The 60,948-nt window shown below is 45.4% G+C and overlaps 1 protein-coding gene across 1 annotated transcript; it reads right to left on the bottom strand.

Annotated features, from left to right (window-relative positions):
• Positions 1-11,750: 11,750 nt before the first annotated feature.
• On the bottom strand, positions 11,751-15,343 carry LOC309547091 (uncharacterized protein; the record flags this gene model as incomplete). Its single annotated transcript, XM_082246880.1, has 2 exons — positions 11,751-11,962; positions 13,988-15,343. The coding sequence occupies 2 exons, from the start codon at positions 15,341-15,343 to the stop codon at positions 11,933-11,935; spliced, it is 1,386 nt and encodes a 461-aa protein (XP_082103006.1). The 3' UTR covers positions 11,751-11,932.
• Positions 15,344-60,948: the final 45,605 nt, after the last annotated feature.

Here is a 60,948-nt window from a genome sequence, read left to right as displayed (position 1 = left end):
GTCTTTATTTAGGCAAAACTGTTTTGCCAAGAATATTGCCTTGTTGACCAAAGGGGGTAAAAATTTAAAAATGTAACAAAATTACAAAAAAATAAAAACTTTGCAGGCTCGTGATGATGATGCCAGTCATGCAGTGCACATTTACATGAACTTTAACAGGTCAAGAAACTGAACAGAACACAATAAAACATTTCAGCAGCTTTACCTGGTGTCAAAGGGACTGGAGTAAAGTCATTTTCTCTGATGATTCCCCTTTCTGATTGTTTGGGGCATCCCAAAAAAACTTTGTCCAGAGACTCACTCCAGGGAAGAAAAAATAAGCATCAGCTCACTTCATCAGTCCTGTGTCATGCTCATGGCAACAGTAAAGCATCCTGAGACCTGAGACCACTGTGGGGGAGTTGCTAAGTTCTCAGCCAACAAGGGAGTGGGCTCACTCACAATTTTGCCTAAGAACACAGCCATGAATAAAGAATGGTACAAAAACATCCTCAGAGAAGAGAACAACTTCCTGCCTCAACCATCCAAGAACAGCTGCAGAGACTCTAGGGAAGAAAACATAAGCACCAGCTCACTGTTATCAGTCCTGTGTCATGCTCATGGCAACAGTAAAGCATCCTGAGAGTGAGCTGAGACCACTGTGGGGGGGTTGCTAAGTTCCCAGCCAACAAGGGAGTGTGCTCACTCACTACTCAGTAACAATTTTGCCTAAGAACACAGCCACGAATAAAGAATGGTACAAAAACATCCTCTGAGAAGAGAACAATTTCCCGCCTCAACCATCCAAGAACAGCTGCACAGGCACTGTCACTGCCAGTCTGGCACTGGCACAGCATAATAAACCAATACTGTAACTTGAGGAGGGTAATGCTTATTTCTACAATAAGAACCCATTTACAGTGTCAGTTTATAATTTTAACAGTTCTAATTCTCATTGAATGTATTCAATAACAATGTGCACAGTCTACAATAATGCCATTAGGGTCTGAATTATAACAGACTTACCACTTTTTATCAACTCCTCTCTTCTCTTTCTCAGTCTCAGCATTCGCAATGACAATAGAGGAAAATATTACACTAAAAAGACTACTGCAGCAGGACCCCGACGTAAGGCTGGCCTTTTTGACCGTTACTGATCAATTTTTCTTTTTCATTAGTGTGAGATTTGTCTCTATTGTAACATTTGTCAATGCTAAGAGAGAGGAGGTAATAAGTGGTGGTTGTTGTTATTGTTTCACATACTAATGGCATTTGTAGCCTGTGTGCATTTTTCCAATGAATTGAATTGACAATTACAACTGTTGTTGAAGCACAAGTATTAGGTATGCTTCTTATAGAAATACCAAGAATAAAACACTTCTATTTGTTTTGATTAATTTTAAGGAAAGCACTTTGTGCCAAAAGGACCCTTGCTCTGTTTCGCCGGCCTCTAAAGAGGTCACCTGTGACACTGAATACCCTCTCTGCAAAGGCTTGAGAAGCTGGCATAGCCAGCAGGTTTAAAGCAAAAGGTTTTAGCTGGTGATAAATAGTGTCACTCTTTGACAGCCAAAAATCTGTTGCAGTGTCGTCCTCAACTTGATGCAAAAGCTCTTCCTTATATTTTCTGATATGCTGTTTTATGCTGTTTGGGGAGATCCTCTGCCTGGGTCTTTTGGGGAGATCCTCTGCCTGCGGCATTTAGAAAGAAACCGAAAGATTGGCTGCTTAGAGGTGGATGCCGGTGCTTCTTCAACTTCCTCCGAATATTTTCAATTTTCTCCTGTTCCGCTAGTTGCACATCATCTTCAGACAATTCATTATGTTGCGTGTGGGGCGAAGTGGATTTTCTTATCGCATACTCCTCTGCCTTTTTAAACAATTCCTGAATATTCTCATGATCTACCACATCAACAAGGGTTTCACAGACAGTAGGGTTGACAAAGCAAGCAGCTGCTGCAAGTGGCGAGAACATTTGATCTGTTGGATCTAAAAATGAAGCAAAACGCTGGTTCACACTCCCTTTCATTTTCTGTGCAATTGTGGCAAGGTCTTGGTAGCTAGTGTTCTGTTTAAAGTCCTCAAGGTGGACACAGAGTTTGTCTCTTCTTTCCCTCTATAGCCGATCTAGAAACGAAAAACAAGACTTGTCCGGATCACGCTACAAAACTGCAACTAACCACCCTGAAGCAAGAACTGCGGTCTTTATTACTGATTGATTTTGAAAAATTCCAACGCAGGTGCAAAGCGGTATATTCTACCTCCAACAAAGCGGGGAAGAATATGGCACAGAAAATCAAAGGCCAGAGGGTTAGAACCAGAATTGATTACCTACTCCATCCGACTTCCTCAAAAAGGGTATATAATCCACAAGATATTGCCTATGCATTTAGCACTTATTATGAGACACAGTACAAAATCAAACAGGACACAGGTAGACACCAACCCTCTTTGGAGGAAATTAATACTGTACATTCCTAGACAAAATCACGCTACCTGCCCTCTCTGAAGAACAATTTGAACTTCTTAATGCCCTGTTTACCATTCAGGACATCACCTCGGTCATATCAGCCCTTCCCTCTAATAAATCGCCAGGTCCGGATGGACTATCTGGGGAATATTTCAAACAGTTCCACTCCATCCTAACTCCCCACCTGCTCCCTTTTTTCCTCCAAGCTACCTCTTCTTCCTCATTCCCTTCTGAGATGCTTCAAGCGTTGATCATCACCCTGCCAAAACCGGGTTAAGATCCCACTTCCCCTCAAAACTTTCGGCCAATCTCCCTGTTAAACCTCGACACAAAAATCAACGCCAAATTGATTGCGAATAGGATCCAAACTATCCTGCCCTCCATTGTCCACTTAGATCGATCCGGATTTACTCCGTTCCGCCAAGCGTCGGATGCTACCAGGCGACTGATCAACATCATCCATCATGCCGAGATCTCTTGAACGCCTTCTCTGCTCCTATCTTTGGATGCAGAGAAGGCGTTCGACAGAGTCCACTGGGACTATATCAAGGCTGTGCTGAATTGATTCGGATTCCCTGGTAATATTCTCTCAGCCATCCTGGCACTTTACACAACTCCCTCAGCTAGAGTCTTTACTTCTAACATGCTCTCCCAGCCCTTCAGTATCACCAATGGCACAAGGCAGGGCTGTCCCCTATCCTCTCTAATATTTAATCTTCTCATGGAACCCTTGGCTACCCATATACGCTCTAACCCCCTTATTTCGGGATTTGGCATTGACAAAAATGATCATAAAATTAGCTTATTAGCGGACGACGTGGTGGTGATGATCACAAACCCTACTACATCCCTAGCTGACACATACCATGTCCTACAATGGTTTAGCAAAATATGACCTTAACCTTGACCTGACTACTAAGACTTTTCTCCAACAGCACTTCCCGTTTTCTTGGGCAGACCATTCCATTCCATACTTAGGCATCAGACTAACTAAATCAGCCAAATCACTGTTCAAAGCCACCTATTCCGGTAGACGTCCTTGCCCTATTGATCCCTAATATCTCTTTCAACAACTGGAAAACATATGCTATATTGACTCTACAACAGCTTTACCAAGGCAAGGCCCTCAAACCCTTAACAACCCTACAGCATGACCATCTTCTTCCCCCCTCAGTGCTTTTCACCTACCTTAGAGTCCAACACTTTCTTTCCACCACACCAAACCCCCTCTATAGTTTCCCCAGCCATATTTGGCACTTCATTAAAAACCCTACCCCGTTATCCAAGGGTATCTCGAAAATATACTCAGCTCTGCAAGACAAATGGACACTAACTAAATCTCGACCTCTTCTCCAGTGGGAAGCGAATCTGCATAGCTCCTACACGACACTCCAATGGAACACAGCACTTTGTCACGCATACAAATACACCAACTGTTCAGCTCTGTGGGAACAAACAATCAAAATCACTCTTAGGTGGCACCTGACACCCTCCAAACTAGCCCTATACTATCGCCACTCCTCCCCCCCTCTGTTGGAGGAATTGCGGGCAAATGGGAGATATCTTTCACACCCTTTGGAACTGCCCATTGCTTCGATCTTACTAACATGAAATATTTAGAACGCTCACTGAGATTACCAATATCACTGTTAACTCGTCCCCAGCTCTTGCCCTTTTAAATTCAACGATTGAAAAATTCCCTTCCGCCTCCAGACACGCCATTACTCATGTGCTCCTGGCAGCACGACTAACTATCACCAGGAACTGGAAAAAACTACTACCCCCTCCAGTTCGTGATGTTCTGGACTTGGTCAATGAACATTGTTCTTATGAGCTCATGTTTGCCTCAAGTAGGGGGACCTACCAAAAGTCTCTCTCTCTGTGGCAACCTTGGCTGTTGTGGTGCCACACCCACAACCAGACAGTTCTCCCTTAATGCTTGGTGAACTCTACTGCTTTTGGCTACTGGTGTTATTTGGTATCTTTATGTTAATCTCATGATGTTGATGTACCCTGAGTTTCTATAACCAGCTGCATGTCATGTTCCTATCTTTGAAGATGTTATATGCACAATGTAATATGTTTAGTTACAGTTATTCATTCTTTGTATTGTATTGCAAAGCCTTTAATAAAAACTATTGAAAATAAAGTCCTCAAGGTGGCTGAGTAGATCAAAGAGAGCAGGGACAGCCAGGGACATGGACATGGTGTCACTCTGGAGGGTTTTAGTATGCTCTGTAAAAGGCAGCAGTAGGTCATGCAATGATGTTAACTTTTGGCATTCACTAGGGAGCAAGCTGTCCCATCCCATGTTGTTTGCGATTTGGCAGACTGACTCTTTCAGTTTGAGGAGTCTTGCGATCATGTTGAATGTGCTTGACCAGCGTGTGGGGCAGTCATTGAAAAGGGTCAGGCCACAATGCTCCAATATCTTCTGTGTTGCAATGGAAGACTTGCGGAAGAGGTTCACTATTGATCTTGCTTTAACCAGTATTCTCTTCACACTTACCTCCTTCTGCAACATGTGGACCACAAGTTGTAAGGTATGCACTACACATGGTGTTCGGTGTAGTATGGTAAGCAACGGGTTAAGTTGCTGTCTGCAAAATGTTACAATTATGTATATGTCTGGGAGCTGGGTGTGGCTGAAGTTAGTGGCATGCGGGATGTTCAGTAAATAAAGAAGCAACCTGTACAGCCTGGTCTGTGTTAATACACTACATTTTGGCGACGAGGATGGCTAGTTTTCTGGATTTACCGGCTATCGGACCGTTTGATGTGTCTGGAGACCACACTAGTCTCTCACAGCGCTGGGACAAGTGGAAGAAGGGATTTCAGCTCTATGTTATAGCCACAGGAGTGACTGCACCTGCTCAGAAGAGAGCCATGCTGCTGCATCTAGCTGGACCTCAAGTTCAGGACATTTTTGAAACCCTGGGAGCAACAGGGGATGATTCAGACTATGAGACAGCTATGAATAGACTGAGTGAGTACTTTGAGCCAAAGAAAAATATTCCCTATGAAAGATATAAGTTTAGACAGGCTGTGCAAGAACCGGGAGAAACCACAGACAGTTATGTGACTAGGCTGAAATATCTGGCAAAGTCTTGTGATTTTGGGACTGTAACTGAGGAGATAATCAGAGATCAGGTCATAGAGAAATGCACATCTGTGCACCTCAGGAGGAGATTATTGAGAGAACCTAGTCTCACACTTACTAGTCTGCAGGAGATTACAAGAGCCATTGAACTGTCTGAGCTCCAGGCTCTGCATATTGAAACCAAGGACACTGCATCTGTCAAAACAGTCTCCAAACCTACCTATAATAATAGGAATATCTGGAGTAGGAAAGAGAGTTTTCCAAAGAGGACTTTACATATAACCTGCAGTAAATGTGGCAGAGAGGGACACACAAGTCAGGACTGCACTGTGGTACAGAATAAAATGTGCTATGCTTGTGGAAAGACAGGTCATTTTGCAGCTGTGTGTAGAAGTACAACCAGAGATAACAAAACCAAAGGACCATCAGCACAAGTAAATGTTATAGCTGAGGATAAAGAGAGTGCTCCTGACTGTGAATTTATATTCTCCCTGTGTTCTCTGCAAGTTGGGACATTAACCATTAAGATTGGAAATACAGAAGTGTCAGTGTTGATTGACTCTGGAGCTACATGCAATGTTATGGACTTAGCTTCTTGGCACAGTCTTAATAGCAGAGAAAACCACCTTAAATTGTGTAACACCACTAAACAGATTTATACTTATGGCTCCAGTACACCACTACAACTTAAGGGCAAATTTTATACCTCTGTTCAAACACATGAGACTGGTCCTCCATTGCAGACCGAATTCTATGTTGTAGATGGCACAGGGTCGCCTCTGCTTGGTCGTCAAACTGCAATGGCACTAGGGGTGTTAAAGATTGGCCGTGATGTAGGCAGCGCAAGAGTGAATATGCTGTCTCCTGCTATTTCTGCATTGAAAGAGGAATTTAAAGATTGCTTCTCTGGGTTTGGAAAATGAAAGGATTTTCAGTTGGAGTTTCACATTGATCCACATGTAAAGCCTATTGCACAGCCAGTACGCAGACTTCCTTATAGCCTGAGATCACCTGTTGAGCACAAACTGGCAGAGCTGCTAGACCTTGACATTATTGAACCTGTGGAAGGACCCACTCCATGGGTATCGCCGTTAGTTGTTGTACCAAAGGGCACAGATATTCGGATTTGTGTGGACATGAGATGTGCTAACCAAGCTGTGCAGAGAGAGAGACATCCAATTCCCACTATTGAAGATGTTCTACGTGCAATGAATGGGGCAAGTGTCTTCAGTAAACTGGATTTGAAATGGGGTTATTATCAGATTGAATTGACCCCAGCATCTAGAGTCATCACTACATTTGCAAGCCATAAAGGTCTTTTTAGATACAAGAGGTTGATGTTTGGCGTATCGTCAGCACCGGAGGCCTATCAACATGTGATTCAGCAAGTGCTACATGGTTGTGAAGGCACGAATAACATTTCTGATGATATAATTGTGTGGGGAACAAACACACAGGAGCACGATGAACGTCTCCGTGCAGTGCTAAATCGCTTGAAGGAGAAAGGGTTAACATTAAATGAGAAGAAGTGCACATTTCAAATGAATAAAATGACTTTTATGGGCCATGTGCTGTCTGACAGGGGCATTGGTCCGGAGGACTGTAAAATTAAAGCTGTGTCTGATGCCAGAAATCCTGAAAACCCTGCAGAAGTACGCAGTTTTCTTGGGCTAGTGAATTACTGTGCCAAGTTTATTCCAGATATGGCGACTGTCAGTGAACCTCTGAGATTGTTAACTCGCAAAGCAGTCCCTTGGAAGTGGGGCCTTTTGGAACAAGGTGCATTTGATGAACTTAAGAGACGGCTGACTTGCGCCACAACTTTGGCTTATTTCAATTCTACTGCACACACCCAAGTTATTGTCGATGCTAGCCCTGTGGGGTTAGGCGCCATCTTGGTTCAGAGACAATGCACAGGCGATTACAGGCCTATTCAGTATGCAAGCAGATCCCTTACTGATGTAGAGAGACGTTATTCTCAGACCGAGAAAGAAGCTTTGGCTGTTGTTTGGGGATGTGAAAGGTTTCACACCTATCTCTACGGCCTTGATTTTGAAATCATCACAGACCACAAGCCTCTGGAAGTGATATATTCGCCACGCTCAAAACCATCCGCCAGAATTGAAAGATGGGTTCTCAGATTGTTACCGTACCGATTTACAGTGCGGTACAGACCTGGACCGACTAATGCGGCAGATGCACTTTCCAGATTGCCTCAGTCTTCAGCACCTGTTCATAACCTAGCAGAAGAGTACATTCGTTTTGTGGCTACTAACGCCATGCCTCAGGCATTGACACCGCGGGAGGTTGAAGAATTGTCATCTGTGGATCCGGAAATTGCTCGATTGAGAAAATGCGTAAGACAAGGGATTTGGGTGGATTGTGATCCAAGCTATCACAGAATCAGACAAGAGCTGAGTATTGCTGGACAACTAGTTTTACGTGGCAATCGTATTGTGATGCCTAGAGACTTACGGAAACGTACATTACATTTAGCCCATGAGGGCCATCAAGGCATTGTTCGCACCAAACAAAGATTACGTGAGAAAGTCTGGTGGCCAGGAATTGACAAGGATGTGGAACGTTTGGTTTCTTCATGTCGAGCATGTCAGTTGGTGGGCAGCAAACCTAAACCAAAACCAGTAACTCACACTGTTCTACCTGAGGGACCATGGGAAGATTTAGCCATTGATCTGTGTGACATTCCATCTGGACACCATCTTTTAGTTGTTGTGGACTATTATTCAAGGTGGCAAGAGGTGGTAGTTCTCACTAAAGCTACATCATCAACTGTAATTGAGGGGTTGGAGAGCATTTTTGCGTCTCATGGGTTGCCTAAACGGATTGTGAGTGATAATGGTGCCCAATTTACTTCTCAGGAATTTCAGGACTATCTGAAATCAAATGCTATTGAACATCATCGTACAACTCCATACTGGCCACAAGCTAATGGGGAAGTGGAACGCCAGAATCGAACCTTGCTGAAAGCTTTGCGGATTGCTCATTTAGAGAGAAGAGACTGGAAAAAGGAACTGTGGCGTTTTCTTTTGGCTTATCGCACAACTCCGCATACTGTCACTGGAGTTAGTCCTGCGGAACTTCTTTGTGGTTGCAAATTCAGGACAAAATTGCCAGACGTTGGGGGTCCTCCTACGAGTCAGAAACCTTTTCGGCATATTGACGAGGAAAGGAAGATCCGGGCTGAACAGTATGCAAACCACCGCCGCCATTGTCAACCTAGTGGCCTTCAACAGGGTGATAAGGTGTTGCTTCAAAATGATTGGTTTAACAAACTGGCTCCGTCCTTTGAACCTGAGCCTTATGTTGTAAAGGAGAAAAGAGGTACTCAAGTGGTTTTAGAGGATTTAGATGGACACACAAAAGTGCGTAATTCCTCATTTGTGAAGAAATTTATTGAGTCTGAAGGTCAAGTATCGGACGACGGCGAACAGGCAAAGAGTAGTGATGATACTGCCAGTGATCCAGACTTCAATTCACAACCATCCACATCGGAATGGCCAAGAGAAAAACGAGCAACTAATCCACCGGCCTACCTTAAGGACTATGTGTATAGTCAGGAGTTTATAGTTTAAATTTCTAGTTGTTCATTCATGCATTTTGTTAATCTTATTAATACGTTGTGCATGTTATGTTTTATTCAAAGAGAGGAGGGAATGTAGTATGGTAAGCAACGGGTTAAGTTGCTGTCTGCAAAATGTTACAATTATGTATATGTCTGGGAGCTGGGTGTGGCTGAAGTTAGTGGCATGCGGGATGTTCAGTGAATAAAGAAGCAACCTGTACAGCCTGGTCTGTGTTAATACACTACATTCGGTCCATGTCGATCTGTTGATACCTAACAGTGGAACACAGACAAATAAGCATAAAGTATAGAAAAGGTTTCTATTCCATTCTATTATTTTAACATTTAACATCTTATGGGAATACTTTTACACAAGACTACTGGAAAAATAACAAATATGCACCCATAGAGTAGCATCAGATACTAGTGTCCCCATATCAATCATCTCATATCCATGTGATAATTAGCTGGTGTCAACCGTGCTATGTAAAATAATATTAAAATTGGCTCACCACAGATCATCAATTTCAGACTCCGCCTCAGAGTCACTTTCTGTCATGGGGGAGTCTTCCTCACTAGAGCTGGGTGGTTCTTCTGCTGCTGCTGCGGTTTGTTTAAATGCTGCCACCATATTGCTCCCGTTGTCTGTTATCACTGTAAGGATCTTCCTCTTTGGTATGTCCCACTCTTGCAAGCATTTGTCCACACATGTATTTATTGACTGTGCAGTGTGTGGGCGGGCTACTTGTTCAAGGGCCAACAATAGGTGTTCAGGTTTATGTTGTTCAACACAAAAGTAGCATGCACTTATAGCAAGGATTGAAGCTGAGAGTCCTTTCTTGGTCCACAAATCAGTGAAAATAGATACTCTCCGAGCAGCAGTCAGTCTCTTTTTAATTTTTGTTTTTCATCCTGATATTGTTTGTCAGATTGCTTATTTTAGTTTTCTTTGGAACAGTCAGCTTTCTACCTACTGTCTCCATCATGCTAACAAAGTCCTCATCTTCAATCATTCTGACTGGTAATCCGGAGCGCCCAATCCATCTTGCTATGGCCTCCTCCCTGGCCCGTTGTTCCTTAGAGTCAATTTTGTATTTTGAAGCACCTAAAAGAGCAGTGTAAATAGTTTGCTGTGGTGCACTGGCTTGACTTGGTCCATCATTTGAGGTTTTCTGTATCTGTGAGGTTAAATTAGGGGGAAAAATTCAAGTCATTCTGATTTTACATTCTCTCTCACTCAGCGCTAAGTTATCTCTTTATACAAAAGTGGAGTTAAGTGCATGCACTGCTTACCTTTGTATGAATTTCGGGATGAGTTGTCCGCAAATGACACTTCAAGTTTGTTGTATTTTTACCAGTTAGTGTCACTCCACATGGTTTGCAAAGGGTCTTGTCGTCCTTAGCATCAAATGTAAAATACACCCATAGATCTTCTCTTTCTACCAGTCACAGACCCGGTCGCGGACATTTCTCTTGATGACAGTGCTGTGTGGATGACAGTGGTCAGAGCAGAGGAGGCCTGTAATGCTGCTGGACAATGCTGGGTTGTGGTCTCAGGTCTAAGGGATGGCCTGTAATGCGCTGGATGGATGCCTGCGGTGTTTAGGTCAGACTCAGAGGAGGCTTGTAATGCTGCTGCACACTTGCACAGTGCTCACAGTGCTTGCACTTGCACAGTGGTCAGAGGAGGCCTAATGCTGCCTGCCGGACAGTGCTGGATGGCGGTCTCGGGTTGTTTTGCGTGCGTTTCTAGCAAGGTTACTTTGCGGTACAACCAAGGAAACTTAGAAATTGTGGTGTATAAATGTGCTTTTACTATGCAAAAACAATCTGTACATACAAAACTATTACAATATTTAGGAGCATAATACAAGACTAGCAGATACAGATAAAGATAAAGCAAATATACTTAGCTAAAAGAAGTTTGCAGCCATGGAGTCCCATTTGCTTTCGCACATGGCACAGAGAAAAGTCAGTAGTCATCGCTTCATGGATGTTTCGTTTGAGACTGACTTCTTGCAGCTTTGAGCAGTCATTTAGACTTGTGATTAAGGAATATACCATCCCCTTAAACCAACACCATTTGTTCTGAGGACAAAAGGGCTGTTTATCCATTGTACAGTGACTTTGAAGGGGGGGGGGTTAGGCTTGGCCAAACTTCCTTTCCAAATCTTTACAAAAGAAAGGTATCATTTAGTGAGCCACTATTAAATATGCAATTTCCACAACACTCCACCCCTTGGCTCACAAATGACATAATGCCTCCAACTTTACATAAAGACATCTAATAATTCTCCCACCCCCTGGTTTATCTTAAATAAAACACAATGGGGGAACTAACTAAAATACAACCCCCTCCTATAACTATGAAGGTATTTCAGTCTTTGGCTAAGAGTTCATTAGAAAAGTCCAATCTAATGTTCTTTAGAAAACAAGTCCAGGCTTGTAATACATCAAAAGGCCTTGCTCTCCATAGCTCTTGCGGCCTTCCATCATTCTGTCCATCATGTAACCACTTTCTCTGGTCTTCCTATGGATCAAATCGGAGACAGCCTGTGGAGTGGAAAACAAAGCGGATTATCTGTTCCTTCTAATAATACATATACAGTAGATCCCGGCCCTTCAGCTACAATCTCTCCTCTAACTGACTTCTTGCCTGGATCTCTGACCAACACTTTTCCACCTGCCTGTATCCACTTCTGACCCTCCCAAAGAACATCAATAGGGAGGAGAGGAAATATACTGATATTTCCTAGAAGATCACTGCTGTTTATTTTGGAAGGTTTGATATTATAGAGCCTCAGTTTCCACTCTTGCTGGGAAGTATCCACTAATAGAGATGTACCGAACGGTTCGCAGGCGAACGGTTCCCGGCGAACTTCGAACGTTCGCGTTCGCCGCTGCGGGCGAACATATGCGATGTTCGGTCCGCCTCCTATACATCATCATTGAGGCAAACTTTGACCCTGAACATCACAGTCAGCAGACACATTCCAGGCCAATCAGCATACCTCCCTCCCACACCCTCCCACCTCCTATAAATAAGCAAGGGCAGCATCCATCTTAGATAATTTCTGTGTTACTGAAAGCAGGGAAAGTGCTGGTGCTGCTGCTGCTGTTATAGCTGGGGACAGTTCCCGGTCTTGTTAGCCAGCGTTCTTGGTACACTCCTGCTGTAAGGACAGCACCCCAAAAAGCCCTTCCTAGGGCTGGTATTTGAGGTTTTTTTTGGATATATATATATATCTATTGTCCCCAAAAGCCCATATGAGGGCTGGTATTTGTGTAATTTTTTTTGTTCTGTGATATATATATATATATATATATATATATATATATATATATATATATATATATATATATTGTCCCCAAAAGCCCTTTTGAGGGCTGGTATTTGTGTAATTTTTTTGTTCTGTGATATATATATATATATATATATATATATTGTCCCCAAAAGCCCCTTTGAGGGCTGGTATTTGAGTATTTTTTTAATATATATATATATATATATATATATGTAGCATGTCCAGAACCAGAAAAAAAAGATCATATAGGTGTAAAAGGGGTTCCCACCATCCCTGCTCTACTGAAAAATTATCTTTTTTTCTGGTTCTGGACATGCTACAGAGCTGAAACTTCACAAGTACACTTTTTAGACCCCCTAGACACTAAATCACACAAAAAAAGTTCTTAAAATTGTCATTTTTGATAGAGAGACAATTATTGGAAAACTTAAAAAAAAAAAAAAAACTTAACAAAAAAAAAATGTCTTTGGATTTATTGTTTGGGGGGTCTAAAAGGTGTACCTGTGAAGTTTCAGCTCTGCAGCATGTCCAGAACCAGGAAAAAAAGATCATATAGGTGTAAAAGGGGTTCCCACCATCCCTGCTCTACTGAAAAATTATCTTTTTTTCTGGTTCTGGACATGCTACAGAGCTGAAACTTCACAAGTACACTTTTTAGACCCCCTAGACACTAAATCACACAAAAAAAGTTCTTAAAATTGTCATTTTTGATAGAGAGCCAATTATTGGAAAACTTAAAAAAAAAAAAAAAACTTAACAAAAAAAAAAATTTCTTTGGATTTATTGTCTGGGGGGTCTAAAAAGTGTACCTGTGAAGTTTCAGCTCTGTAGCATGTCCAGAACCAGAAAAAAAATAGAATGAGGGTTAGGGTTAGGGCTAGGGTTAGGGTCAGGGCTAAGGTTAGGGTTATTTTTAGTGCTTAGGGTTAGAGTTAGAGGGGTAGGGGTAGGGCTACTAACTCTAACCCTAAGTATCTCACCGCAACCCTAACCCTAGCCCCTAACACTAAACCTAACCCTAACCCTCTAACCATAACCCTAACCCTCTAACCTTAACCCTAACCCTCTAAGCCTAGCCATAAAAATAACCCTAACCCTAAACCTAACCCTAACCCTAGCCCTAACCCTAACTCTAACCCTAGCCCTAACCCTAACCCTAACCCTAGCCCTAACCCTAATCCGTAATTTTTTTCTGGTTCCGGACATGCTACAGAGCTGAAACTTCACAGGTACACTTTTTAGACCCCCCAGATGCTAAATCCAAAGAAATTTTTTATTTTTATTTTTTTTAATTTTTCCAATAATTGGCTCTCTATCAAAAAATTACAATTTTTAAGAACTTTTTTTTGTGTGATCCCTCTCCGGCATGCCACAGTCCAGGTGTTTGTCCCCTTGAAACAACTTTTCCATTACTATTGTGGCCAGAAAGAGTCCCTGTGGGTTTTAAAATTCGCCTGCCTATTAAAGTCTATGGCGGTTCGCAATGTTCGCCGGTTCGCGAACATTCGCCGATGTTCACGTTCGCGAACAGCGAATTTTATGTTCGGGACATCACTATCCACTAACCAATCAGAGTCCCAGCCACTGTCCTGAAGCTCATCTGCCAATGCAAATATAACTTCAAACCTTCCTGCCAGATTCCCTCTCATTCCTAGATAGGCTTCAGCTTCAGATACGTCACTCTTGGTTTCTATGTCATGGGAAGCAGTAACTTGGTACCTGTTAAACCCTGTTCTTTCAGGAACCTTGTGTAAATACTGAACTCTGCACTCTAGCTGTGGAATCTGCACCCCAGCCCCAACCATCCTTTCATATGGTGTGCTTTTGGCTAGTGGCCTAGAATTTAACAACATGACTGCCTGTGTGAGGACCCGATCCCACCACCTTAGTGTACGTGTGGGTGTAAGTTTGCGTATCTGGTCCTTCAATAGCCCATTGTATCTTTCAATCAAACCAGCTGCCTGTGGATGGTATGGGATGTGGCACAACCAGTACACTCCAGAATCTTTGGCCCATTGCTGTACTGTTGATCCGGTGAAGTGTGAGCCATTATCACTTTGGACTTGTTTGGGACAGCCATACGCAACAACAATTTTCTGTAGCAGTTGAAGTGTTGCGGCTTGATCTGCACGTTTGCAAGGATGAACAAACAAATGTCCTGAATAGGTGTCCACTGCAGTGCAACAATACCTCAGTCCATTGTTTCCCTGGGGCAGGGGACCGATGAAGTCAATCTGCCAAATCTCTGCAGGCCTCTCTCCCCTCTTAATCGACCCGGTGGAGTACTTTTGCAATGGCCATTGTCGCACTTCTCCACACACTGTACAGTTGCCTATTACAGTCCTTATCATGTCCATTGATATAGGCAATCCTCTTTGCTGTGCCCATTCATATGTTGCTTTCTGCCCCAAATGTCCAGATTGCTTGTGGGCCCAGTTGGCCAAGTTCATCAAGACAGGATCAATTGGCACAACTGCATTCACCTTGGCAATTTCGTCTGCCATTCTGTTATAGTTCTCAAAGTCTGGGACCAGGGGCACATGTGCATCAACATGCCCCACTTTTATGGTGCGGGAGTGAGCTTCCTTCCAGATGAAGTCCCAGACTTCCTTGCCTCCCCACACCACCTTTCCATGAATCAACCATTCATTGGACTTCCACGTAGGCATCCAAGTTGTCAGTCCTTTAAAGACCGCCCAGCTGTCAGTGTAGATGGTGACATGGGAAGAAAGATCCTCCTGAAGAGTCATCACTACAGCTTTCAACTCTGCATACTGACTGGACCCTCCAATTCCGGTCTCCTGCAGGACTGTGTCTGTACTCGGGTTGTAGGCTGCTGCTGTCCATTTACGACCAGACAAGGTGACTATGGCTAAACCATCAGTGAACCATGCTGACTCCTTCATCTTATCTGACAGAGACTCAAATGGTGGAGCCTCCTGAATGGGGGATGACTGCAGCACAGGGATTTCTTCTTCTGTATGGGTGCTGGTAAAAGTGACAAGCCCAGCCAACTGTTTTGAAATGTCTCTGACATCCCCAGCTGCAATACCCCCTCTTTCTTGAAGGTACCACTTCCATTTCATCAGTGTTTGGTTCTGGGCTACAGCTGCCCTAGTGGTCAGTCCATTATCTCTCACCCATCCTGCTATTGGCAATGCAGTATGGATGGTCACTGTGTCCTTTCCTGTAATGGTCTCTACGTGTTGAAGTGCTGTGTAGGCCCCAAACAGGTACTTCTCTAGGGGCGTGTATCTCTTCTGTGCCCCTGTAAGTTGTTTGGACCAAAATCCAATGGGTATTGCTCTCAGTCCCTTCTTTTCATTTGGCTGCCACAGACTCCAAGATATTGTACCATCCTGCTCAACTACATCCAGCTGAAATGGTACTCCGTGTCTCACAGGTCCCAATCCTTGATGCTGCAAAATGGCTTCTTTAGCAGCCAGGAATGCGGTCCGTTGCTCTGAACCTCATGTGAACTCAGTCTTTTTTCTTGTGACATTGTATATAGGCCTCAGAATCAGTCCAAGATGTGGGATGAATGATCTCCAGAATCCCACAACTCCAATGAACTTATGCGCCTCCTTTTTGGTAGTAGGTGGCAACAATGCCTGGATAGTTTGCACAACTGTCTCTGGAATTTTCCTCTGTGGCCCAGTCCACATCATTCCCAGGAATTTCACCTCTGTGGCAGGTCCTTGGACTTTGTCTCTGTTGATAGCCCACCCTCTGTTCTCCATGTGCTGTATCAGCAGGTGCAGTGCTTCAGTTACATCTTCCTTTGTTCCAGAGATCATGATGTCATCAATGTAGTGAAACACAGCGACTTTCAGATTTAGGGTGCTTAAATCTCGGGCAATCAGTCCATGACAAATCGTTGGAGAATGAAGGTATCCTTGAGGAAGGACAGTGAAAGTGTACTGGCGGCCATTCCACACAAAGGAAAACTGGTTCTGACACTCTGGGTCTATTGAAATCGAAAAGAAAGCATTAGCCAGGTCTATCACAGCATGATATTCTCCTGCCTCTTTAGCAATTTTCTCAATGATTGAGATCATATCCGGTACAGCTGACTTTAATGGAGGTGCCACTTTGTTTAGACCTCTGTAATCCACAGTCATTCTATATGTCCCATCAGGTTTCTTTACTGGGAACACCGGAGATGAGAATGGACTTACAGCAGGTCTAAGGATCCCTACTCTTAACAGTTCATGAATAGTCTCCCCAATTTCTTTGTGGCCTCCAGGAAGTCTGTATTGCTTGAGACAGACTGGCTTCTCTGGTGGAGGAATAAAGACAGGGGTCCATTTTGCATGACCTCTGACCACAGCCTTCACCGCCCTGACCAGATACGTTTTATCAGGATACCCGAATGTGAATGTACCTTGTTCAGTCAGAATAGACTGACCTTGAAGTACCATCCCAAGAATATTTTCAGGTAACTCTGATACCAAAACATTTGTCCAAAATCCTGGTCCCTTGCCAATAGCCAATTTCACCCGTGTCCTAACTGCTGGTGTGGTTTGCCCTCCCAAACCTTCTACATAAATCAATTCTCCTTTGTGATGGGAAGGATCTCCTTGCAAAAGTGTAACTTCAGCTCCAGTATCCACTAAAGCCATGACATGTGTAGGAGGAGACGACTTCCCCCACCATACAGTGACAGGTGCATATGGGCGTCGGTCTCCTGCTGTCACTGTTCTTATTGCTATTACAGGAGACCCACCTTCCCTTCATAAAGGATAAGGGACCTCCCAATCCCCTTTTCTAATTCTCTCTAACTCCTCCCCAGGATAAAGGGATTTGGCTTTGGGTTCATGTTCAGTTTTGGGAATGGGTTTGGGACTAACAGGAGGTGTCTGTTCTGTTGTCTCTAAATCTAGGCTGATGTTATCTTCACTAGGAGTAGTGTTTCTAACCCTGACAGTTTTCCCCACTAAATGTTTCCACCGCTTCAAAATTTCTGCAGTAGAGATGCCATCTATCTCACTTTTAGGTACTCCTGCCTTTAATAGGTCCACCCACATTTGTTTCCTAGAGATAACTAGCCTGGTTTTCTCTTCACCTCCTGTCTTCTCTCCCACATTCCCTTTCTTCACTTTAAAAGTCCTTTTCAGCCTGATCTCTGCCTGTCTGACCTTATCTACTGCCCTGACAGGTTTTGTTTTAGTCTCCTCTAGCTCCCCCAACTGGCTTAAAAGGGTTGTTGCTTCATGAATTTTGCTGTTTAAACCCAGGCCTCCCAGCAAAGACAATAAAGGAGCCCTGAGATTAAATGGTGCAGACTTCATTAGCTTAGATCGCAGAGGAGACGTGAAGGGTTCCATATCTGGACCCATCCATTCTGGAAATGTATTTAATCCGGATATACAACCCATCTCACGTAACCTGGAAATACCTTCTCCTAATGTTCTCCACGAGTAGGTATTTTCCAGGTCACTAGGATTAGCGTATACTCGGACTATACCATCTCTCACGAGGTCTAAGAGTGAAAAATTCACACTAAACTCTCGGGCTTTTCGCATGGCCTGACGCAATTGTGGATCATGGGTTAACACTCCCAAAGCCACTGCTTCCTTGCCTGACAAAACAACGCTGTCCGCCCCTTCATCCCACAAACGTAAGAGCCAACTCAATAGGGGTTCCCCGGGCCTTTGTTTGTATTGTTTTGCCAGCTCATGGAGTTCAGTTTGTGTAAACTCCCTGACTTCTTCAAATTCAACATCTCTGGGGTTGCGATAATGCACCTCCCCATCTGCCATATCCTCTCTATCATGTTGCCTTTTCCTATGCTTAGTAATGAGAGGTCTGGCACACTTTTTCTTTCCCATTGGATGATCATCATGAGAAACATCAAATTCTATTTCCTCATCCTCACTATCATTGGAGGAGACATCCTCACAATCCCAGTTTTGGGATGTGACAATGGCACGTACCCTGGCTTTACTAACAGGTTTACGTCCCTTTCTTTTCCTTAAGGCATTAATTGATTTGGTCATGAGGGCTGCACACCGCTCTTGCAAATCATCAGCCCTACTAGCAGTTGAACGCACTCACTCTGAAGCAACTGCTAGCTGGTCTTTCAATAACTTAACTTCTGCCTCTGCCTTCTCCCTTCTCTGTGATTCTGTATAGAGAGCATGAAGAAAATACCAACCCACTGTGGAAACTGTCCTCTTTTCTGCTTTACTTAAATCCAACCCCTTAAGGCTAAAATCTACAAAATGATCTGAGATTTTATCACCCCTTATTCAAAGGAGAAGCATACTTTGCAAATTCTTTAGCAAGAGACTCCCACTCATTGTCTCTGGCCCAGATAGGTAAACTGCACATTTCCTTCTGGACACCAGAAACCTCTGCAGCCTTGCTTTTCCTAAACAGCTTACGCAGCATTTTTTACCTAGCACAAGCTACACAACACACCACAGAAAACAGGTCTGTTTCAGTTGAATTTATATCGCAAATCGCGGACGAGCCCCCAAATGTTTTGCGTGCGTTTCTAGCAAGGTTACTTTGCGGTACAACCAAGAAAACTTAGACCTTTGTGGTGTATAAATGTGCTTTTACTATGCAAAAACAATCTGTACATACAAAACTATTACAATATTTAGGAGCATAATACAAGACTAGCAGATTGTAAGATTCCGGTACCTCCGGTACCCTTAATCACCACCTTTCTCTGTAATGCGTCCCACCTTTCTCTTCAGGTGGTACGCATATACCTTTAAGAACGATGATGTCACTGCTGAGCGCCGCAGAGCGGCTATTTCAACCGCCGGCGGTCTCACTCACATTGTTCGTTCAACCTGCCTTGATATCCACATGCTTTCAAGCCTGTCTCTCGATCGGAACCTCCAGCTATTCCCTTTACCTGGAGCAGACCGGAACCTCGCTACTGATCCCTGTATCTCGCTACCGGATCATTCCTTATCTACTGGACCTCTCTAAACTACTAACATTACAAGTGATAAGTACCCCGCAGGGGAACCCTCCATAACCTTATTGCACTATCTACCTATGCACATTAAGGACTGTTACCACCTATCCATACTATCCTATCATCTGCACTGTTACATAGATTGCTAGCTCTTGAGCCTACTACCATCTATCATCTGCACTGCTGCATAGATTGTTAGCTCTCCTGTCTACTACTATCTATCCTTGCACTGGGTTAGTCTATCCTGTATTTGTCATCTGCTGTCCTCACCACCTGTTAGCATACTCGATACTAACCTATCTGCATTCCTAAATACCATCTTGAACTCTCCTATACAAAACCTATCAAGTGATTACCATCCTTGTCACTGTTCACACCTGTCCCTTCAGCACATCACCTTCATACTATCATATACATCCTATCACTCCAGGAACATCTCATTGAGTGTGTATATATCTGTATGTTGAAGCTGACAGGCCCACGGTGATGAGTCCTGGAGAGTTGGATCTGGTATTCAACACATCTCTACATGACTACTGAGTGGAGATTTTGCAGCTGCAAATCCAGCCTATAATAAAAACGCAGGAGCGTTACAGATTGAACGAACCTTAAAAATGGATTCAGCAGAATTACCCGCTCAAGTGACACAATTAACACAACAAGTAAAAGCGTTAATACTTGCTCTGACTGACGTACAAGAAAAGAATCAGACTCTGACACAGCAGGTAACCCAGCTCTCACGGCTTACTGCTGTTCAGCCTCCTGAACCTAAAATAAACCCTCCTCTAGTGTTTACAGGTGATCGGAAAAAATTTTGTGAATTCAAAAACGCATGTCAATTGCTTTTTTTGTTAAAACCTCGTACATACCCCACTGATCAAATAAAAGTCTGTACCGTTATTTCATACTTGACGGGTGATCCACGGGCCTGGGCAGACTCTCTCTTTGAGAATAATGATCAGATTCTCAACACCTATTCCTTATTCCTAGCGGAACTCGCTAGTTTATACGATGACCCCAATAGGCAGAGTACTGCTGATATTCAGTTGAGGGCCTTAAAACAAGGAAGGAGACCTGTAGAAGACTTTGTATCTGAGTTCAAAAGATGGACCCTTGATTCAGGGTGTAATGACACATCTTTGCGAACTCAATTCAGACTCGGGTTATCGGAAGCTGTTAAAGATGAGCTCGCCCGAGCGGATTTACCTGGCACCTTGGAGGCCTTGATACAACTTAGTATCAACATCGACAGACGACTGCGAGAAAGAAGGGCTGAAAAGATGGGAATGCCATTGTCTAGTCCTTCTCAGATTTCGGCCGTTGACCCTACTCCCATGGATGTAGGAACCATACGCCCACCTTTAACGACTACTGAACGAGCTAGAAGAACATCCAGAAATCTCTGCATGTACTGCGCATCCTCGGATCATTTGATAAGCACCTGTCCCCTTGTCCGCAAAAAAGAGGGTGAGTGTTCACATGTCTTGCTGGGAGGATTAACGACTTCCTTTTCTAACCCCTATCTTTTTGTTCATTTAATATTACAATGGGACCAAACTAGGATCACCACCAAGGCTATGGTCGACACTGGATCTTGTGGAAACTATATTGATACACGCTTTGTTACCTTAAATAAAATACCTATTATTTCAAAATCTAAGCCTGTTTCTGTTATTTTCATTAATGGTATTCCACTGTCTTCTGGTCCAATCACCAACCAGACAAAGGCACTCCTTGCCACTACCAACGAATCACATGTGGAGACCATCACCTTTGACATACTATCCTCACCCCATTTTCCTATTATTTTGGGGCTTCCCTGGTTACACACACACCAACCAATCATAGATTGGAAAAAACGGACTTTGGTTTTCCCTTCTCACTATTGTGAGAATACGTGTAACCTCCCATCTTATGGGAAGATTCTGTCTGTGGTGTCAGATGAAATTGCACCACTATGCTATCAGGATCTGTCCGAAGTGTTCCTTGAGAAAAATGCTCAAGTGTTGCCTCCCCATAGGGATTACGATTGCACTATCGATCTACTCCCTAACAGCAAATTGCCTTTCGGTCATGTTTATCCCCTTTCACAGGATGAACTTTCTCATCTCAAGGAATACTTGGATGAGAATTTGACAAAAGGGTTCATTAGACCCTCTACTTCTTCCACTGCTGCAGGACTTTTCTTTGTCCGCAATAAGGATTCCAGTCTCAGGCCTATTATCGATTATAGGTAATTAAACACGATTACGATAAAGGATCGCTATCCTTTGCCACTCATCCCTGAACTTATTTAACAGGTGCGTGGGGCTACTTATTTCACCAAATTAGACCTGAAAGTGGCATACAACCTAATCCGAATCCGTGACGGGGATGAGTGGAAAACAGCATTCAGAACCAGATACGGACTATTCGAATACCTTGTGATGCCATTCGGGCTATGTAATGCTCCCGCAGCTTTCCAAAGATTCATAAACGACATCTTTAGAGACTTACTTGATGTCTGTGTTGTAGTATACCTAGACGATATACTTATCTATTCTCGATCTATGCCTGAACACATAAAACATGTAAGACTTGTGTTGTCCAGACTGCTCTCAAACAGACTATATGTGAAATTAAAAAAATGTCTATTTCATAAAGAAGAAATATTATTTCTAGGATACTTCATATCCAAAACTGGAATTAAGATGGATATGAGTAAGATATCCTGTATTCTAGACTGGCCTATACCAACAACTCGTAAGGCCCTACAGCGATTCCTTGGATTCTCGAACTACTATAGGAAGTTCATCAAGAACTTTTCCGCTATTGTGAGACCTCTCACACAACTGACAAGTATAAAAAAACCATTCAAATGGTCAGAAGAAGCAAATCAAGCTTTCTGCTTGTTAAAATCAAGCTTTACTTCTGCTCCCATACTACGCCATCCAGACCCATCCCTCCAATATATTCTAGAGGTAGATGCGTCAAATATGGCAGTAGGAGCAGTTCTCTCCCAACGACCAACAAACACTTCATCACTCCACCCAGTTGCTTTCTTTTCAAAATCACTAAGCAGCCCAGAGGTGAATTACCCAGTGGGTGAAAAGGAGTTGCTTGCCATAAAACTGGCACTGGAGAATTGGCGACATCTGCTCGAAGGTACCCAGTTACCAATACTGGCCGCACCCTCGCAGTCCACAAGTAGACTCACCTTCCAACAGCTACTCCACGCCCACTCTCTAATTGACACGTGGCGCGAACAAAACCGTCAAAACGACAATATACTTTTTATTCCAACCCGCACAAGACATCCTTGCGTATTGACCATATACTTACCTCCATAGCGACTTCCCCCTCACTCTTGGCTTCCTCAATCTTCCAATTCCATGGTCTGATCATAACGCGTTAGTCTCCACCTTCGACTCCCTGATACCCAAACGGCATTCCTTCACCTGGTCGTTGAACGACACCCTCCTAAAACACCCATCCTACAGACTCGAGATGGCCGCAGCGATTAAAGACTGTCGCCAATAATGACACAACTGAAGTTATGCCACTAACACTTTGGGAAGCGCATAAGTCGGTCATCCGCGGCACCCTCATTAGCCTGGCCTCCTGCCGCAAAAAGGAACGCCGACGCCTCTACCTCACCCTAGACTCGACCTACACTAGTGCCCACGACTGATTCCAATCACACCCCACCCCTGAAAATAAACTTGCCCTCGATAAGGCCACGTTGGAACTGGACCTCTTCCTCACTGATTCTGCCGAGAAGCAACTGCGACGCTCTCACCACAGGTTTTACATTAAAGCCAATAAACCTGACACATTTTTTGCTCTGTCCCTTCGTAATGCCAATGTCACCCGTAAACCAATACGCCTTAAAACCTCCCCTACAACCCACACTAGCAATCCGGTCAAGATCTTAGAGACATTCCGTCATCACCTTTTCAAGCTCTACTCTCCTCCTCAACTCTCCACCGACACGCGGACCTCTGACTTCCTCTCAGATCTCGACTTGCCCACCTTATCTGCTTCGCAACGAGATGCTCTAGATTCACCCATCTCGGACCTCGAAATTCGTAATGCTAAACTCAATAAACGACCCGGTCCGGAATGGGTTTACAGCCTCTTACTACAAACATTATCTCTGACCTCCTGACCCCTATGCTTACCAAGGCTTACAATTCCATACTTAGGGGTCATTCCTTTGGTTCTGATTCCCTCACCACAGCCATCTCAATGGTCCCTAAACCACAGACTGACGACTCTTCCTGGGCTAATTACCGCCCGATATCCCTCCTTAATATTGACATTAAGATCATGGCCAAAATCCTGGCGGCACGCCTCAACCCAACAGTAGGATCTCTAGTACACAGGGACCAAACAGGTTTTATCCCCTGCCGACAGGCCGATGACAATGTGCGTAGGGCAATACACCTGGCTTACCTGGCCCGCCGTCGTAAAGTCCCTACATGCTTTGTCTCCCTCGACATTAGAAAATCTTTCGACACCCTATCCTGGTCGTACCTGCACACTATGCTCCGCACGTGGGGTTTCGGGCCCAACTCCTTATCCTGGATCTCCTCACTTTATTCTTCTCCATCAGCCTATGTCTGCTATGCGGGATTTCAATCTCCCACCTTCCCTATAGGCTGCGGCACCAGACAAGGATGTCCCCTCTCCCCCCTCCTCTTCGCCCTCCCAATCGAACCCCTAGCCCAGAAAATTCGTGCTAGTCCTGATATTAGAGGCCTGGAAATAGGAGGACATCATCACAAATTGTGCTTATTTGCGGATGCCATCCTCCTATTCCTCACATCCCCACTAACCTCCACCCCCAATCTTCTTGTTATCCTAAAACAATTTGCTGCAATTCCTGGACTTGTCGTCAACCCTGAAAGTCGAAGGCTCTTAACATCTCCTTACCCCCCCCCCCTCTCCTTCAGCAACTGCAGTCGGTGCTTCCCTTTACCTGGGCTACTCACCACATTCCCTACGTGGGAGTTAAGCTCACGGCAGATCCGCGGGAACTTTTCACAGCCAACTACCCTCCCATGCTGCGTCATCTCACTAAGCTCATGGAATCTTGGGCTCCTTTACTTATAGCCTGGTTGGGCCGCATCACCGTAGCTAAAATGGCCTTGCTGCCTTTAGGCCTTTTGCCTTTTAAATACTGTACATTTTCCGGGTCTTGCCTATACCTGTCCCCTCTTATTACCTCCGGCAACTCCAGCGCCGAACCTTCTCTTTAATCTGGGGCAAAACAAGGCCCAGGATCCCCCGTAGGGTCCTCTATCTCCACAAACTGCAGGGAGGATTGGGCGTTCCCAATTTGCCAAATATTACCAAGCGGCTCAGTTGGCACAGTTACCCAAGTGGCACGCCACCCAAGAAATTCCCCTTTGGGTGTCCCTTGAAGCGGTGGAATGCGATCCCCTTTCTGTGGCCAATCTGTTGTGGCTAGCACCATCTGACTGTTGTTCGCTAACTAACCCTATCTTGTGCTATTCCCTTCGTCTCTGGAACACATTGAAGTTCAAATACAAACTCCAGTCACCCCATAACCCTCTATTGTCATTTCGAAATAACCCTTCTTTTCCCCCAGCCTGGGACTCTCCATCCTCATTCCACAGATGGGCTTCTGCCGGCCTTGTTAGAGCCCACTCCCTAATCTTGTTCAATGTCTTCAAGACGTTCCAAACACTCAAAGACACGCACAGGCTCCCTAGCTCTGAAATCTTTCACTATCTACAAATTAAACACTTCCTAACTCCATGCATTCGCACCGACTCTTCCTTGCCCACCCTGACCTCCTTTGAACATGTTTGCCTTCATGACCCACATACCCGTGGCCTGATCTCCATGCTCTATTCCAGACTCTCGGACCCCCCGAGTCGAACTCCTCCCCCGTACACTGTTAAATGGGAAAATGATTTGGGGATTACGCTTGACCCTGCAGATTGGTCACAAATTTGGCAGACGACGAAGGCTGCCTCGCAAAATGTGGTGGCATCCGAGACGAATTATAAAGTTTTAATGCGCTGGTACCTTGTGCCAGCACGCATTATGAATTTCTTACCCCTGGGTGACCCATTACCTGCCTCCCAACTTTGACCAAGCCCTTTTGCTGCCTTGATCGGCTTCCACGATCTGAACGGATCACACCACTTACTTCTGGTTCCCCCCCGGAGACTTGTCTTCCCCCCCCCCACCCTCCTGTCTCCTTTCCTGCTTTATTCCCCTCCTTCCCCTCTCTCTCTCTTTCACTACTGCCATCTGCAGTTTTACCGACAACGTTCTTTTCTGGTTCAGGCACTATTGTTCAACCACTTGTCATATGGTAATAGAGAGCTATGTTTCCCCCTGTTTACCGCTCGAAACCTCATGTTCCAGCTGTCTTGGTCCCTGACCAGGACAGCCCTATTTGTCCCACGCTTCCCTCCTCTGGGATCTGCTTACCCTCATGAAGCTGCCTCATCACTCGGCGAGTGATCGTTGGCCACGCCTCTCCACCCGGGCACAGCTAGTTCCCTTTATGGGGTACCTGGGGGACAGGCTATATCTACTTTTCTCCATCCCCATATCCCCCATTTGTTCACTATCTTTGTTATCACCAACCGAGGTTTTCATGAGGTTTTTAATTTGCTCTCTGTGCCCTGTAAGTTATTGGTTGTATCTCTGTATTTCTTCAGTGCATGTTAAACATTGTATTGCATTTGTTATCTCCAATAAAATGTTTGAAACAGAAAAAAACCAACATGCAGCATCAAGCAGACTTAAAAAAAAAAAAAAAAAAAATGCATGACGGTCACTATCTCCAAAAAAAATGTAAATGAAAGAAAAAAAAAAACTAAACACCAAAACACACATTCCCTGCATTCCTTATATAGCTGGACTCGCCCCAATGGGGAGATTACAAAAAAAACCCAATATTCAACCTCTAGTTTTTCAATAATTATAGTGCCTATCCCCTTCCCCTCAAGACGAGTGTACGGAACTGATACCTGCCATGCACTATTGAATGTTGGACTATGTAAGTGTACATCTGAAAAAATTTTAGTTTTGATAAACATACGGAGAGCTTTAGATTCTGTTCCTTATCTTCTCATATGTGTACCTGACCGAGTTGGACCGGATTGAAGGTCTACACTTCCCTGTATGGTGTGATCATTTTGTGTATACCCCATTGAGGGGACAGCTGCTTTAGACCCTTGGTGATTCCGGTGTCTAAGAGTGAGGTGAGAGGCCATTGCTATTGGTGGAGGGTCTGTGAACACAATCACTGAGGTGACAAGCACTGGAGAACGTTTCATCTGATTTTGACTAATGTACTCTTTTATTCACTTTGATGCACACTATTATTCACTATTTGAATATTTCTATATATTAAATATTTTTCTTTTTCTTTGCACATCTCTGGGTTTGGTGCAACACTGTTTGATTTTATTTATTTTTGTTTGTGAAATGTGAACACAGTCGGTGTATGCTGCCAGACATTTGCTTATTATTTTTGTGATTATTTTATACATAAGGTTTTGTCACAGTATATTTTGCACTTTTATGATGCACCATTTTTTGCTCTGATAGGTTTTTCACTGTTATTTGCCTATCCAACCAGTCTGTAGTGGCTCATGGAGTTTCAAAACAATGAACACTATCGTTCGCCACCATTCTAAGCTTAGTGGTATATAGTATAGAATATTGTAAAAGAAGTTTCTGCAGTCTTTTTTTTTTATCATCTTGAAATCTATTGTGCTGTTTTTGTATTTCAGGTGAAAAAAAAAAGATCTGGGAAAAACATAACCCAAACTCCATAAAAAAAAAATTACCAATCTCACTTTCCTAAGGATAAGGTCTCTGTCACGATAGTAAAGCCTCGTACACATGCAACGAATTTCCGCTGACCGGTCATCCGTCTTTTGTCCAGAGTGCATGTCTGTTGGTTGGAATGTGCTCTAGACTGCACACAAATTTTCCCGCACGACAGAATTCTACTTCAGAAGTGATGTCATGTTTTGTATTGCTTTCTATGTGTTCTTTCATCTCTGAGCATGCCTAGTCTTGCTCATAAGATTTTTTCCCCATCGAAATCTGTACTAATGAGACGAAAATCGGACGTGTTTTGACGGAGGACAACAATTTTAATGCCTGCACACCAGGATTTTGTCAGCCGAAATGTCGGAGTCAGCTGTCCAAAGCACCATACTAACAAGTCGAAAATCGGCAGATTGGTCGTCGGACGAAATTTCCCGGCCGAATTTCTTCTCGTGTGTACGAGGCTTTAAGGAAACTTATTAAGATTGAACGCGGAGGGCTTCCAGAGTGAGCCCTCTCCACGAAGAAAGTTAGTGAAAGATGTTCTTACCCTATGACTTCCCAAAACCATGTCTCTGCATATTCTGTGGGGTCAGTGCCCTCAGCATGTTCTGGGGGCCCCACTAGTCTGATGTTATTGCTTCACAGACAGTTCTCTAAATCCTCCAGTTTACAAGTATTGGTATAAATTTTGTTTGCAATGTCTTTAGTATCCATGCATAATGGCTGGAGCGTGTCCTCTTTCTTGCGAACGCAACCCTCAAGAATGGTCGCACGTTCCCACACTTTCTGGACATCATGGCTGAGAAGGGTAAATTCCTCTCTAAGACCTTGGACTTGATCGGTTAAGGCGAAAAGTGAGGATTGGCATTGCTGTACTGCTTTAAGCATATTTAAAAGTGTTCTGAAAAGCTATGCTGTTAAACCTGTGCCATTATGCAGTTTGACAGCAGGTACTGTATTTCTATGCTCAGACTTGGCAAACTTGATTTTTTTCTTTGTGGTGCAACTATTGTAACCCAGTTGTGGTGTTGAAGAATCATCATCCACACCAATATAAAATCTTTTGGGCTATTTAGGCTTTTCACTTGCAACATGCTGCATGTTTTCTCTTTCAGTGTCTTTTAAATCCTCATCAGATCTTTCAGTTTAAGCAGTCATTGCTACTTTAGCTTCCCTAGCTTCTTTGGGCTCTTTAGCCTCTTTTGTTTTCTCTTTTGTAGACAGGCTACCTTGTGTAAAGGAGCCACCAGCTTCTTGAGAACCATGATCTGCGGTCCCTTGTCCCTCCTTTCTTCACGTTATGGTGTAGGTTTGACTAGCCCTCTCTAGATCTCTAGTCTAAGGGAGGCCCGGAGTAAAATGCACAAAGAAATGGACGGAGGGCCGGCATGACAGGGGTTAAAGAGGCGTCAGTCTAGGTGGGGGTTTTCAGGGGCTGGCTGAAAGAATAAGCAGCAGAACTCATCTGATTGGGTCTAGGTCAGGGTTGGGTGGAGCTGCAGGGGGTCATCTAAGAACTTGTCTGGGAAGATCGCCAGTTAGAGGTCTGCAGAGCTGGGGAAATCTTCCCTCCCTCCATCTTTATCTTAATTTTCCCCAGCACCCTCTGATGGCATTGCTCTGCCAGGAGGTCCTGTGTCAGCGGGAGCCGGCCTGACATCCTGGGCGGCTGGTGTTCCTGACGCTTTCTACAGCGGGAGCTCCTGAGGTATGCGGGGAGTAGTTTGTGGGTGGAGCGTCTCTACCCGCATGGCGGGAGGCTTCCTCTTCTCACTCTGGTAGGGGGGGGCCCGGTGTAGCTACGGCGGTTCCCTGTCTAGGTCCTCTATGAAGATGGCAGCGGCCGCCGCCAGGGGCTGGCGGGAAGCTGCTTGAAGAGTGCCAGGGACAGCGGCGGGGGCTTTGCAGCAGTTCCTGGTCCAGGTCCTCTCTGGAGCTGGCGGCGGATGACGTCACGGGCTGGCGGGAAACTGCTCAGAGAGTGTCTGGAGCAGCAGCGGGGCTTTACAGCTCTGTCATGTCTCTAACAGTCTGAAGGGGAGCAGTGGGGACTGGTCAGCTGGACTGCTTGCAGCGGTGGAACAACAGGCAGCAGCTGGTAGACTGGTGCGTCCGCTGCAGCCTGGTATGTATTCTCTATGTGCCTTGTTAGCTTTCTGTTTGCCGCTAGTGCTGGGGTCTGCTCTTAGGGGTAGGGGAGAGTAGTGCGGGCTGCTGGGGGTGCTGGCAGCATTGCTTTTGGGCTCCAGGTGGGAACAGGGGTTGTGATTGTTGGTCGGTTTTATGGTCCTTTCGGGAGGGGGTTATGGGGGGCCTGTGGTGGGTACCTCCACGGTGTTGGACGTCCCTCTCAAGTCTCTGCTTCCTGGGGAGTCTCTGTTGGTAGTTCCCTAGCAGACTAGGCCTCAGGCTGGGCCCTTAGGGGAGGGGTCCGCCAGTCTGCAACAGGCGGCAGGGTACAGTGGCCACTAAATAGGGATCTGGGCTTAATTTGGCATTGGGGACATTGTGCGGTTTACGTGTGTTGTGGAGGATCGGTAAGGGTGCGTCTCGACCTGGAAGTGAGGGGAAGCATATGGATGGGTGAGTACTTCGAGAATTTACTTCCGTTGTGATGTTTACTCTGGTAGAGGTAAGTTGGATGTGCACGTGCAGTCAGGGGAGAACCATGGGATCGATTCCTTTCGCGGACGATTTATAACTGGTGGTTAGCGTTTGGGATTCTGGCGAGGGCGACAGTTATTTTTTCGGCGTTAGTACGCTACTTGGTTGCTACTGGGGAAGCATGTCGAGTCCATAGGGGACTGGATGGGCTGCGGTGCGATGGGCATTTCTGCCAACGCACGGCAGTTTGGCTGTCCTTGTGTTGTGATCGCACGGACATCAGTCTTTGGAGAACACACCTGATTTTACACGATCTGGGTATCGGTTTTGGGCAGGTGGGGCTGTGGCCGCTGGTCAGCCGGCCTACAAGTAAAGGGGTAGTGTTGGCGGCAGGTCGAGGGAACGTGTGGGGTTTGGCATGCTGTGTCAATTCAGGATTGAGGGCTGCGAGGGCCCCGCCCTTTGGCTCGGCATGCCGGCATGGGACTGTGATAGCCTGGGGATTCTGGGGGCAGAGGTAAGTCTCCGGTACAGGTGGCGGGTACGCATCCTTTTGTGGGTAGGTGTCCTAATGGGGAGTGGAGGATCTGCTGCAAACTGGTTGTGATGGATTCATGTTTCGTTCTTGCTTCACTCCCCTCAAGCAAATGCACATTGGTGATCAGCGCGGGCTTCCCCTGCTGTAGTGTCAGTGGAGCAGTCTGAGGGCGTTGCTTTCAGCCACATGGCGGGATTCTTTCGTTCTTTGCCACTGGACATTTTAGTGGTTTCCCCTTTGGTGGTCCTCACTGAGTAGGAACACAGCAGATGCTTCATCATTGGTCGGATCCCGAAGGTGGCTCGACGGAGTAACATGTCAGTCCGATCTTGCATTTATGGTGAGCAATGCACGATTTGTTCAATATATGAAACAATGTGAAACGGACCTGAATCTGCTTGGCCACTGTCGCTAGTGCACCCGGACAGTTTCGGTTGTTGGTTTATGCTGTTTGCAACTTTCAATTGGCGAAGGGGTGTTTGTGCCGTGGCTGGGGGTTTCCATCGGTCATTCCTTACTTGGCTGACTTGTGTTTTGTACCTGCAGGTTCCACCCACTGGGGTTTTTTGTTGGCCACCATGCATCAAGTCACAGATTGCTTTGGCATTCCCCTGGTCGCTCAGCGGGTACGGCATTGTTGTGTTTTTCGGAGTGTTTTGAGTGGCCCTGGGGGATATGGAGTGTTGGCTCCCATGTGGCAAGCGGACGGATTCTGAGCTTTTGGGTTTTTGGCACAGTGGCGTGGCAGGTTCCTGCTGCTCCAGCTGTGGTCACTTTGAGGTGAGCGAAGCTGTTGTCCTGCAGGTTGGGCCTTTGGGCGGCAGCTTTTATTCGCCGGTTTGGGGGTGTCCCCACTGGGGTTTGGGAACCAGGCCTTCTTATTTGTATTCCACGGGAGCATGAGGCGGACTTGTGTGATTTTAGGTACCTTCTTTAGACTACTGTAATGCAGAGGTGGAGTTCCAATGCCAGGTCGTATTGAGTGGGAACTTTCCATGGCGGTAACGGTTTCTGCTTGCCGCGACGCAGCTTTTGGTGGTTGGTGGCATGCAGGCCTTTGGCCAGTGGAATGGTGGTAGTCTGGCCCCATGCAGAACTTGGTGGCTTTTCCATTGTTTCCATGGTGCGTGTGTTTGAACGGTGGGATTCTCAATTGGGAACAAGGTGGGTCCGTTTTCACAGCGACAACAGGGTTGTGGTGGCGGCACTCTGGCAGGGTGTCAGCTTCCCCGCCTAGGGCTGTCGCTTCATGTGGCATTGGTTTTTGTCTTATTACACGGTGCTGCCGTTGCGCATGCTGCCTGTGACCCCGGTTGTGCTAACTCACTAGGGGTGTTTTTGCTGGGTGAGCAGGATGGGTTTTTTTCATTTGTTGACTTTGGCTGCGGTAAAATGGGGTTCCTTGTTCAGTCTGGTAGTGTGAGGTTTCCTAACGTGGCGGCTATGCTTATTAGTCATTTGGTGTGAGGCTACATGGTTAGAATGTTCCAAAGTGTGGGAGTAAGGGTTTGGTCGCGTGTTTGGGTAGTTCTGGTTTTTTGACCGCTATGGTGGGTTGTTCGTCATATTTTCTTGGGCATAATGTGTGGTGCGCAAGTGGTTGGATGGTGGGGATAGTGGGGCATACTCTTTGTATATCAGGTCCTGACAGGGTAGGTCCTGACAGGGTATAGCTGAGTCGGAGGCCCACAGATGTATACAGGTCGGTGCGGTTTTCGGTTTTGTGTTGACTGTCATAGAGGTTTTCTGGCCTGTGTTCTCCTCCTTATGCAGCGGTGGTGTTCCGGGCGGTGTTTCCATTGTCCTTCTGTTTGGGCTTTGCCCCTTAGGGATTTGTTTGTTCCTCTAAGTGGGGGTCCATTGGTTTACAGTCTGTTGCTGTGGTTTTTTGTGTCTGTCCTGTGGTTTTGGGTATCCGTACGTTCGAGGCATATCCTGCAGGTGGGGGTGTCCGGGGCGAGAGGCCTTGGTTTGGACGCAGTCTGATTCAGTCCTCATCTACATTTGGGTCTTGTGTTCGGGGCGTGTCCCCCCCCCCATTTTCCTTTTTGTTGCCTGTGGATGGTTTGGCATTATCCAGGTGTCAAGTCACTTCTGAGTTCTGAAAAGGTTAGTGGCTTTGTAGTTCTGCCTTTGCGGCTCAATATTTCTGCAATACGGCAGCTACAGAGGCGGGGTGTTGGAGTTTTTGGGCACAGAGTTTCTGGGTGTATGGGTAGCTGTGAACCTCAGCGTTTCCGATTCTAGGTTTCTACCGTATTTGGTCGCACACTGCAGGGTTGTTGGCACCCTATTGGATTCGTTGGTGTCTATTGCCCCCCCCCCCCTTTTCTGGTTGATTGTCTTTCTTTTCTGTCATGTGTTGTATCGGAGGGCCGGGTGTGTGGGGGGACTATAGTAATTCCTGTAGTGGGACGTTTGTACTCCTGGTTGGGGCTCCCGTGTGTGTATGTTATTAGTGCATGCATGGGGTAATGAATTGGTCTGAGGTCTATGGGGGATCTTGTTCAGGATACTGAATTTAACTTACTATGGATTCATATGTCTTACCCAGCTTTGTGGTTTGTGTGGGTTGATGGGTGGCTCGTGCTCGGTGAGTGGCATGGGCGGTAGCGCGCTGTGACAGGCTCGGGCGAATAGTTAATGGGGTGGTGTCCGGCTGCCTGACGAGAGTTTGGTGATCGGACTTCATACACTGGATTTGGCTGCTTGGAGATGTTTAGGTGGTGAGGGTGTGTGCACTTGAAGGCTTTGGGGCTCAACGTGTGAGGGTTCTTTGTGAGCTTACAAGGGGGTGTCCAACGGGCCCTGAGGAGTGGTGGGCCGCACAAACATAAGGGGTCATGTTTGTGCGGTGTGACGGGGTACAAGGTCCTTTTAGGTTATGGTGGGTAAAAAGGTACGTTGTAGGGACCCGTCCGAGGTACGGCTCCCTGTTGTTGGGATGTGTATCAGCGTGTTTGTCTCAGAGTTGGTGGTCTTGTGGCTCGAGGCCTGATTAAGTGATACGCAGCTACTTTACTTTCTCGTGAGGCCTAATAGGACCTTGGGGCTCCATGGTATTAAATGCTAATTTATATTTTGGTTAATAAAAGGCTGCTACAGGCCATTTACCTCCAAATTGTGGTGATGCCATTATTATTATTGTTATTATTAACATAAGAATATGAGGGGGTGATGGTCTAAGCAGAATAGACAAGCCATATTTAATACCCTAGTCATGATTTATATCTGTGGTTTACAGTTTATAGTCTGTGGCCTTCAAAAATAAGCAGGCATGCATACAGAGCAGACAAAGCGGAGAGTCCCAAGGTCAAACAGTCAAATACACATATACCAGAATAGCCAGCTACTTAGCCAGTTTTAGCCATTTAAACATCTGAGCAAAAAGTAAAAAAAAAAAGGGGGGGGGCAGATATGGTTATGACCAAGCATAAGCAGCTAGAGCAGTAGTAGTCTCAGATACAGGAGGTTATAAGCACAGACCGCAAACAATAACACAAGCAAGCAGGGATAGCAGTGGTGATGGTAGAAGCAATAATAATCGCAGCAGCAAAATAGTTAACTGGCATTCAGCATCCACAATCCATATAATCAGCTGTAGGCAGTGCAGACTGTGTAACCTCAGGCTGATAAGAGTCCTCCAAAGCATGGAGTCCAAGGCTTCCCAAGGAAGCTCAATATCCCCAGTACCACAGCCGTTAAGAGGTTCACAGTGACTTTCCACGGTCAGGGCTTGCAGGCTTTTGAGATTGCAGGACTCCTGGGCCAGAGATGTATAGTAACTAAGTAGAACTACTTCACTACTGTACTTAAGTACCGAAAGGCGGTATCTGTACTTTCCTGGAGTAGAATTTTTTTCTCCTACTTCCACTTTTACTTCACTACATTATTTCGATGATTTCAATACTTCTTCTCCGATATTTTTTTTTTGTGCTGCGTAGTTACTCGTTACAATTATAAAAATTACCACTGCCAGAACAGTAGATGGCAGGTTTCATGAAGTTCAAAAAATTGTGGTGGAAGTCTGCACCTATTATTTGGAATAGCACCTGTTTGATTCCTGCACCGTTGAAAATATATTCATCTTGTTTTGTCACACATATATATATATATATATATATATATATATATATATATATTTGTGTAATGAAGTGGTGCGCTATATCTAGATAACTGTGCAATAATTTGCAACCAATAAATTATACACCTTCAAAATCAAACAAAGAATATGGTGCAATGTGTACAATATGCAAAATGTATAAAGAAAAAAGTCCCAAGACACCAACGTGTCAATATTAGACAATCTTCAGTGATGTGATAAGTGACAGATGGTGTTGAAAACAAATGGTGACTTGAATTCCCTCCACCTGTTGGAATTCCTCCTTACCGGACGGAATAAAGTAAGTGCTCTCCTTAGCAAAATTAAACGATCCCAGTGCTCTAAAATCAAACAATAGTGATCCCCACCGTGCGTTCAAATGGCCCGCTGGGCTTCTTACCAGATGGATAGAGATAACATGCGTTGTTATACTCCTCTCAAACGAGTGTGTCTCTATATCCAGTTGGTATTGACGGCCTCTGATGGATATGGATACCAGATACTATTACGCAGCTCTCAGGCGAATCAGACCTTGTATGCAGATGGCACTGACAGCCGCTTGTTCAAAGCGTTAGGAAAGATCGTTGCGTTCCAGTATAACCTGAGGATATGAGCATTTCTCGGCGTCGCTCCCCCCCAGTACAGCGCACGCCGAGAAATGCTCATATCCTCAGGTTATACTGGAACGCAACGATCTTTCCTAACGCTTTGAACAAGCGGCTGTCAGTGCCATCTGCATACAAGGTCTGATTCGCCTGAGAGCTGCGTAATAGTATCTGGTATCCATATCCATCAGAGGCCATCAATACCAACTGGATATAGAGACACACTCGTTTGAGAGGAGTATAACAACGCATGTTATCTCTATCCATCTGGTAAGAAGCCCAGCGGGCCATTTGAACGCACGGTGGGGATCACTATTGTTTGATTTTAGAGCACTGGGATCGTTTAATTTTGCTAAGGAGAGCACTTACTTTATTCCGTCCGGTAAGGAGGAATTCCAACAGGTGGAGGGAATTCAAGTCACCATTTGTTTTCAACACCATCTGTCACTTATCACATCACTGAAGATTGTCTAATATTGACACGTTGGTGTCTTGGGACTTTTTTCTTTATACATTTTGTATATTGTACACATTGCACCATATTCTTTGTTTGATTTTGAAGGTGTATAATTTATTGGTTGCAAATTATTGCACAGTTATCTAGATATAGCGCACCACTTCATTACACATTTAATTACATTTTTTTCTGGGAGCAGCATATCACTGATCAGCGCACTTTTCTTTCACACATATATATATATTTGAAGATTCACAATATTTTGGACTTTTTATTGACTTTGATTTCATACACTCTTCCTTTATTTCATTATTGGAATATATTGTTGTATATCACATTGGTTTATATATGATTTTGCGCACCAATAAGCTGTGGAGAAAAAAAACATGCAGGGAAGAGAAGGAGGGATTCTTTAAAGGGGGAAGGGAGGGACATACTTTATCTGTTTTTATTTACAAAAAGTTACAGCCAAAAGGAATTGTGATTGTCCTTTAGGTTAATCATTTGAAATAATAAAAAACAATATGATGTTCAAACTTTTGACTTCTTTCTTTAATAACTACATAACACAGTACTTGTACTTTTACTTTCAGTACTTGAGTAGCAAATGTTTTTTAAAAACTACTGGTACTTTTACTTTCAGTACTTGAGTAGCAAAATTTAAAAAAAAAACTACTTGCAATACTTAAGTACAAAAAATGTTGAATACTTTAGTACTTCTACTCAAGTCACTTTTTGATAGACCACTTCCACTTCTACTCAAGTCACTTTTTGATTGAGCACTTGTACTTTTACTCAAGTATGGGTTTTGAGTACTTTATACAACTCTGTCCTGGGCACACTATAATGCCCCCCACCCTGGATTGTACCTGGCCGCTGATTACCGACTGTAGCCGTAGCTACAGGCTTTGAGGCTAACAAGCCTCAGACCACATCAATCCCAGTTCTGGTCAGACCATCCCATCCAGGCCACCCCAGGCTGGCTGTACCCAGGAACAGAGGGAGGCTAGACGAAGGCTAAAAGCTGCAGACAGGGGTGAAGGAGCTTTAGAGCCGGGATAAGCGCATAGACAAGCTTGGCTGGGCTGATTATTCACTGGATGGGAAGAGCTAGAGCGCAATCACACACACCTGCTCACATCGGAGCCATTGTCTTTGTTAGTAAGCTAATCTAGAAAAACTAGCTAACATGCCCATTTATGCATGGGCTAATTTTTTGAGTCAGTGCTGTTTGTAGATAATATGCATGTTGAAAATTTCTTAATGTAGCCCTGCCCCCTTAGGAGCTGCTGAGTTTTAACACTTTTGGATTCCCCTAGGTTACCCATAGCAATTGCAAGCAGAAATCTTAGCACTTTGCATCCTTGGCTCAGTCAATGATCAGTCTAGGGGTTGATGTTTGTATTTTATATTGGGATAGAAGAAGAAACGAGTGGGAGACTTCAATGTTTGAACTATTCACAATTCTGAGGACTCTAACTTGAGAATGCGACAAGGCCGCTGTTTCATCTTGCCACTAGATGAATCTGAGGTAAAATGTTCCTGTTTGTATTTCTCTTCAGGGCACTCACCTAGCACCTTCTTTCTCTTTACCAGTCGACACCTGTTCACTGACTATACTCCCCCAAGTGGTCCCCTTCCTGGGCAGACCCCTGCGCAAGATCCTCTGTACTCACGACAGTGCTTTCCAGATTCTCGCAGTGCCCCAACCCGTCAGACTGCCTGTGACGATGACCATCCAATTCAGAAGAGGCGGCAGCCGCCACCCTCCTTCTGGGACTCTGCTTCCCGCCAAAGACCTCTACCACATGTGCCCCTTGCTTTATATACTCCACCCCACAATGCACCGAGACCTGGTGCTGTAACAAAGCTTGTGTGTCATTGGCCAGGTTTCCTCCAATGTGCCTCCCCATTGGGCACAGTGGGGACACTCCCTCAGACCATATGAATCACACACATAGCACACTGAGTGTCACGAACCAGCAGGACTGGTAGTGGATCCTCTGGACCAGAGAGGCGATGGCGCGGGTTGTACTAGAGGACCGGTTCTAAGCAGTTACTGGTCTTCACCAGAGCCCGCCGCAAGGCGGGATGGATTTTCTGCGGCGGTAACTACCAGGTCATGTCCCCTAGTAACAACTCGACCTCTCTGGCAGCTGATATGGCGTGGTACACAGGGAGTAGGCAAGAGCGTAGTCGGACATAGCAGAGGTCAGGGCAGGCGGCAAAGGTTCAAAGGCGAGTAGTCGGTAGCAACGGGTTCAGCAAAAGGCAAGACAAACACAGTAGGGAACGCTTTCTCAGAGGCACAGGGCACAAAGATCCGGCAGGAAGCTGTGGGAGGAGAAGGTTTTTATGGGCAGTGCACAGGTGAAGCCTAATTAAGTCAGCACTGCCTCTCACAAACCTTAACCCTTAATAACCACTTCGGGCCAGGCACCAATCACTGGTGCACTGGCCCTTTGAGTCTAAGAGTCCCGGCGCGCGTGCGCCCTAGAGAGCGGGGACGCACACGCCGAGTCGCTGGAGTGCTACCTGGGGGCATAGGCTGTGAGCGCTCCGAGGCCAGCAGGGGGCCCGGAGCGCTCAGCGTAACAGTACCCCCCCCTTTGGTCTCCCTCTCTTTTTGGTACCGAAGAACTTGAGGATGAGGCTGCGGTCCAGGATTTTCTCCTCCTGCTCCCATGACCTCTCCTCAGGACCGCAGCCCTCCCAGTCGACCAAAAAAAAATCTTTTCCCCCGGGAGATCTTGGTCGTCAAGATCTCCTTGACAGAGAATATATCGGAGGTATCGGTGACAGGGGTGGGAGAAACAAGCTTGGGAGAAAAACGGTTAAAGACAGCAGGTTTAAGAAGGGAGACATGGAAGGAGTTATGGATTCGGAGGGAGGGAGGAAGATGGAGCGGATAAGAAACTTGATTGATACGACTCTTGATTTTATAGGGTCCCAAGAAACGAGGACCCAACTTGTAACTTGGGACCCTAAATCGGATGTACCTAGAGGAGAGCCACACCTTGTCACCCGGGCGAAATTCCGGAGGAGATCTGCGTCTCTTGTCAGCTTGAACCTTCATACGGGCGGAAGCCTTGAGGAGAGCAGCGTGGGTTTCTCGCCAGATGGAGGAAAAGTCCTGTACAAGACTGTCAACGGCAGGTACAGAAGAAGAAGTGGGAGACTGCGGCAGAGGTGGAAGAGGATGATGGCCAAAAACTACAAAGAAAGGAGACTTGTTAGAAGCAGAGGATTGTTTGTAGTTGTAGGAGAACTCCGCCCAGGGAAGTAGATCAGCCCAGTCGTCATGGCGTGAGGATACAAAGTGACGCAGATAGTCACCCAAAATTTGGTTCACCCGTTCTACTTGGCCGTTAGACTGAGGATGGTACGAAGAAGAAAAGTCCAATTTGATCCCGAGCTGAGCACATAGAGCCCTCCAGAATTTGGAGACGAATTGTACCCCACGATCCGAGACAATATGTTTGGGAAGGCCATGGAGACGGAAGATGTGTTGGAAAAATTGTTTGGCCAACATGGGTGCAGAGGGTAGACCGGGCAGGGGTACAAAGTGAGCCATCTTGGAGAAGCGATCCACCACGACCCAAATAACGGACTTGCCATGGGAGGAGGGAAGATCTGTAATAAAGTCCATAGCGATGATATGAGACCAGGGAACTTCAGGAACAGGTAGAGGCAAGAGGAGGCCCGTTGGTTTCTGGCGAGGCGATTTATCCCGGGCGCAAATCATACAAGCCTGGACGAAGTCCGAGACATCTTTCTCCAGAGAAGGCCACCAGTACCTTTGGGAGATTAGTTGGAGAGATTTTTGCACCCCTGGATGACCGGCAAAAGGGGAGGCGTGGCCCCACTTGAGAATTCGCAACCGCTGACGTGGAGGTACGTAGGATTTGCCAGGAGGAAGAAGGCGCAGGTCCACAAGAGCGATTGTAATAAGGCGTTCTGGAGGGATAATATATTGAAGTGTTAACTCGTCGCCCACCACATCAGAGGAGCGAGACAGAGCATCTGCCCTAATGTTCTTATAAGCCAGACAGAAATGGATCTCAAAATTAAAGCGGGCGAAGAACAGAGACCAACGGGCCTGACGGGGATTTAATCTCTGAGCAGACTGGAGATAAGCCAGGTTCTTGTGGTCCGTGAAGACGTACACAGGATGTGTGGCGCCCTCGAGTAAATGTCTCCATTCCTCCAGTGCCAATTTAATAGCCAGCAGTTCCCTGTCCCCAATGGAGTAATTTCTCTCTGCGGGAGAGAATGTTTTCGAAAAGAAGCCACAAGTTGAAGTCTTGCCCCTGGAAGACTTCTGGGTGAGGACAGCTCCGGCTCCCACCGAGGAGGCATACACTTCAAGAGAGAAAGGCTTGGTGGAATCTGGTCTAGAGAGAACGGGTGCAGAGGCAAAGGCGGATTTCAGGGACTGGAAGGCTTCCTCGGCTTAGGAAGGCCAGGATTTGGGGTTAGCTCCTTTTCTTGTGAGAGCCACGATAGGAGCTACCAGAGTGGAATAGTGAGGGATGAATTGCTGTAATAATTTGCAAAGCCCAGAAATCTTTGTATGGCTCGGAGACCAGAGGGGCGTGGCCAATCCAGAACCGCCGAGAGCTTGGCTGGGTCCATTTGGGCTGAGATAATGTATCCCAGGAAAGGCAGGGAGGTCCGTTCAAAAAGGCATTTTTCAAGTTTAGCGTACAGGCGATTCCTCCTAAGACGAGTAAGAACTTGTCGCACATGGGCCCGGTGTTGGTCCAAATTGGAGGAGAAGATGAGGATATCATCCAGGTATACGACCACGCAGGTGTAAAGTAAGTCCCTGAAAATATCATTGACGAATTCCTGGAAGAGAGCAGGTGTGTTGCAGAGGCCGAAGGGCATCACCAAATACTCAAAATGGTCGTCCCTTGTGTTAAAGGCGGTCTTCCATTCGTCTCCCTCACGGATATGGATCAGATTATAGGCCCCTCGAAGGTCCAATTTAGTGAAGATCTTTGCCCCTCAGAGACGATCAAATAGCTCAGAGATTAGAGGCAGAGAGTAACGGTTCTTGATGGTAATTTTATTAAGACCTCTGTAGTCAATGCAGGGGCGGAGGGAGCCGTCTTTTTTTGTAACGAAGAAAAAACCGGCCACAGAAGGAGAAGATGATTTTCTTATGAATCCTCTCTGTAGGTTCTCACGTATATAGTCGGACATGGCAAGAGTCTCAGGAGGTGAGAGAGGATAAATTCTGCCCCGAGGTGGAGTAGAACCGGGTATCAGGTCGATCGGGCAATCGTAGGGTCGGTGAGGAGGAAGAACCTCAGCCTGTTTCTTGCAGAAGACATCCGCAAAGGAATGGTATGGCTTGGGCAGCCCAGGAGGTGGAGAAACTTGCGGGTCCTGTTTGACCAGAGCAGGCTTGAGACAGCAGTCAGAACAGGAGGAACCCCAAAGCAGGATCTCACCGGTGGACCAATTCAGGACAGGACTATGACGTTGAAGCCACGGCAGACCCAGGAGGAGTTCGGAGGAACAGAAGGGAAGGACAAAGAACTCTAAAGTCTCGGTATGAAATATTCCGATGTCCATCTGCAGAGGCTGGGTACGGAACTGCACGGTGGCAGAGAGTCTCTCACCGTTAACAGTAGAGATGAAAAACGGCTTGGGTAGATGGATTACTGGAATACGGTACTTGTCAACCAAGGAGGCGTGAATGAAGTTGCCAGCTGAACCGGAATCCAAGAAGGCGGTTGCGGAGAAAGAGGACTTGGAAGAGATGATCAACTGCACGGGTATGATGAGACGTGGAGAGGAAGAATCCACACCTAGCAACGCCTCTCCCACGTTTACTAGGTGCGAGCGTTTCCCGAACGCGGTGGACGGAGAGAACAATCTCTAAGGAAGTGCTTGGTACTGGCACAGTACAGACACAGGTTCTCGTCTCTGCGGCGGCTTCCTTCTTGCGGAGTCAGGCGTGACCGATCCACCTGCATGGCCTCCACGGCGGGAGGCCCAGTAGCGGGTTGAGGTGGACACAGAAAAACGGGAGCCAGGCGAGGGTAGCGTCTAGGACAAGCTTTTTCCTTTTCAAGGAGGAGTTCCTCTTGTCTTTCGGCGAAACGCTTGTCTATCCTAGTGGCCAGCAAGATGAGGTCACTAAGAGTGGAAGGAAGCTCACGTGCAGCCAGGACGTCCTTTATCTCGCTGTTAAGTCCCTTCTTGCAGGTGGCGCAAAGGGCTTCATTGTTCCAGTTCAGCCCAGAGGCCAGGGTGCGGAATTGAATGGCATAGTCACCCAATGAAGAACCTCCTTGGGTCAAGTTTAGTAAGGCAGTCTCTGCGGAGGTAACCCGGGCAGGCTCCTCAAAAACATTCCGGAACTCTAGGCAGAAGCTCTGGACGGAAGCGGTGGCAGGATCTGCGCGGTCCCATACATAGTGGTGTAGCCCAGGCCAGGGCCTTCCCGGACAGTAAACTGAGAATAAAGGCTACCTTGGCTCGCTCAGAAGGAAACTGGTCGGACAGTAGCTCGAGGTGGAGAGAGCACTGCGACAGGAACCCACGGCACTGCTTTGGATCTCCGTCATATTTGTCTGGTAGGGACAAACGCATTCTGGAACCGGTGGCAACTGCAGGCGGAGGTGATGCAGCAGGTGCAGACGGAGGAGCTGGCTGTTGCTGAGAAGGCAGGAGCTGCTGCAACATAGCGGTCAACTGGGCCAGCTGTTGACCCTGCTGGGCCACAATGGTGGTGAGGTCCGCTAGGCTTGGCAGGGGAACATCAGCGGGATCCATGGCCGGATCTTACTGTCACGAACCGGCAGGACTGGTAGTGGATCCTCAGAACCGGTCCTCTAGTACAACCCGTGCCATCGCCTCTCTGGTCCAAAGCAGTTACTGGTCTTCACCAGAGCCCGCCGCAAGGCGGGATGGATTTGCTGCGGCGGTAACTACCAGGTCGTGTCCCCTAGTAACAACTCGACCTCTCTGGCAGCTGATATGGCGTGGTACACAGGGAGTAGGCAAGAGCGTAGTCGGACGTAGCAGAGGTCAGGGCAGGCGGCAAAGGTTCAAAGGCGAGTAGTCGGTAGCAACGGGTTCGGCAACAGGCAAGGCAAACACAGTAGGGAACGCTTTCTCAGAGGCACAAGGCACAAAGATCCGGCAGGAAGCTGTGGGAGGAGAAGGTATTTATGGGCACTGCACAGGTGAAGCCTAATTAAGTCAGCACTGCCTCTCACAAACCTTAACCCTTAATAACCACTTTGGGCCAGGCACCAATCACTGGTGCACTGGACCTTTGAATCTAAGAGTCCCGGCGCGCGCCCTAGAGAGCGGGGACGCACACGCCGAGACGCTGGAGTGCTGCCTGGGGGCATACGCTGTGAGCGCTCCGAGGCCAGCAGGGGGCCCAGAGCGCTCAGCGTAACACTGAGCAGACCTAGCTCACAGATCCTGCTCCCTGTTAAGCAGAGTGCCATATAGCATTTACCTGCTGCTCCTCTGATAGGCAGACAGATACAAAAACTATACTCACTCTCTAGCACCTACCTAGGAGGGTGCTACATTAACAAAGGAGTGAAGAGAAAGACAGGCGCCACTGTAGTTAGCCAAAAATGTTTATTGCATAACATACATAATAACTTACACATAGGTAAGCTCCAGTCCGTAAGGCAGCGCCTCCAGCCGCACGATCCGGCCGTCCACCGGCCCGGAGGTGACGTCACAGGAAGCTGATCAAAGGACCTGGTAACACCGGAAGCCGCAGTGGAACGCAGGCTCCCGGAAATGACACAACGCGTTTCGGAGCATGCGCACTCGGCTCCTTCCTCAAGCGCCCAACAACTATTTTCCTTGGACATTGCCTTTAACTACGAAGGTTGGTGCTGCTCTTTCCAGGAAGAACTGTCGTTACATTGCATTTGCTAATGTTACTTGTTAACGTTCATATATTGTCCCAACTATTTTTACTTTATTCGTTAGGTTTATGCTTTTATTGTTTTTTAATCTAATTTTTGCTTGTAAGCGTCCTCTTTGACAGATGCTATACAGTACTGACATTTATACCATACTTTAACGGTCATTTTATACCATTTTATATATATATTTTTAATATTGACATATTGTACTACCCCTTTATATATTTCTACCTGTGATAACCCTATCTCCTCATGGAACTTCTTAACAGTGTGGAGTCCCATAAATATTGTGTCCTGGACCAATTATATTCTGTCTTCACAGGTTCACTATTTGTCCCTATAGACAAATTTATACATGAACATTACCATAAATTATGTGCATCTTTTATGAGATTGGAAAAAGCCATCGATGCTGCCAATAATCATTGGTGTGATCGTTTTTTTCTGGATCAATACCTAGCAGCTAACATTACCCCTAGGGGACTTAGGATTATGAAGGAGTGTTCCTTCTTAGATACCCCACATACTAAGGAATGGCACGCCATCTCCGAGTTCTGCATGAACAAATGGATAAAAATAATTATGGAACAGAGAACCGCTAAATATGACCAAACGGTCCACAAAATACAGATCCTAAGCAACGAGATTATGGATCTTACCAAAAAACTACCAAGTAGATGGCTCCGCACCTTAAAACAAAATACAAAAAGAAATGAAGACAATTTAGTCTGTACAAAATTAGGAAAATTTCGGCGTGACCTGGACGATTACAATAGTAATATTGTTTTCTCCTGGAATAACAAACACAAAAACCACAAAAAACGTACTGACTATCCTGTAGAATTAATTGATCCCACCCCTTCTTCCCCTTTCTTGCCCCCTCCTGCCCTTCCTTCCCTTTTAACTATGCATTGCCCACCTCCTCCACGTCATGTACCTCATACGTTCACCAAGAGGGCAGACATAGGTCACCCTCCTCATTTTAAACACACAAAATCTAAGCCTTGTTCGCAACTCCAAAATAAGAGTGCTGTACCCACTAACAGCGTGACCAATAACAACAATACCACCAATAGCAAAAAAAGCTACCCCCCCAAAAAAACTGGTAATACCAAAACATATACAGAAAATTGACAAAAATACATCATTATCCTCTAGAGGGTTCCCTCCCTCTTCTAATAAAACATGCCCTGCACCCAGTGTAACGCAGCCCAAACCCCTAGGTAATTGTCTTAGTGTCCCGGTAGGTACCGGTACACGAGACAATGCCCTCACCCCAGCTGTTTTAGTTGACCTAGGTACTCCCATACTGACATTATCCATGCCTCAGGTCCCTTCTTCCGATCACTCACCTGTGGAGTGTACCCACAGATGACATATTAACTACTAATACTGCGGTCCCTTTTTTAGTGTCAGGACCTCTCCCCAAATGTCTAAAGAAAAGAAAACTCGGCGCAGAGGACATAGGGGAAGAGGAAACAGATCAAAATGCCCGAGTCAGGAAAATACGATGCCAACAGTAAAGATCTTTAATCTATCTACATGTGAACTCACCACTAATGATCAGGCTATACTTAGCCGTGGCCTTACGTTTGCCCCTACCATCAAACCCAATCCGTTCCAAATATTTAAGGATTTAAATAAGTTTATTCGCAACCTTACGCTAAAGAGACATTTTTCTTTAAAATCATCTAAGGTGTCTAATTACGACGATACTGAGTGCGCTTCGAGCGCTCAGTTACCAGGCCAGCCATCCAGTGTAGATACTGAAGTGGCTTTGGCCATGTTAGAAGAGTTGTATATGGAGGGAAATGCATCCTGGGAGGGACAGAATGAGATTGATGTGGAGGAAGTCCTACTCTCTCAGCATCTTCTCAGTTCTCCCCCCATGAGGCACACGCATTTAAAACCTAAGTCCAACTTCTACCCGACACACTCCAAAGGCCCTTGTATAGAAACTTTCTATCGCATTGTATACTCTGACCTGTTGGATATGTGTAAAAAAGCCAAGAAAAGTAATAACGGTAAATATGGTTGCAATTTAAGTAAGGTGGAAAATATGGCCCTGAAAACATTAATGTCCAACACCAATATTGTCATTAAGCCTGCTGACAAAGGCGGGAGTATCGTTGTTCAGAATAAAAAAAGATTATGTGAATGAGGCCAATCGGCTACTATCCGATAGTAGCACATACATGAAACTCCAAAAAGATCCATTACCCGAATACACAGTTGAGGCGAGATGTCCTTTCTTTTCAGGGACTATTTTCATACCCCATATTTCTATCACCTACCTAAAGTGCACAAGTGCACAACTAATCCTCCCGGTAGGCCTATTGTTGCTGCGATGGATAGCATTACAAGTGGCTTCTCGCAGTACATAGACATATTCCTACAACCTATAGTTCAAGAGCTCCCCTCTTACATCAGGGATGGTATACATTTATTAGAGCTCCTTACTCCGTACACTTGGGAACCGACATATTTGTGGGTTTCGTTAGATGTACAATGTATACATCTATCCCACATGCAGTTGGCATGAGGGCTCTAGAGTTCTATCTCAGTCAGGACGATACTATCCATCCTAAACAAGCTGACTTCATAATGCAAGCCACTTTATTTTGTCTTTCACATAATTATTTTTTGTTCAATGACGATTACTACCTACAGACTACGGGCACGGCGATGGGAGCCAATTTCGCTCCATCGTATGCTAACCTCACCATGGGACACTGGGAAACTCGATATGTGCTTAATAATAATCCTTACACTCCCCATATAGTGTTCTTTGGACGATATATTGATGATATAGTCATCATTTGGGATGGAGAGGCTGCAGAAGTTTTGAACTTTGTTTCCCACTGTAACAACAATGATATGAGACTAAGGTTCACTTCTGTGGTTGATCCTGACCATTTGGCTTTTCTTGATTTGGATCTTCACCATGACAACCAGCACATATTGGCCAAGAATTACATAAAACCTACTGCAGGTAATTCTTTGTTGCACTATCAAAGCTGTCACCACCCTCGGTGGTTACACAACATCCCGAAAAGTCAATTTTGTAGACTTAGACACAATTGTACTAAGACTTCGGATTATAAAATACAAGGCAGAGCCCTCAAACAAAAATTTCTGGAAAAAGGGTACCCTGATACCATCGTAGAGCAGGCGTTCTCTCAATATATAGTGCCACAGACTGCTAAGCGTACCAAGACTGGAGCTGAAGGCTCACAGATGAGATTCACTACTCCATTCCACAATCATCACTGGCAAATGGAGCGAGTGGTCAAAAAACATTGGCCACTCTTGCTCCAAGATCCTCATCTTAAAGCAGTACTTCCAGACAAACCCCGCTTTTCATATAGAAAGGCCCCTAACATAAAAACAAAAATAGCACCGAGCAAGCTAAAAACCAAAAAATATGCTTCCCCTTCCCTAACCTTCTTTAACGTCACTGGTATGTACCAGTGTCGTAAAATACAATGCTTGACATGCCAATATGTGAAGCATGGACAGAAGGATTTTGTGATTGGAGGCAACAGGTATGGAATTAATGAATTCCATACCTGTTCGTCGGAATTTGTGGTATACTGCTTGGTATGTCCGTGTGGCCTGCACTATGTTGGCAGGACCATACGGACCCTCAGAGCACGTTTCGGTCAGCATCTACGCTATATTCAGGAGGGCAAAGACCACCATAGCGTCCCCAGACATTTTCTCCATCACCATGATAAGTCCACCGAGGGACTATATGTCTGGGTGATTGAGGCAATTCCTAAAGGTCCCTCTGAGGCCGAGAGGTTCAGGCGTCTGTGCAGTAGGGAAACCTACTGGATATACGCCCTGAACGTTCTGGCGCCCGGAGGACTGAACGAGGAGCTAGATATCAATACTATCTTGTGAGTCATTGTATTTTTAATTTTTCCCATTTTTTTAAAACCCCCCTCCCCCCCTCTCTCTTTTTTTCCCCAGTGACCTTTGCACGTACCGTATGGGTACACATATATATATGTATGTACACATATATATATATATAATCTTAAAAGTTTTTTAAGGGTTTTTTAAATTTTTAAATTTTGTCTTCTTTTAAGTAAATGAGCGTAGGTGCTCTTTCATAATCATCCTGCACATCCTTATGCTTATAGTTAAGGTGTTTTTAATAATTTTTTAATTCCTTATGGATCACAGAAAAATGAATTTTCTTTGTGAGTACATGGTATGGATCGTACAAATTCGCGAATTTATCCACGACCCCATGGTATTTCTTAATGTTATGAGGTAGTTTTCTTTCCCCATATTTATATATGTATATTTCCCGTGTTTATATACAGATATATATATAATTTACTTTACTTTTTTCTTTTTACTTTTTTCTTTTCTTTTTTTCCCCCTTCTTAGTTCTGTTGTATAGATAACAGGGCCCCGATAAAGTCATGTCCATATGCATCTGTCGTGGATGACGTATATGTGTTTAAAGTGTATTATTGTCTGTTAATTGTTGTTTGTACACAAATAAGCCCCAGTTCCAAAAATTTATTGTATTATTTTAAGTACTGTGCGTACTCTCCGGAATGCTGGCCGTGTAGCTGGTTCTGCAGAGTATTGATTGCAGACTGCTGTACTTAAACCTGACTTCAGGTGGCAGTCTCTTACGCTTGAGGAAGGAGCCGAAACGCGTTGCGTCATTTCCGGGAGCCTGCGTTCCACTGCGGCTTCCGATGTTACCAGGTCCTTTGATCAGCTTCCTGTGACGTCACCTCCGGGCCGGTGGACGGCCGGATCGTGCGGCTGGAGGCGCTGCCTTACGGACTGGAGCTTACCTATGTGTAAGTTATTATGTATGTTGTGCAATAAACATTTTTGGCTAACTACAGTGGCGCCTGTCTTTCTCTTCACTTCTGCCAGCGGATTCTTCAGAGTTTTTCCTGCCAGTGCTGCTTCGTACTCAGCCATCCGGGACAGTTCAGACTAAGAAATTGGAGACATCCCCTGCACCCCTCTTACAGCGGTGGACTCCTTCCCTTCTTACTTGGTCAGAAGCGCCCAACAACTATTTTCCTTGGACATTAACAAAGGAGGGAATAGGGGGAGGGGGGACAAATTGTTGACACATGCAACATGGAAATAAGAGCAAACAGTACCAATGAAGTCAAGAGATTTAAAAAAAGGTCTTAAACAGAGGCCTCAAAAACTGTGAAATATCCTTGAAACACGCCCTTATCTATGTGTCCCAGTGTCTCTGTCTTGGTGACAATTATATACAGCCACACATTGGTAGCCACAGTGTGGATGCTGGGCACTAGCACTGACCACTGCTGGTCACTGCCCATCTTTTATACATCTCTATGATTGGGCGTATACTAAGCTCCATCTGTAACTCTTGTACCATAGAGTGGCAGATGGTGGGCAGGACTAGGTGCAGAATAGGGATGAGCTTCGAGTTCAAGTCAAACAAATGTGCTTCTTCGCGGGAAATTCGAGATTCCCATAATGCACACATGCAGCACGTTATGTGATTGACCAAAGCATGCACCCTGACCTCATGCTTTGGCCAATCAAATGATCTCTGCCATGATTGGACTAAAGTCAGGCTGCCTTTAGCCAATCATGGCTCAGGGGCCAAGTACACGCCCCACACTACATAAAGGCTGCCCACGCAGCCGCAGCGTGTAGTGTGATTGTGCGGGCGAGGGATGCGTTTGAGGCAGGGAGAGAGTAGCTTTTTTTGGAGTTTTTTAGACAGTGCAGAGAGACATTCCTAGCAGTGAAGGGAGGGCCAGGAACGTGTTTGAGGCAGGGAGAGATTTGTTTCTTTGCAGTTTGTCAGACAGTGCCAGTGATTCATTCCTAGTAGTGTAGGGAGGGCCAGGAACGTGTTTGAGGCAGGGAGAGATTTGTTTCTTTACAGTTTGTCAGACAGTGCCAGTGATTAATTCCTAACAGTGTAGGGAGTAGGGATGATCGAACAGTTCGGGTCGACCATCGGCTCGACCCGAACATTGGGTGTTCGAAATTCGGCCGAATTCCAAACTTTTTGCAGTAAAAGTTCGGAATGCGGTCACCAGAACCACCCAAAATGCAATGGGAGAGGAAGTAGGCTTTAAAAGCCTGTGATTGGCCCAGAAACATCAGCAAAAGCCAATGAGGGGGCAGGAGTCTGCTAGGAATGTGATTGTAGTGACTACGGGGACCAGAGGCCAATCAGGAGTGAATACGCCCCACAGTATATAAGATAGCCCCGTCTAACCCCTAGCACAGTGATACAGAGTCTGTTGAAGAGAGTGGAAGCATTTCTCTTACTCCTGCTTTGTTACACTACGTTTGCTGCATAGACGAGTGCTTCTAAAGCTCCATATAAGCAGAATTGCATTCAGCTTACAGCCAGTCAGTGTAGTTAGAAATACAGCTATTGTGCTGTTTTTTTGAGTTAGAAAAAAAAAAAAAATTAAAGGGACAGTGTCAGTCTTCTGCTGTATGGAGCTGTTCTTTTAGTGTGAGGAAAGGGATATCTAGTGTAGTTAGGGTACTTTATACCACAGTAGTTAGATTCAACAATCTAGTTTCTGTAGGGAAAGTAAAAGTGTCAGGGTTCTGTGTAGTGAGCATGTTGCACTGCTGATATATCTACAGCAGGTATACGTGCTTGCTAGTCAGCAAAATACATTGCCTCAGTGACAACTTAACGCCTGTTCTTGAAAGCGTTAGGTCCATTGTGCAAAAGGCTTTGCTACTGTGCGTGACACGCATCTGCTGTGCTGTATTCAGTGACAACTTTGGGTCGCATAGCAGGGTGCGTTTTTCACCGCACAAAGCCAAAGCCTCAGTAAAAAATATGTCAGGTAGACCAAGGAAAGGCATACGTGGCGCTGCTGCGGAAAGGGGCATAGCTTCTAGGGTGTCTAGAGGCAGGGGTGGACGTGGTGGTCAGTCCTCAGCCAGGCCACCATTGCGATTGTTCTCCCGCAGTGGCCAAGCTATTCGTCCACAGTACATACAGGAGGTGGTGGACTATATTACCAAACCCTCATCATCGGCATCATCTGCAACTACAGTGACCCAGGCAGAGAAAAGTGGTCAGTCTTCTGCAGTTGGCAGAACAAATATAGATGAGTCCATGTCCACCTCACGTCCTCCCTTAGACCCAACTTCAGGCATGGCAGAGGAGTCAGCTGAGCTCTTTGACCACAGTGTCGGCCATCTACTCCAGCCTGATGCTCAGTCCTTTATGGAGTCTGATGTTGGGTCTGAGGTTGAGGAGGAGGCAGAGGAAGCAAGAGGGGAGAGCAGACGGCCCTCTCCATCTAAGGCTGCACCTGTTGTCTCCCGGGCCACGTCTGATGCTCAGTCCTTTATGGAGTCTGATGTTGGGTCTGAGGTTGAGGAGGAGGCAGAACAAGCAAGAGGGGAGAGCAGACGGCCCACTCCATTTAAGGCCGTACCTGTTGTCTTCCGGGCCACTATACACACCTCTTCTTGCTGGGCCTTTTTTGAGACATCTCATACAGACTGTCAGGGTCCGGACTGGCGGCAGGGAATTGAACTGGAGGTGGATCCTCTGTGTCAGTGAGGGATTGGCGTGGACCGTACCAGGGGACCGGTTCTAAGTTACTACTGGTTTTCACCAGAGCCCGCCGCAAGGCGGGATGGACTTGCTGCGGCGGTAGCAACCAGGTCGTATCCTCTGGTAATGGCTCAACCTCAAAGACAGCTGATTCAGGCGCGGTACAGAAGGACAAGGCAAAGGCAAGGTCAGACGGAGCAAAAGGTCAAGGCAGGCGGCAAGGTTCGTAGTCAGGGGCACCAGCAGAAGGTCAGATACACAGGTAGGGAACGATACACCAAAAGCTTTCTCAAGGTACCAAAGGCAACAAGATCCGGCAAGGACAGGAAGGGGAAGTGGGTTTTTATACCATTTGGACTGATTGGACCAGGCACCAATTAGTGGTGCACTGGCCCTTTAAATTCCAGACCAGCGGCGCGCGCGCGGCCCCGCTCGGGAGGAAGCCGAACGGGAGGTGAGTGGAGTCCGCGGGCGGGAACGTCCCGCCGCGCGGACTGACTGAGTGAGGAGTGCGGGGGAGCGGAGCTCACGGTCGGGGAAGGTGACCGGAGCGCCGCCCCGCAGCATGCCTCGAGTGCTCCGGGGACGCTGCAGGACCCGGAGCGCTCGGTGTGACAGTACCCCCCCCCCCTTTGGTCTCCCCCTCTTTTTGGAGCCCAGGAATCTGTGGATGATCTCTTTGTCGAGGATATTTGACTCAGGTTCCCACGACCTCTCTTCGGGACCACAATTCTCCCAGTCAACAAGAAATTTTTTTTTACCTCTGACGACTTTGGAAGCGAGGATGTCTTTCACCGAGAAGACGTCAGAGGACCCAGAGACAGGAGCAGGAACGATGACCTTGGGGGAAAATCGGTTAAGAATGAGGGGTTTGAGGAGGGATACATGAAAGGAGTTGTAAATACGGAGAGAAGGAGGAAGATGGAGTTTGTAAGAGACAGCATTAATTTGGCTTTTGATTTTAAAAGGCCCAAGATAACGTGGACCCAGTTTGTAGCTGGGGACCCGAAACCGGACGTATTTGGCAGAGAGCCACACTCTGTCCCCAGGAGAAAAGACAGGAGGAGTTCTTCTTTTCCTATCTGCATGTTTCTTCATGCGAGAAGAGGCCAGGGTGAGCGACTTTTGAGTCTCTATCCAGATGGAGGAGAAGTCCAGGGTCAAGTCATCAACGGCAGGAACTCCAGAAGAAGTGGGAATGGGGAGGGGGGGGGAGCGGGTGACGGCCGTACACCACAAAAAACGGAGATTTGGTGGATGACTCAGAGTCTCTAAAGTTGTAAGGAAATTCGGCCCAGGGCAACAAGTCGACCCAATCATCCTGACGGGAGGAGACAAAATGTCGCAGGTAGTCACCAAGGATCTGGTTAACCCTCTCCACTTGTCCATTGGACTGAGGGTGGTAGGCAGAGGAGAAGTTCAATTTGATCTTCAATTGGGTGCAGAGAGCTCTCCAAAACTTTGAGATAAACTGAACGCCTCTATCGGAGATGATGTTTGTAGGAAGACCATGGAGACGAAAAATGTGTAAAAAGAATTGCTTCGCCAGCTGTGGCGCAGAAGGGAGACCAGGAAGCGGAATAAAATGTGCCATTTTAGAGAACCTGTCGACAACCACCCATATGACTGTGTTGCCATGGGATACAGGAAGATCCGTGACGAAGTCCATTGCTATGTGGGACCAAGGCTGTTCAGGCACTGGCAGAGGGAGAAGAAGACCTGCAGGCTTCTGGCGGGGAGTTTTATCACGTGCGCAGACAGTACAGGCCCGAACGAACTCCGTTACATGTTTCTCAAAGGAAGGCCACCAATAGTGTCTGGCAATTAGTTGAGTCGTCTTTTTAATTCCAGCATGACCCGCCAGGTGAGAGGAGTGACCCCATTTGAGAGTCCGAAGGCGAAGACGTGGAGGAACAAATGTTTTCCCTGGAGGAACTGGTACCAGTGAAGCAGGGGCAGTTGAAATTAGACACTCAGGAGGAATGATGTGTTGAGGAACGGTTTCATCCTCGGAGGCATCGGTGGAGCGTGATAGGGCATCCGCCCTAATGTTCTTATCAGCAGGACGAAAATGGATTTGGAAGGTGAATCGGGCAAAGAACAATGACCACCTGGCCTGACGTGGATTAAGGCGCTGGGCAGACTGAAGGTACGAGAGATTTTTGTGGTCAGTATAGATGGTGATCGGATGAGGGGATCCTTCCAGAAGGTGTCTCCATTCTTCCAGTGCCAATTTAATGGCTAGTAGTTCACGATCTCCGATGGCATAGTTCTTTTCAGGAGGAGAAAAAGTTTTTGAGAAGAAACCGCAGGTGACGTTTTTCCCTTTAGCAGATTTTTGAAGAAGAACCGCTCCGGCTCCAACAGAGGAGGCATCTACCTCCAGGAAGAATGGTTTCAGCGGATCAGGCCTATTCAAGACTGGAGCGGAGGCGAAGGCGGCTTTAAGACGAGTAAAGGCTTCTTCAGCTTGGGGAGGCCAGGATTTCAGATTCGCTTCTTTCTTGGTTAGGGCCACAATAGGCGACACGATAGTGGAGAAGTGGGGAACAAACTGACGGTAATAATTGGCGAATCCAAGGAAGCGCTGAATAGAGCGAAGACCTGAGGGGCGTGGCCAATCCAAGACTGCAGAGAGTTTGTCAGGGTCCATTTGAAGACCTTGTCCAGAAACGAGGTATCCCAGAAACGGCAGACAGCTACGTTCAAAAAGACAATCTTATATGTATGAGTGGTTCCTGCGCTATCCGAGGTCGTATATGTTTCCCTTCCTGCTGCTGCACCACAATACTGGTACCAGGAACCAGTCAATACAATGTGTGCAATTTGGGTGGGTGGTGCGCTTCAGAAGTGGAAATATAACTTATAAGGGTGTGGCTTAAAACATGGCTAAAAATTGTGAATATATACGATAAAGACGTGTTCCTGTGATAAAATTGTGTTATCGTTAAATTATGCCTTGGTGATCAAATAAATTAAAATGTAAATAAACCATTACAATATATCTTCTATACGAAAAAGTGCTGAGTGCTTCAATTTCATAAAAAACTCAGTGAATAAATATTCTGTTAACAAAGTATAAATATATAGATGGAACTTCAAAAACAATTAAAGGTGCTTTGTGCTTTCTGAAATAAATAAATAAAGTGCACTGTTCAAGGTGTCCATTCATAAAAATCCAAAAGTCAGGTGCAATTCCCTTCAATAGCTTCAAAGAATAGTAAACGTGCTCTCATGCAAAAAATAAGGGTGTTGTGACTTGCTGCCTCCACCAGGTGTCACTGAAAGGACAGGACAGGAAAATACCCGGAGGTCGAAACAGGAGATTGGAATTAGCAAAAGCCTACATGTTACCCGGAGGCTAAGCTTTATATACAGGCGCAATACACACCTTATTGAGGTGAGAATATAGAACACCTAGATGTGACACCTGGTGGAGGCAGCAAGTCACAACACCCTTATTTTTTGCATGAGAGCACGTTTACTATTCTTTGAAGCTATTGAAGGGAATTGCACCTGACTTTTGGATTTTTATGAATGGACACCTTGAACAGTGCACTTTATTTATTTATTTCAGAAAGCACAAAGCACCTTTAATTGTTTTTGAAGTTCCATCTATATATTTATACTTTGTTAACGGAATATTTATTCACTGAGTTTTTTATGAAATTGAAGCACTCAGCACTTTTTCGTATAGAAGATATATTGTAATGGTTTATTTACATTTTAATTTATTTGATCACCAAGGCATAATTTAACGATAACACAATTTTATCACAGGAACACGTCTTTATCGTATATATTCACAATTTTTAGCCATGTTTTAAGCCACACCCTTATAAGTTATATTTCCACTTCTGAAGCGCACCACCCACCCAAATTGCATACGTTCAAAAAGACATTTTTCCATTTTGGCGTACAGATGGTTGACACAAAGGCGCTGGAGCACTTGACGAACATGGCGACGGTGTTCCTCCAGGGTAGAGGAGAAGATTAGAATGTCGTCGAGATAGACCACTACACAAGTATACAACATGTCCCGGAAGATCTCGTTGACAAAGTCTTGAAAGACTGCAGGAGCGTTGCACAGGCCGAACGGCATGACGAGATACTCAAAGTGGCCATCTCTGGTATTAAAAGCGGTTTTCCACTCATCTCCATCACGGATTCTGATGAGATTATAAGCGCCCCTGAGGTCAAGCTTAGTGAAGACCCTTGCTCCGCGCAGACGGTCAAAGAGTTCCGAGATGAGAGGCAAAGGGTAGCGATTTTTACCGTGATTTTGTTAAGACCGTGGTAGTCAATACATGGGCGTAGTGACCCATCCTTTTTGGCAACAAAGAAAAATCCTGCTCCGGCAGGAGAAGAGGATTTCCTAATAAAACCTTTCTTAAGGTTCTCCTGAACGTATTCTGACATGGCCTTGGTTTCAGGGATGGAAAGAGGGTAAATCCTTCCACGGGGTGGCGTGGTACCAGGAAGCAAATCAATGGGACAATCATAGGGTCTATGTGGTGGTAAGACCTCCGCCTGTTTCTTGCAAAAGACGTCAGTAAAGTCCTGATAAGCCTTAGGAAGGCCGAGCAATGGTGAGGAAATGGAGACTTGTCTAGTAGGTACCGACTTGAGGCAACGAGTGTGGCAGGTAGGCCCCCATGATTTAATGTCCCTAGAGGTCCAGTCGAGGGTAGGAGAGTGGCGCTGGAGCCAGGGCAGACCAAGAAGGACGTCAGAGGTGCAGTTCGGTAGAACAAAAAATTCAATGGTCTCTTGGTGGAGGACACCTATGGTCATGAGCACAGGTTCTGTGCGATAACGCACGGTACAGTTTAGATTCTCACCGTTAACTGTAGAAATGAAGAAAGGCTTGACGAGACGGATCGCAGGAATGTTAAAGCGGTTTATGAAGGAGGCTTTAATGAAGTTTCCTGCAGAACCAGAGTCCAAGAAGGCCTCTGCAGGGAAGGAGATCATAAATTACAGAAATATGAGGAGACCGTCAAATAGGGGCCGTGGCCTGGGTCGTGGTGCTGCTGGTAGAGCTCCTGTTGCAAGGAGAGGACGTGGTCGATCTGTGCCAGCTACACGCACAAGTGAAACACCTTCCTCAAGTGTGAGTAGGCGACAGAACCTGCAGCAGTATTTGGTAGGGCATCATGTCCTAAGTCTCTGACCATCTGCTGCATCATGTCCTCAGTCTCTGACCATCTGCTGCATCATGTCCTCAGTCTCTGACCATCTGCTGCATCATGTCCTCAGTCTCTGACCATCTGCTGTATCATGTCATCAGTCTCTGACCATCTGCTGTATCATGTCCTCAGTCTCTGACTATCTTCTGTATCATGTCTGTAGTCTCTGACCATCTCTTGTATCAGGTCCGTAGTCTCTGACCATCTCGTGTATCATGTTTGCAGTCTCTGACCATCTCCTGTACCATGTCCAGCGGGAACACTCTGCAGCCACACCTCACAGCACAGCACACCCAAGGTAACTGGAGGACTGGAGAGAGGAGTGACTTCTACTTAGGGATTTCTTTTGCAGATAGGCTGGGCTGGCACTGGCAGCAACAATTTTATTCAAAGAAATCAGGATTTCTTCTGCAAATAGGCTGGCACTGGCAGCAACAATTTAATTCAAATCAGGATTTCTTTAGCAAATAGGCTGGCCTGGCACTGGCAGCCAGGCATAGAAATCCTGATTTGAATTGGTCATGTCATGTGTCTGAGATTGGTTTTTGTTAATTTTCTGATCTGATGCCACTGCCAGCCTATTTGCAGAAGAAAACCTTATTTTTCCTAATTTTTTGATCATGTGTCTGATGACATTGGTTTTGGTAATTGTCTGACTCTGATGCCAGCCTATTTGCAGAAGAAATCCTGATTTGAATAAAATATTTGCTGCCAGTGCCAGCCTACCAGGTGATCTGAGGTGTGATAGTGCAGGAATTGGGACTGATCTGAGGTGTGATAGTGCAGGAATTGAGGTGATCTGAGGTGTGAAGGTGCAGGAATTGGGGCTGAACTGAGGTGTGATGGTGCAAGAATTGGGGTGATCTGAGGTGTGATAGTGCAGGAATTGGGGTGATCTGAGGTGTGAAGGTGCAGGAATTGGGGCTGATCTGAGGTGTGATAGTGCAAGAATTGGGGTGATCTGAGGTGTGAAAGTGCAGGAATTGGGGTGATCTGAGGTGTGAAGGTGCAGGAATTGGGGTGATCTGAGGTGTGAAGGTGCAGGAATTGGGGTGATCTGAGGTGGGAAGGTGCAGGAATTGGGGGGGGGGGGGGATCTGAGGTGGGAAGGTGCAGGAATTGGGGGGTTATCTGAGGTGGGAAGGTGCAGGAAATGGGGTGATCTGAGGTGGGAAGGTGCAGGAATTGGGGTGATCTGATTTGTGAAGGTGCAGGAATTGGGGGGTGATCTGAGGTGGGAAGGTGCAGGAATTGGGGGGTGATCTGAGGTGTGAAGGTGCAGGAATTGGGGTGATCTTAGGTGTCATAGTGCAGGAATTGGGGTGATCTGATTTGTGAAGGTGCAAAGCTCACTTGATTTCTTACTATTATTCAAGTGGTTTACAGCAGTTACTTTATATGAAGCTGACAGTTGTTTTTTATGTATCTGGCACTCCCAATTTCTTTGAAAACATTTTTCGGCACACTGTGCCCAAAAAGGTTGTCTACCCCTTGATTAGAGTAACCCTCATCTTGTGCTGCTTCATACTATTTTTAGGACTCAACCATCAAAACAGGATTTAAAGTAAGACAAAAAAAAAAACAGCATCATATGGCAGCTCTGATCTAAATTGGACCCAATCAATCAGATTAAACTAAAAAAGGTCCCGTAATCGAATCCACACATCCTGGAACATTAAATCCTGTCATCAACCATCCCGACGAACGCCACCCCCCGTCACCCCCCCCCCCTCGCGGGCTGCTCAGTCCAAAATGCCCGGGCCTATTTTTTGTCCCAGTCCGGGCCTGATTACATATACATTTCTTAGGTAAACAACACCTATAGTCTGACATGTTACTCTAAATTTGGGACTCCATATGCAGTTGTTTGGTAGGAGGACATTAGGTCCTTCTGCAATCTGTGGACAAAACTTACATTTACCACATGAGTAGGTTCCTGTGGATTTAGAGGTCTTAAAGTTTTCTGTAAAGTAATGGCTTTTGACTAAACTGTCCCTCAGAGATTTAGCTTGCTTGAAAGTGATTTCAGGATGGGGCTGAATATGTTTTAAAATCTTTGCATCTGCTGTTAATAGATACCAGAATTTCTTATATATTGCCCTAATTTTATGGTGTTGTCTATTGTATTTGGTTATAATCCTAGTTGTTGTGGATTTGTTTACTTTGGATTGTTTGAATATCAGAGAATTTCTAGATTGTCCTTCACTCTGTTAAATGCCTTTTTCAAGCAAGTTTTACTGTAACCACGACTAAGAAACCTATTTTGCAGAGCTTTGGATTCACAGAGAAAATCTGAATTTAATGTACAGTTTAGTTTCAACGGAAGAAATTGACTATATGGAATGCTTTTAAATAATGTGGTAGGGTGAAAGCTGGTAGCATGTAAGATAGTATTACCTGCAGAAGGTTTCCTACATAGTGTGGAACACAGGGAGCCTTCATCGTCAACAAAAATTTCAACATCCAAGAATGTAACTTTTTTTGGTCAAAACTGTAAGTGAAACTCAGATTCTAGTTATTGAATTGTAAATTTTAAAAGAAGTCAATGAGATAATTTTTTGATCCTGCCCATATAAAAATGTCATCAATATAGCGATGCCACGATATGATTGTTTCCAAGCGCCCATTCCCCCCGTCCGAGGAGAATAGGTTGCGCTCCCACTCCCCCAGGTACAGATTTGCATAGGAGGGAGCACAACATGCTCCCATTGCGACACCCTGTACCTGGAGGTAGTGGGAGCGCTTATACAAAAACACAAACTCAAGCATACATAAAACAAATCATTATACTGCCAAAATTCATGGCCTCTCTCTTTTAGTTGTTCTCCAATAACTTCCAAACCTCGGTTGTGAGGGATGGAGTTATATAGAGCCTCTATGTCTATGGCTACAAGCCAAGCATCCTTGGGTACTTGTGTACCGTCTATAGTTTTTAATAGATCAGTAGTGTCCTTAACATTGGAAAAGAGGGACTTGATGTGAGGGTAGGTACTCATCTATTAAACAACTCACATTTTCCGTCAGGGAATCACACTCCGAGATAATTGAACGTCCGTGAGGGTTGTACATGTTTTTATGGATTTTAGGTAATGCGTACATGGTGGGTACTCGTGGATTGGGTTTGACTAGATATTTGAGAGTGTTCTCATCAATAATTCCTGTTTGAAAAGCTTGCAATATGATTTGTTTGAATTTAGTGGCACTTGCTTGAACAAAGGAGGAAGGTACCTGTCTATACCAGTTCTTATTGTTGATAAATACCAGTTCTTATTGTTGATAATGTCGTAACACATCTTTTCATAGTCAAGATTGTTTTGAATAACTAAATGACCACTAAGGATGATCGAACTTTTGAAAAGTTCGGTTCGACCAGAACACCCGAATTTTCCAAAAGTTCGGTTCGGATTTCAGAACCCCATTGAAATCAATGGGACCCGAACTTCGGTAATCAAAAAACACAATTTTTAAGCCCTAAAACCCAATAAATGCCCCTAAAAAGTGCCTAGGGTTCTGGGTCATGCCCCATTAACTATTAATCACACAAAAAAAAGTTCTTAAAAATAGTAATTTTTGATAAAAAAAGCCAATTATTGAAAAAATTAAAAAAAAAGAGAGATTTTTTGATTTTTACTTTGGATTTAGTATCTGGGGGGTCTAAAAGGTGTGCATGTGAAGTTTCAGCTCTGTAGCATGTCCAGAACCATGAAAAAAAAAGATAATTTTTCAGTAGAACAGGGATGTGGGTCGGGACCCTCCTTTAACTTTAACACCTATATGATCTTTTTTTCTGGTTCTGGACATGCTACAAAGCTGAAACTTCACAGGTACGCCTTTTAGACCCCCCAGACACAAAATCACACAAAACAGTTCTTAAAAATTGTCATTTTTGATAAAAAAAGCCAATTATTGAAAAAAAAAAAAAAAGAGATTTTTTGATTTTTACTTTGGATTTAAGATCTGGGGGGTCTAAAAGTGTACATGGGAAGTTTCAACTCTGTAGCATGACCAGAACCAGAAAAAAAGATTGTTTGTATTAGAAAACTTTCTGACAGGGGGTTTGCTTCGCTGCTGTAACACCTTGCCGGTTTAATAGAAGGCATTTTTTTTAGTTCTTTGCAGTCAGGAAAAACATCTGAACTTGTGTATAGTGGTACTGTGCACAAGTTCTGATGTTTTGCCTGCCTCCAAAAACCCCCAAAAAATGCCAGCAAAAACACACCTGGGCATTTTTTTTTTTTTGACGCTAGCGGTTTTTTTGGGGTTCTTTTGAGGCAGGCAAAACATCTGAACTTGTGTATAGTGGTGTATATACACACATCCATATATTTATGTACACACCTAGACATATATAGGTGTGATAGTAGCAGAAATATATGCTTGCGCTAATGAAATCATTTACAGTAATATCTGTACCACTATACACAAGTTCAGATGTTTTTCCTGACTGCAAAGAACTCAAAAAAATGCCTTCTATTAAACCGGCAAGGTGTTACAGCAGCGAAGCCAACCCCCTGTCAGAAAGTTTTCTAATACAAACAATCTTTTTTTTCTGGTTCTGGACATGCTACAGAGCTGAAACTTCACATGTACACTTTTTAGACCCCCCAGATACTAAATCCAAAGTAAAAAATCACAAAATCTCTCTTTTTTTAAAAAATTTTTTTCAATAATTGGCTTTTTTTTATCAAAAATGACAATTTTTAAGAACTTTTTTGTGTGGTTTTGTGTCTGGGGGTCTAAAGGGTGTACCTGTGAAGTTTCAGCTCTGTAGCATGTCCAGAACCAGAAAAAAAAAG

This window comes from Pelophylax lessonae, assembly GCF_965119305.1.
Source record: "Pelophylax lessonae genome assembly, chromosome: 1".
Lineage (NCBI taxonomy): Eukaryota > Metazoa > Chordata > Amphibia > Anura > Ranidae > Pelophylax > Pelophylax lessonae.
The sequence above is the reverse complement of the archived record's forward strand: the minus strand, read 5'-3'. Positions and strand labels throughout refer to the sequence as shown.